Source organism: Cnephaeus nilssonii (genome assembly GCF_951640355.1).
Source record: "Cnephaeus nilssonii genome assembly, chromosome: Y".
NCBI lineage: Eukaryota > Metazoa > Chordata > Mammalia > Chiroptera > Vespertilionidae > Cnephaeus > Cnephaeus nilssonii.
Genome location: NC_137096.1, coordinates 12,312,722 through 12,384,810, shown reverse-complemented (window position 1 = coordinate 12,384,810; position 72,089 = coordinate 12,312,722).

Below are 72,089 nucleotides of genomic sequence, written 5' to 3'. Positions count from 1 at the left end.
ACGGCCTCACGCAGACCCGGGATCTAGCTTCCCTCGGACCCAGGGGCGCGTGGCCTCTACCAGACCCACGGTCGCGTGGCCTCACCCGGACCCAGCGGCACGTGGCCTCTCCCAGGCCTGGGACCCAGCCTCACCTGGATCCTGGAGCACACTGCCTCGCCCACACCCGGGATCTAGCTTAACCCGAACCCAGGGGAGCGTGGCCTCTCTTAGACCCAGGGTTGCGTGGCCTCACCCGGACCCAGGGGCCCACGGCCTCACCCGGACACGGGATCCAACCTCAACCGGATCCGGGGGCACACGACCTCACCCGGACACGGGATCCAGCTTCACCAGGACCCAGGTGTGCGTGGCCTTACCCGAACCAAGGGGCGCGTGGCCTCACCCGGGCCCTGGACCCAGCCTCACCTGGATCCAGGGGCACACGGCCTCACCCAAACCCAGGGGCGCATGGCCTCACCTGGATCCAGGGGCCCACGGCCTCAACCGGACCCAGGATCTAGCTTCCCCCTGACCCAGGGGCGCGTGGCCTCTTCCGGGCCCGGGACCCAGCCTCACCCGGAACCAGGGGTACACAGCCTCATCTGGACCCAGGGGCACACGGCCTCACCCAGACACAGGATTCAGCTTCATCCGGACCCACGGGCGCACGGCCTCACCTGGACTCGTGACCCAGCCTCACCCGGATCCAGGGGCACACGGCCTCACCCGGACCCGATATCTAGCTTCCCCCTGACCCAGGGGCCCATGGCCTTACCCGGACCCAGGATCTAGCTTCCCCCTGACCCAGGGGCGTGTGGCCTCACCCGGGCCCGGGACCCAGCCTCACCCGGAACCAGGGGCACACGGCCTCATCTGGATCCAGGGGCACACGGCCTCACCCAGACCCAGGATTCAGCTTCATCCGGACCCACGGGTGCACGGCCTCACCTGGACTCGGGACCCAGCCTCACCCGGATCCAGGGGCACATGGCCTCACCCGGACCCGATATCTAGCTTCCCCCTGACCCAGGGGCCCATGGCCTTACCCGGACCCAGGATCTAGCTTCCCCCTGACCCAGGGGCGTGTGGCCTCACCCGGGCCCGGGACCCAGCCTCACCCGGAACCAGGGGCACACGGCCTCATCTGGACCCAGGGGCACACGGCCTCACCCAGACCCAGGATTCAGCTTCATCCGGACCCACGGGTGCACGGCCTCACCTGGACTCGGGACCCAGCCTCACCCGGATCCAGGGGCACATGGCCTCACCCGGACCCGATATCTAGCTTCCCCCTGACCCAGGGGCCCACGGCCTTACCCGTACCCGATATATAGCTTCCACCGGACCCAGTGGCGTTTGGCCTCAACCGGGCCCGGGACCCAGCCTCACCCGGAACCAGGGGCGCACGGCCTCAACCGGACCCGGGATCTAGCTTACCCGGACCCAGGGGTGCGTGGCCTCACCCGGGCCCAAGACCCAGCCTCACCCGGAACCAGGGGCACACGGCCTCATCTGGACCCAGGGGCACACGGCCTCACCCAGACCCTGGATTCAGCTTCATCCGGACCCAGGGGCACAGGGCCTCACCTGGACTCGGGACCCAGCCTCACCGGATCCAGGGGCACACGGCCTCACCCGGACCCGATATCTAGCTTCCCCCGGACCCATGGGGCGTGTGGCCTCACCCGGACCAAGGGGCCCACGGCCTTACCCGGACCCGATATATAGCTTCCACCGGACCCAGTGGCGTGTGGCCTCACCTGGACCCAGGGGCCCACCGCCTCACCCGGACCCGGGATCTAGCTTCCACCAGAACCAGGGGCGCATGGACTCACCCGGATACAGGGGCACATGGCCTCAGCCGGAACCGGGATCTAGCTTCCCCCGGACCCAGGGACGGGTGGCCTCACGTGGACTTAGGTGCGCGTGGCCTCTCCCAGACCCACGGGCGTGTGGCCTCACCCGGACTTAGGTGTGTGCGGCCTCACCCGGACCTGGGACCCAGCCTCACCAGGATCCAGGGTCATATGGCCTCACCCGGACCCGGGATCCAGCTTCACCAGGACCCAGGTGTGCGTGGCCTTACCCGAACCCGGGGTCGCGTGGCCTCACCCGGGCCCATAACCCAGCCTCACCCAAACCCAGGGGCGCATGGCCTCACCTGGACGTGATATCAGGCTTCCCCCGGACCCAGGAGCTTGTGGCCTCACCCAGATACAGGGGCACATGGCCTCACCCGGACCCAGGGGCCCACGGCCTCACCCGGACACGGGATCTAGCTTCCCCCAGACCCAGGGACGCGTGGCCTCACCCGGACCCAGGGGCGCGTGGCCTCTCCCAGACCGAGGGGCTTGTGGCCTCACCCGGATCCAGGCGCGCACGGCCTCACCCAGACCCGGGATCCAGCTTCACCCGGACCCAGGGGCTTGTGGCCTTACCCGGTCCCAGGGGCGCGTGGCCTCCACCGGGACCGGGACCCAGCCTCTCCATGATTCCGGGGAACACAGCCTCACCCGGACCCGGGAACTAGCTTCCCCCAGAACCTGGGGTGCGTGGCCTCACCCGGACCCAGGGGCGCGTGGCTTCTACCAGACCCACAGTCGCGTGGCCTCACCCGGGTCCAGGGGCACACGGCTTCACCCGGACCCGGGACCCAGCCTCACCCGGACCCAGGGGCACACGGCCTTACCCGGACCCAGGATCCAGCTTCACCCGGACCCAGCGGCGAGTGGCCTCACCCAGGCCCAGAGGCACAAGGCCTCACCCAGACCCAGGATTCAGCTTCACCCGGATTGAGGGGCACACGGCCTCACCCGGACCTGGGATCTAGCTTCCCCCAGAACTTGGGCACGTGCCTCACCCGGACCCAGGGGCGCGTGGCCTCTACTAGACCTACGGTCTCGTGGCCTTACCCGGATCCTTTGTCCCAAGGCCTCACCCAGACCCGGGACCCAGCCTCACCCGATTCCAGGGGCACACGGCCTCATCCAGACCCAGGATTCAGCTTCCCATGTACCCAGGGGCGCGTGGCCTCACCCGGACCCAGGGCCTCGTGGCCTCTCCCGGGCCCGGGACCCAGCCTCACCAGCATCCCAGGGCACCCGGGCTTGCCCAGACACAGGATTCAGCTTCACCCAGACCCAAGGGCACGTAGCATCTCCCGGGCGTGGGACCCACCCTCACCCGGACATGGGGTGCATGGACTCACCCGTACCCACGGGCGCGTGGCATCACCCGGGCCTGGGACCCAGCCTCACCCGCGTCCAGGGGCGAACGGCCTCACCTGTACACGGGACCCAGCCTCACCCGGATCCAGGGGCACACGACCTCACCCAGACCCGGGATCCAGCTTCACCTGGACCCAGGGGCGCGTATCCTTACCCGAATCCTGGAGCACATGGCCTCACACGGACCCAGGACTCAGCCTCACCCGGATCCAGGGGCACACGGTCTTACCCGGACCCGGGATCTAGCTTCCCCCGGAACCTGGGGCGCGTGGACTTACCCGGACCGAGGGGCGCGTGGCGTCTACCAGACCCACGGTCACGTGGCCTCAACCGGATCCAGGGGCGCATGGCCTCACCTGGACCCGGGACCCAGGCTCACTGGAATCCAGGGGCACACGGCCTCACCCGGACCCTGGATCCAGCCTCTACCGGACCCAGGTTCGTGTGGCCTCACCCGGACCAGGAGTGCATGGACTCACCTGGATCCAGGGGCCTACGGCCTCGCCCACACCTAGGATTGAGCTTCACCCGGACCCAGGGGCGCGTGGCCTCTCCCGGACCAGGGACCCAGCCTCACCCGGATCCAGGGGCGCACAGCCTCACCTGGACACAGGACCCAGCCTCACCCGGATCCAGGGGCACATGGCCTCACCCGGACCCGGGATCTAGCTTTCCCAAGAACCAGGGACAAGTGGCCTCACCCGGTCCTAGGGGCGCGTGGCCTCTCCCAGACCCAGGGGCGTGTGGCCTGTACCAGACCCACGGTCACCCGGATCCAAGGGCACAAGGCCTCACCTGGACCCGGGACCCAGCCTCACCCGAATCCAGGGGCACACGGCCTCGCCCGAACCCGGGATTTAGCTTCCCCCGGAACCAAGGGCACGTGGCCTCTCCCAGACCCAGGGTCATGTGGCCTCACCCGGACCCAGGGGCGCACGGCCGCACCCGGACCCGGAACCCAGCCTCAACCGGATCCAGGGGCACACGGTCTCACCCGGACCTGAGATCCAGCTTCACCCGGACCCAGCGTCACGTGGCCTCACCTGGGCCCAGGGGCACGTGGCCTAACCCGGACCCGATATCAGGCTTCACCCGGACCCAGGGGCGCGTGGCCTCACCTGGATCAAGGGGTCCCCGGCATCGCCCACACCCAGGATTCAGCTTCACCCCGACCCAGGGGCGCATGGCCTCACCCGGACCCAGGGACGCATGGCCTCTCCCGGGCCCGGGACCCAGCCTCACCCGGATCCAGGAGCACGTGGCCTCACCCGGACCCAGGGGCGCGTGGCCTTACCTGGATCCAGGGGCCCACGGCCTCACCCAGACCCGGGATCTAGCTTCCCCCAGACCCAGGGGCGCGTGGCCTCTCCCAGATCAAGGGGCGTGTGGCCTCACCCGGACCTAGGTGTGTGCAGACTCACCCGGACCCGGGACCCAGCCTCACCAGGTTCCAGGGGCTTATGGCCTCACCCGGACCCGAGATCCCGCTTCACCTGGACCCAGGGGCGCGTGGCCTCACCCGGACCTGGGATCTAGCTTCCCCCAGAACCTGGGGCACGTGGCCTCACCCGGACCCAGGGGCACGTGGCCCTCCCAGACCCAGGGGCGTGTGGCCTCACTGGAACCTAGGTGTGTGCGGCCTCACCCGGACCCGGGAACCAGCCTCACCAGGATAGAGGGGCAAATGGCCTCACCTGGACCCGGGATCCAGCTTCACCAAGACCCAGGGGCGCGTGGCCTTACCCGAACCCGGGGGCGCGTGGCCTCACCAGGGCCCAGGACCCAACCTCACCCTGATCCAGGGCCACACGACCTCACCCGAACCCGAGTTCTAACTTCCCACAAAACAAGGGGAGCGGGGCCTCACCCGGACCCAGGGGCGTGTGGCCTCACAGGGACCCAGGGGCTCGAGGCCTCACCTGGATCCAGGAGCCCACGGCATTGCCCAGACCCAGGATTCAGCTTCCCCTGGACCCAGGGGCGCGTGGCCTCACCAGGATCCAGGGGCTCATGGCCTCACCCAGACCCGAGATGTAGATTCCCCCAGACCCAGGAACACGTGGCCTCACCCGGACACAGGGGAGCGTGGCCTCTCCCAGATCCAGTGGCGTGTGGTCTAACCCAGACCTAGGTGTGTGCGGCCTCACCTGGTCCCAGGACCTAGCCTCACCCGGATCCAGGAGCATATGGACTCACGCGGACCCGGGATCCAGGTTCACCTGGACCCAGGGGCGCGTATCCTTACCCGAATCCTGGGTCGCGTGGCCTCACCCGGGTCCAGGGGTCCACAGCCTCACCCGGACCCGGGACACAGCCTCACCCAAATCCATGGGTACACGGCCTCACCTGGACAGGGGACCCAGCCTCACCCAGATCCAGGGGCACATGGCCTCACCCAGACCACGGATCTAGCTTTCCCCGGAAGAAGGGGCTCGTGGCTTGAACCGGACCCTTGGGCGCATGGCCTCTACCAGACCCACAGTCGCGTGGCCTCAACCAGGTCCAGAGGCCAACGGCCTCACACGGACTAGGGACCCAGCCTCACCCGGATCCAGGGACACACGGCCTGACCCGGACCTAGGGGCGCATGGCCTCTCCCGGGCCCTGGACCCAGCCTCACCCGGATCCAGGGGCGCACAGGCTCACCTGGACCCGGGACCCAGCCTCACATGAATCTAGGGGCACACGGCCTCACCCGGTCCCGGGATCTAGCTTCCCCCAGACCCCGGGGCGTGAGGCCTCACCTGGATCCAGGGGCCTATGGACTCGCCCAGACCCAGCATTGAGCTTTACCCGGACCCAGGGACGCATGGCCTCACCCGTACCCAGGGGTGTGTGGCATCTCCCGGGCTAAGAACGCAGCCTCACCCGGGTCCAGGGGCGCACGGCCTCACCTGGACACGGGACCCAGCCTCACCAGGATCCAGGGGCACACGGCCTCACCCGGAACCAGGATTCAGCTTCACCCGGACCCAGGGGCACACGCCCTCACCTGGACACGGGACCCAGCCTCACCCGGATCCAGGGGCACAAGGCCTCACCCGTACCCGTGATCTAGCTTCCCCCAGACCCTGGGGCGCATGGCCTCTCCCGGACCCAGGGGAGCGTGGCCTCACCCGGGTCCAGGGGCACACGGCCTCACCGGGACCCGGGACCCAGCCTCACCCGGATCCAGGGGCACACTGCCTCGTCCAGACCCAGGATCCAGCTTCCCACGTACCCAGGGGCCACGGCCTCTCCCGGACCCGAGATCTAGCTTCCCTCGGACCCAGGGGCGCGTGGCCTCTACCAGACCCACGGTCGCGTGGCCTCACCCGGACCCAGGGGCACGTGGCCTCTCCCGGGCCTGGGACCCAGCCTCACTCGGATCCTGGAGCACACGGCCTCGCCCAGACCCAGGATCTAGCTTAACCCGGACCCAGGAGAGCGTGGCCTCTCTTAGACCCAGGGTTGCGTGGCCTCACCCGGACCCAGGGGCCCACGGCCTCACCCGGACACGGGACCCAGCCTTATCCGGATCCGGGGGCACACGACCTCACCCGGACCCGGGATCTAACTTCCCCCAAAACAAGGGGCGCGGGGCCTCAACCGGACACAGGGGCATGTGGCCTCACCCAGACCCAGGGGCGCGTGGCCTGACCTGGATCCAGGGGTCCAAACCCAGGATTCAGCTTCACCCAGAACCAGGGGCGCAAGGCCTCACCCAGACCCAAGGGCGCGTGGCCTCTCCCGGGCCCGAGACCCAGCCTCACCCCGATCCAGGGGCACACGACCTCACCTGGAAACGGGATCCAGCTTCACCTGGAACCAGGGCGCGTATCCTTACCCTAATCCTGGGGCAAGTGGCCTCACCCGGGCCCAGGACTCAGCGTCACCTGGATCCAGGGGCACAGGACTTCACCCGGACCCGGGATCTAGCTTCACCCGGACCCAGCGGCGGATGGCCTCACCTGGGCCCAGGGGTGCGTGGCCTCTACCGGGCCCGGGACCAAGCCTCACACGGATCCAGGGGCACACGGCCTCACCCGGACCCGATATCAGGCTTCCCCCGGACCCAGGGGCTTGTGGCCTCACCCGGACCCAGGGGCGCGTGGCCTGACCTGGATCCAGGGGTCCAAACCCAGGATTCAGCTTCACCTGGAACAAGGGGCGCAAGGCCTCACCCAGACCCAAGGGCGCGTGGCCTCTCCCGGGCCCGGGACCCAGCCTCACCCCGATCCAGGGGCACACGACCTCACCTGGAAACGGGATCCAGCTTCACCTGGACCCAGGGCGCGTATCCTTACCCTAGTCCTGGGGCAAGTGGACTCACCCGGGCCCAGGACTCAGCCTCACCTGGATCCAGGGGCACAGGATTTCACCCGGACCCGGGATCTAGCTTCACCCGGACCCAGCGGCGCATGGCCTCACCTGGGCCCAGGGGTGCGTGGCCTCTACCGGGCCCGGGACCAAGCCTCACCCGGATCCATGGGCACATGGCCTCACCCGGACCCGATATCAGGCTTCCCCCGGACCCAGGGGCTTGTGGCCTCACCCGGACCCATGGGAGCGTGGCCTCACCTGGATCCAGGGGCCCACGGCCTCGCCCACACCCAGCATTGAGCTTCACCCGGACCCAGGTGCACATGGCCTCACCCGGACCCAGGGACGCATGGCCTCTCCCGGGCCCGGGACCAAGCCTCATCCGGATCCAGGGGCACGTGGCCTCACCTGGATCCAGGGACCCACGGCCTCACCCGGACCCGGGATCTAGCTTCCTTCAGACCCAGGGGCGCGTGGCCTCACCTTCATCCAGGGGCCCACGGCCTCGCCCAGACCCAGGATTCAGCTTCACCCGGACCCAGGGGCGCGTGGCCTCACCTGGACCCAGGGGCGCGTGGCCTCTCCCAGGCCCGGGACCCAAACTCACCCTACCAGGGTCACAAGAACTCACCCGGACCCGGGATCTATCTTGCCCCAAAACAGGGGGCGCGGGGCCTCACCCGGACACAGGGGCGTGTGGCCTCACCCGGAACCAGGGGCGCGAGGCCTCACCTGGATCCAGTGGCCCACGGCCTCGCCCAGACCCAGGATTGAGCTTCACCCGGACCAGGGGCGAATGGCCTCACCCTTACCCAGGGGCGTGTGGCATCTCCCGGACTCGGGACCCAGCCTCACCCGGGTCCAGGGGCGCAAGGTCTCACCTGGACACGGGACCCAGCCTCACCCGGATCCAGGGGCACACGGCCTCGCACAGCCCCGGGATCTAGCTTCCCCCGGACGCAGGGGCACGTGGCCTCACCAGGATCCAGGGTTACTTGGCCTCACCCGGACACGAGATCTAGATTCCCACAGACCCAGGGGCGCGTGGCCTCACCCGGACCCAGGGGAGCGTGGCCTCTCCCAGACCCAGGGGCGTGTGGCCTCATCCAGACCTAGGTGTGTGCTGCCTCACCCGGACCCAGGACCCAGCCTCACCAGGACCCAGGACCGAGCCTCATCAGGATCCAGGGGCATATGGACTCACCCGGACCCGGGATCCAGCTTCACCTGGACCCAGGGGCGCGTACCCTTACCCGAATCCTGGAGCGCGTGGCCTCACCCAGACCCAGAGGCGCGTGGCCTCTACCAGACCCACGGTTGCGTGGTCTCACCCGGGTCCGGGGTCCCACAGCCTCACCTGGACCCGGGACACAGTCTCACCCGAATCCAAGGGTACACGGCCTCACCTGGACAGGGGACCCAGCCTCACCCAGATCCAGGGGCACACGGCCTCACCCGGACCCGGGATCTAGCTTTCCCCGGACTCATGGGCGTGTGGCCTCTAACGGATACAGGTGCACACGGCCTCACCCGGACCCGGGATCTAGCTTCCTCCAGAACAAGGGGCTCGTGGCCTCAACTGGACCCAGGGGCGCATAGCCTCTACCAGACCCACATTCGCATGGTCTCACCCAGGTCCAGAGGCCCACGGCCTCACCCGGACCTGGGACCCGGCCTCACCAAGATCACCCGGACCTAGGGGCGCGTGGCCTCTCCCGGGCCCTGGACCCAGCCTCACCCTGATCCAGCGGCGCACGGCCTCACCTGGACCTGGGATGTAACTTCCCCCAAAACAAGGGGCGTGGGGCCTCACCCGGACCCAGGGGCGTGTGGCCTCACCCGGACCCAGGGGCGCGAGCCCTCACCCGGACCCAGGGGAAAGTGGCCTCTCCCGGGCCAAAGACCCAGCCCCACCCGGATCCAGGGGCACACGGACTCCCGGGACACGGGACCCAGCCTCATCCGGATCCAGGGGCACACGGCCTCACCTGGACCCGGGATCTAGCTTCAACCGGACCCAGGGGCACGTGGCCTCACCCGGGCACAGGACCTAGCCTCACCCGGATCCAGGGGCACAGGGCCTCACCCGGACCTGGGATCTAGCTTCCCCCAGAACCTGGGGCGCGTGGCCTCACACAAACACAGGGGCGCGTGGCCTCTACCAGACCCACGGTCGCGTGGCCTCACCCGGGTCCAGGGGCCCACGGCATTCACCCGGACCCGGGACTCAGCCTCACCCGGATCCGGGGGTACACTGCCTCACCCGGACACGGGTTCTAGTTTCTCTGGACCGGGGGCGTGTGGCCTCACCCGGACCCAGGGGCGCGAGGCCTCACCTGGATCCAGGGGCCCACGGCCTCGCCCAGACCCACGATTCAGCTTCACCCGGACCGAGGGGCGCATGGCCTTACCCGTACCCAGGGGCGTGTGGCATCTCCCGGGCTCGGGACCCAGCCTCACCCGGGTCCAGGGGCGAACAGCCTCAGCTGGACACGGGACCCAGCCTCACCCGGATCCAGGGGCACACGGCCTCACCCAGACCCGGGATCTAGCTTAACCCGGACTAGGGGAGCGTGGCCTCTCTTAGACCCAGGGTTGCGTGGCCTCACCCGGACCCAGGGGCCCACGGCCTCACCCGGACACGGGACCCAGCCTCACCCGGATCCGGGGGCACACGACCTCACCCGGACCCGGGATCTAACTTCCCCCAAAACAAAGGGCGCGGGGCCTAACCCGGACCCAGGGGCGCATGGCCTCACCTGGATACAGGGGTCCAAACCCAGGATTCAGCTTCACCCGGAACCGGGGCGCATGGCCTCACCCAGACCCAGGGGCGCGTGGCCTCTCCCAGGCCCGGTACCCAGCCTCACCCCGATCCAGGGGCACACGACCTCACCCAGACCCGGGATCCAGCTTCACCTGGACCCAGAGCACGTATCCTTACCCTAATCCTCGGGCACGTGGCCTCACCCGGGCCCAGGACTCAGCCTCACCCTGATCCAGGGGCACAGGGTCTCACCCGGACCCGGGATCTAGCTTCACCCGGACCCAGCGGCGCGTGGCCTCACCTGGGCCCAGGGGCGCATGACCTCTACCTGGCCTGGGACCAAGCCTCACCCAGATCCAGGGGCACACGGCCTCACTCAGACCTGGGATCCAGCTTCACCCGGACCCAGCGGCGCGTGGCCTCACCCGGACCCAGGGGCGCGTGGACTTACCTGGATCCAGGGGCCTACGGCCTCGCCCAGACCCAGGATTCAGCTTCACCCGGTCCTAGGGGCACATGGCCTCACCCGGAACCGGGATCTAGCTTCCCGGGGACCCAGTGGCGCGTGGCCTCACCTGGACCCAGGGGCGCGTGTCCTCACCCGGACCCAGGGGTGTGTGGCCTCACCCGGACCTAGGTGTGTGCGGCCACACCCGGACCCGGGACCCAACCTCACCAGGATCCAGGGGCATATGGCCTCACCCGGACCCGGGATCCAGATTCCCCTGGACCCAGGGTCTTGTGGCCTTACCCGGTACCAGGGGCGCGTGGCCTCATCCGGGCCCGGGACACAGCCTCACCCCGATTCCGGGGCACACGGACTCACCCGGACCCGGGATCTAGCTTCCCCCAGAACCTTGGGCGCGTGGCCTCACCCGGACCCAGGGGCGCGTGGCCTCTACCAGACCCACGGTCGCGTGGCCTCACCCTGGTCCAGGGGCACACAACCTCAACCGGACCCGGGACCCAGCATCACCTGAATCCAGGGGCACACGGCCTCACCAGGACCCGGGATCGAGCTTCCCCCGACTCAGAGACGCGTGGCCTCACCCGGACCCAGGGGCGCGTGGCCTCTCCCAGACCCAGGGGCGTGTGGCCTCACCGGAACCTAGGTGTGTGCGGTCTCACCCGGACCCGGGAACCAGCCTCACCAGGATACAGGGGAAAATGGCCTCACCTGGACCCGGGATCCAGCTTCACCAGGACCCAGGGGCGCGTGGCCTTACCCGAACCCGGGGGCGCGTGGCCTCACCAAGGCCCAGGACCCAGCCTCACTCGGATCCAGGGGCACACGGCCTCACCTAGACCCAGAGGCGTGTGGATTCACTTGGATCCAGGGGCCTACGGCCTCGCCCAGACCCAGGATTCAGCTTAACCTGGACCCAGGGACGCGTGGCCTTACCCGAACCCGGGGGCGCGTGGCCTCACCAAGGCCCAGGACCCAGCCTCACCCGGATCCAGGGGCACACGGCCTCACCTAGACCCAGAGGCGCGTGGCTTCACTTGGATCCAGGGGCCTACGGCCTCGCCCAGACCCAGGATTCAGCTTCACCTGGACCCAGGGGCGCATGCCTCAACCGGACCCAGGGGCGCGTGGCCTCTCCCGGGCCCAAGACCCAGCCTCACCCGGATCCAGGGGCACACGGCCTCACCTGGACACGGGACCCAGCCTCATCCGGATCCAGGGGCACACGGCCTCACCCGGACCCGGGATCTAGCTTCCCCTGGACCAGCGGCGCGTGGCCTCACCCGGGCACAGGACCCAGCCTCACCCGGATCCAGGGGCACATGGCCTAACCCGGACCTGGGATCTAGCTTCCCCCATAACCTGGGCACGTGGCCTCACCCGGACCCAGGGGTGCGTGGCCTCTACCAGACCCACGGTCACGTGGCCTCACCCGTGTCCTGGGGCCCACGGCCTCACCTGGACCAAGGACCCAGCCTCACCCGATTTCAGGGGCACACGGCCTCATCCAGACCCATGATTCAGCTTCACCCATACCCAGGGGAGCGTGGCATCTCCCGGGCCCGGGACCCAGCCTCACCCGGGTCCAGGTGCGCACGGCCTCACCTGGACAACGGACCCAGCCTCACCCGGATCCAGGGGCACACGGCCTCAACCAGACCCGGGATCTAGCTTTTCCAGGACCCAGGGGCGCTTGGCCTCACCAGGATCCAAGGGCACATGGCTTCACCCGGACCCGAGATCTAGCTTCCTCCAGACCCAGGGGAGCATGGCCTCACCCGGACCCGGGGAGCGAGGCCTCTCCCAGACCCAGGTGCGTGTGGCCTCACCCGGACCTAGGTGTGTGCGGCCTCACCCAGACCCAGGACCCAGCCTCACCCAGTTCCAGGTGTATATGGACTCACCCGGACCCGGGATCCAGCTTCACCTGGACCCAGGAGCGCGTATCCTTACCCGAATCCTGGGGCACGTGGCCTCACCCAGGCCCAGGACTCAGCCTCACCCGGATCCAGGGGCATACGGTCTTACCCGGACCCGGGATCTAGCATCCCCAGGAACCAGGGGCGCGTGGCCTCACCCGGACCCAGGGGCGCGTGACGTCTACCAGAACCACGGTCGCGTGGCCTCACCCGGATCCAGGGGTGCAAGGCCTCACCTGGACCCGGGACCCAGGCTCACCGGAATCCAGGGGCACACGGCCACACCCGGACCCGGGATCCAGCCTCAACCGGACCCAGGGGCGCGTGGCCTCACCCGATCCAAGGGGCGCGTGGCCTCACCCGGGCCCGGGACCCAGCCTCACCAGGATCCAGGGGCATATGGCCTCACCCGAGCCCGGGATCCAAATTCACCTGGACCCAGGGGCGCGTGGCCTTACCCGAACCCGCGGGCGCGTGGCCTCACCCGGGTCCAGGACCCAGCCTCACCCGGATCAAGGGGCACACGGCCTCACCTGGACCCGGGATCAGCCTCACCCGGATCCAGGGGCACACGGCCTCACCTGGAGCCGGGACACAGCCTCACCTGGATCCAGAGGCACACGGCTTCGTCCGAACCCGGGATTTAGCTTCCCCCTGGAACCAAGGGCACGTGGCCTCTCCCAGACCCATGGTCGTGTGGCATCACCCAGACCCAGGGGCGCACGATCGCTCCCGGACCCGGAACCCAACCTCACCCGGATCCAGGGGTACACGGCCTCACCCGGACTTGGGATGCAGCTTCACCCGGACCCAGCGGCGCGTGGCCTCACCCGGGCGCATGGGCACGTGGCCTCACCCGGACCCGATATCAGGCTTCCCCTGGACCCAGGGGCTAGTGGCCTCACCCGGATCCAGGGGCACGTGGCCTCACCTGGATCCAGGGTCACACGGCCTCGCCCAGACCCAGGATTCGGCATCACCCGGACCCAGGGGCGCATGGCCTCACCTGGACGCAGGGGCGCGTGGCCTCACCCAGATCCAGGGGCCCACGGCCTCACCCAGACCCGGGATCTAGCTTCCCCCAGACCCAGGGGCCCGTGGCCTCTCCCAGACCCAGGGGCGTGTGGCCTCACCCGGACCTAGGTGTGTGCGGACTCACCCGGACCCGGGACCCAGCCTCACCAGGATCCAGGGGCTTATGGCCTCACCCGGACCCGGGATCCAGCTTCACCTGGTCCCAGGGGTCCGTGGCCTTACCAGAACCCGGGGGCGTGTGGCCTCAACCGGGCCCAGGACCCAGCCTCATGCGGATCCAGGGGCATACAGCCTAACCCGTAACCGGGATCTAGCTTACCCCGGAACCAGGGGCGCGAGGCCTCACCCTGAACCAGGGGCACGTGGCCTCTACCAGACCCACAGTCGCATGGCCTCACCCGGGTCCAGGGGCACACGGCTTCACCCGGACCCTGGAACTAGCTTCCCCCAGAACCTGGGGCGAGTGGCCTCAGCCGGACCCAGGGGCGTGTAGCCTCTACCAGACCCACGGTCGCGTGGCCTCACCCGCATCCAGGGGCACACGGCCTCACCCGGACCCGATATCTAGCTTCCCCCGGACCCAGGGGCGTGTGGCCTCACCCGGACCCAGGGGGCCGCGGCCTCACCCGGACCCGATATCTAGCTTCCCCCGGACCCAGGGGCTCATGGCCTCACATGGACCCAGGGGCGCGTGGCATCTCCCGGGCCCGAGACCCAGCCTCACCCGGATCCAGGGGCACACGGCCTCACGGGGACACGGGACCCAGCCTCATCCGGATCCAGGGGCACACGGCCTCACCTAGACCCAGGATCTAGCTTCCTCTGGACCCAGGGGCGCATGGCCTCACCCGGGCACAGGACCCAGCCTCACCCGGATCCAGGGGCACACAGCCTCACCCGGACCCTGGATCTAGCTTCCCCCAGAAGCTGCGGCGCGTGGCCTCACCCGGACCCAGGGGCTCGTGGCCTCACCTGGGCCCGGGACCCAGCCTCACTCCGATTCTGGGGCACACGGACTCACCCGGACCCGGGATCTAGATTCCCCCAGAATCTGGGGTGCGTGGCCTCACCCGGACCCAGGGGTGCGTGGCTTCTACCAGACCCACGGTCGCGTGGCCTCACCCGGGTCCAGGTGCCCACGGCATTCACCTGGACCCGGGACCCAGCCTCACCCGGATCCGGGGGTACACTGCCTCACCCGGACCCAGGATCTAGTTTCTCCGGACCTGGGGGCGTGTGGTCTCACCTGGACCCAGGGGCGCGAGGCCTCACCTGGATCCAGGGGCCCACGACCTCGCCCAGACCCACGATTCAGCTTCACCCGGACACAGGGCGCATGGCCTCACCCGTACCCAAGGGCGCGTGGCATCTCCCGGGCTCGGGACCCAGCCTCACCCGGATCCAGGGGCACACGGCCTCACCCAGACCCGGGATCTAGCTTCCCCCGGACCCAGAGGCGTGTGGCCTCACCAGGATCCAGGGGCACATGGCCGCACCCAGACCCGAGATCTAGATTCTCCCAGACCCATGGGCGTGTGGCCTCACCCGGACCCAGGGGAGCGTGGCCTCTCCCAGACCCAGGGGCATGTGGCCTCACCCAGACCTAGGTGTGTGCGGCCTCACCCGGACCTGGGACCCAGCCTCACCCGGATCCAGGGGCACACGGCCTCACCCGGACCTAGGGGCACGTGGCCTCTCCCGGGCCCTGGACCCAGCCTCACCCGGATCCAAGGGCGCACGGCCTCACCTGGACCCGGGACCCAGCCTCACCTGAATCCAGGGGCACACGGCCTCACCCGACCCGGGATACAGCTTCAACCAAACCCAGGGGCGCGTGGCCTCACCCGGACCCAGGGGCGCGTGGCCTCACCTAGATCCAGGGGCCCACGGCCTCACCCGGACCCGGGATCTAGCTTAACCCGGACCCAGGGGAGCGTGGCCTCTCTTAGACCCAGGGTTGCGTGGCCTCACCCGGACCCAGGGGGCCACAGCCTCACCCGAACTTGGGACCCAGCCTCACCCGCATCCGGGGGCACACGACCTCACCCGGACCCGGGATCTAACTTCCCCCAAAACAAGGGGCGCGGGACCTCACCCGGACACAGGGGCGTGTGGCCTCAACCAGACCCAGGGGCGCGTGGCCTCACCTGGAATCAGGGGTCCAAACCCAGGATTCAGCTTCACCCGAAACCAGGGGCGCATGGCCTCTCCCAGACCCAGGGGCGTTTGGCCTCGACCAGACCTAGGTGTGTGCTGCCTCACCCGGACACAGGACCCAGCCTCACCAGGACCCAGGACCCAGCCTCACCCGGATCCAGGGGCATATGGACTCACCCGGACCCGGGATCCAGCTTCACCTGGACCCAGGGGCGCGTATCCTTACCCGAATCCTGGGGCGCGTGGCCTTACCCAGACCCAGGGGCGCGTGGCCTCTACCAGACCCACGGTCGCGTGGTCTCACCCGGGTCATTGGGCCCACAGCCTCACCCGGACCCGGGACACAGCCTCACCCGAATCCAGGGGTACACGGCCTCACCTGGACAGGGGTCCCAGCCTCACCCAGATCCAGGGGCACACGGCCTCACCCGGACCCGGGATCTAGCTTTCCCCGGACTCAGGGGCGTGTGGCCTCTAACGGATCCAGGGGCACACGGCCTCACCCGGACCTGAAATCTAGCTTCCCCCGTCACAAGGGGCTCGTGGCCTCAACCGGACCCAGGAGCACGTGGCCTCTACCCGACCCACAGTCGCGTGGCCTCAACCAAGTCCAGAGGCCCACGGCCTCAGCCGGACCTGGGACCCAGCCTCACCCGGATTACCCGGACCTAGGGGCGCGTGGTCTCTCCCTGGCCCTGAACCCAGCCTCACCCTGATCCAGCGGCGCACAGCCTCACCTGGACCCGGGATGTAACCTCCCCCAAAACAAGGGGCGCGGGGCCTCACCTGGACCCAGGGGCATGTGGCTTCACCCGGACCCAGGGGCATGAGGCCTCACCCGGACCCAGGGGCAAGTGGCCTCTCCCGGGACCGAGACCCAGCCTCATCCAGATCCAGAGGCACACGGCCTCACCTGGACCCGGGATCTAGCTTCACCCGGACCCAGGGGCACGTGGCCTTACCCGGGCACAGGACCTAGCCTCACCCGGATCCAGGGGCACACGGCCTCACCCGGACCCGGGATCTAGCTTCCCCCAGAACCTGGGGCGCGTGGCCTCACCTGGACCCAGGGGCGTGTGGCCTCTACCAGACCCACGGTCGCGTGGCCTCACCCGCATCCAGGGGCACACGGCCTCACCCGGACCCGATATCTAGCTTCCCCCGGACCCAGGGGCGTGTGGCCTCACCCGGACCCAGGGGCGCGTGGCCTCTACCGGGCCCAAGACCCAGCCTCACCAGGATCCAGGGGCACACAGCCACACCTGGACACGGGACCCAGCCTCATCCGGATCCAGGGGCACACGGCCTTACCCAGACCCGGGATCTAGTTTCTTTGGACCCGGGGGCGTGTGGCCTCATCCGGACCCAGGGGCGCGAGGCCTCACCTGTATCCAGGGGCCCACGGCCTCGCCCAGACCCACGATTCAGCTTCACCCGGACACAGGGGCGCATGGCCTCATCGGTACCCAGGGGCGCGTGGCATCTCCAGGGCTCGGGACCCAACCTCACCCGGATCCAGGGGCACACGGCCTCTCCCAGACCCGGGATCTAGCTTCCCCCGGACCTAGGGGCGTGTGGCCTCACCAGGATCCAGGGGCACATGGCCTCACCCAGACCCGAGATCTAGATTCCCCCAGACCCAGGGGCGTGTGGCCTCACCCAGACCTAGGTGTGTGCGGCCTCACCCGGACCTGGGACCCAGCCTCACCCAGATCCAGGGGCACACAGCCTCACCCGGCCCTAGGGGCGCGTGGCCTCTCCCGGGCCCTGGACCCAGCCTCACCCGGATCCAAGGGCGCACGGCCTCACCTGGACCCAGGACCCAGCCTCACCTGAATCCAGGGGCACACGGTCTCACCCGGACCCGGGATACAGCTTCAACCAAACCCAGGGGCACGTGGCCTCACCCGGACCCAGGGGCGCGTGGCCTCACCTGGATCCAGGGGCCCACGGCCTCACCCGGACCCGGGATCTAGCTTAATCTGGACCCAGGGGAGCGTGGCCTCTCTTAGACCCAGGGTTGCGTGGCCTCACCCGGAGCCAGGGGCCCACGGCCTCACCCGGACACGGGACCCAGCCTCACCCGGATCCGGGGGCACACGACCTCACCAGGACCCGGGATCTAACTTCCCCCAAAACAAGGGGCGCGGGGCCTCACCCAGACACAGGGGCGTGTGGCCTCACCCAGACCCAGGGGCGCGTGGCCTCACCTGGATCCAGGGGTCCAAACCCAGGATTCAGCTTCACCCGGAACCAGGGGCGCATGGCCTCTCCCAGACGCAGGGACGTGTGGCCTCACACAGACCTAGGTGTGTGCTGCCTCACCCGGACCCAGGACCCAGCCTCACCAGGACCCAGGACCCAGCCTCACCCGGATCCAGGGGCATATGGACTCACCCGGACCCGGGATCCAGCTTCACCTGGACCCAGGGGCACATATCCTTACCTGAATCCTGGGGCGCATGGCCTCACCCGGACCCACGGGCGTGTGGCCTCTACCAGACCCACGGTCGCGTGGCCTCACCCGCATCCAGGGGCACACGGCCTCACCCAGACCCGATATCTAGCTTCCCCGGACCCAGGGGCATGTGGCCTCACCCGGACCCAGGGGCGCGTGGCCTCTCCTGGACCCGAGACCCAGCCTCACCCGGATCCAGGGGCCCACGGCCTCACCTGGACACGGGACCCAGCCTCATCCGTATCCAGGGGCACACGGCCTCACCTGGACAGGGGATCTAGCTTCACCCGGACCCAGGGGCGCGTGGCCTCACCCGGGCACAGGATCTAGCCTCACCCGGATCCAGGGGCACAGGGCCTCACCCGGACCCGGGATCTAGCTTCCCCCAGAACCTGGGGCGCGTGACCTCACCCGGACCCAGGGGCGCGTGATCTCACCCGGGTCCAGGGGCCCACGTCATTCACCCGTACCCGGACCCAGCCTTACCCGTATCCGGGGGTACACTGACTCAACCGGACCCAGGATCTAGATTCTCAGGACCCGGGGGCGTGTGGCCTCACCCGGACCCTGGGGCGCGAGGCCTCACCTGGATCCAGGGGACCACGACCTCGCCCAGACTCACGATTCAGCTTCACCCGTACACAGATCGCATGGCCTCTCCCGGACCCGAGACCCGGCCTCACCTGGACACGGGACCCAGCCTCATCCGTATCCAGGGGCACACGGCCTCACCTGGACACGGGATCTAGTTTCACCCGTACCCAGGGGCGCGTGGCATCCCCAGGCTCGGGACCCAGCCTCACCCGGATCCAGGGGCACACGGCCTCACCCACACCCGGGATCTAGCTTTCCCCGGCCCCAGGGGCATGTGGCCTCACCAGGATCCAGGGGCACATGGACTAACCAGGACCAGAGATCTAGATTCCCCCAGACCCATGGGCGCGTGGCCTCACCTGGACCCAGGGGAGCGTGGCCTCTCCCAGACCCAGGGGCGTGTGGCCTCACCAGGATCCAGGGTACATGGCCTCACCCGGACCCGAGATCTAGATTCCCCCAGACCCATGGGCGCGTGGCCTCACCCGGACCTAGGGGCACGTGGCCTCTCCCGGGTCCTGGACCCAGCCTCACCCGGATCCAAGGGCGCACGGCCTCACCTGGACCCGGGACCCAGCCTCACCTGAATGCAGGGGTACACGGCCTCACCCGGACCCGGGATCCAGCTTTAATCAAACCCAGGGACGCGTGGCCTCACCCGGACTCAGGGGCGCGTGGCCTCACCTGGATCCAGGGGCCCACGGCCTCACCCGGACCCGAGATCTAGATTAACCCGGACCCAGGGGAGCATGGCCTCTATTAGACCCAGGGTTGCGTTGCCTCACCCAGACCCAGGGGCCCACGGCCTCACCCGGACACGGGACCCAGCCTCACCTGGATGCGGGGGCACACGACCTCACCCGGACCCAGGATCTAACTTCCCCCAAAACAAGAGGCGCGGGCCTCACCCTGACACAGGGGCGTGTGGCCTCACCCAGACCCAGGGGCACGTGGCCTCACCTGGATCCAGGGGTCCAAACCCAGGATTCAGCTTCACCCGGAACCAGGGGCGCATGGCCTCACCCAGATCCAGGGGCGTGTGGCCTCTCCCGTGCCCGGGACCCAGCCTCACCCCGATCCAGGGGCACACGACCTCACCCGGACCTGGGATTCAGCTTCACCCGGACCTGGGGCGCATAGCCTTACCCGTACCCAGGGGCGCGTGGCATCTCCCGGGCCCGGGACCCAGCCTCACCCGGGTCCAGGGGCGCACGGCCTCACCTGGACAGGGGACCCAGCCTCACCTGGATCCAGGGGCACATGGCCTCACCCAGACCCGGGATCTAGCTTCCCCAGGACCCAGGGGCGCTTGGCCTCACCAGGATCCAGGGGCACATGGCTTCACCCGGACCCGAGATCTAGCTTCCCCCAGACCCAGGGGCGCATGGCCTCACCCGGACCCAGGGGAGCGAGGCCTCTCCCAGACCCAGGGGCGTGTGGCCTCACCCGGACCTAGGTGTGTGCGGCCTCACCCAGACCCAGGACCCAGCCTCACTAGTTCCAGGTGTATATGAACTCACCCGGACCCCGGATTCAGCTTCACCTGGACCCAGAGGCGCGTATCCTTACCCAAATCCTGGGGCACGTGGCCTCACCCGGGCCCAGGACTCAGCCTCACCCGGATCCAGGGGCACACGGTCTTACCCAGACCTGGGATCTAGCTTCCCCCGGAACCAGGGGCGCATGGCCTCACCCGGACCCATGGGCGCGTGGCGTCTACCAGACCCACGGTCGCGTGGCCTCACCCGGATCCAGGGGCGCATGGCCGCACCTGGACCCGGGACCCAGGCTCACCGGAATCCAGGGGCACACGGCCTCACCCGGACCCGGGATCCAGCCTCAACCGGACCCAGGGACGCGTGGCCTCAACCGGTCCTAGGGGCGCGTGGCCTCTCCCAGACCCAGGGGCATGTGGACTCACCCGTACCCAGGGGCGCGTGGCATCTCCCGGGCTCGGGACCCAGCCTCACCCGCGTACAGGGGCACACGGCCTCACCCAGACCCGGGATCTAGCTTCCCCCGGACCCAGGGGCGTGTGGCCTCACCAGGATCCAGGGGCACATGGCCTCAACCGGACCCGAGATTTAGATTCCCCCAGACCCATGGGCGCGTGGCCTCATGCTGACCCAGGGGAGCGTGGCCTCTCCCAGACCCATGGGCGTGTGGCCTCACCCAGACCTAGGTTGTGCGGCCTCACCCGGACCTGGGACCCAACCTCACCCGTATCCAGGGGCACACGGCCTCACCCGGACCTAGGGTCGCGTGGCCTCTCCCGGGCCCTGGACCCAGCTCACCGGGATCCAAGGGCACACAGCCTCACCTGGACCCGGGACCCAGCCTCACCTGAATCTGGGGGCACACGGCCTCACCCGGACCCGGGATCTAGCTTAACCCAGACCCAGGGGAGCGTGGCCTCTCTTAGACCCAGGGTTGCGTGGGCTCACCCGGACCCATGGGCCCATGGTCTCACCCGGACACGGGACCCAGCCTCACCCGGATCCGGGGGCACACGACCTCACCCAGACCCGGGATATAACTTCCCCCAAAACAGGGGGCGCGGGACCTCACCCGGACACAGGGGCGTGTGGCCTCACCCAGACCCAGGTACGCGTGGCCTCACCTGGATCCAGGGGTCCAAACCCAGGATGCAGCTTCACCCGGACCCAGGGGCTCGTGGCCTCACATGGATCCAGGGGCCGACAGCCTCACCCGGACCCGGTATCTAGCTTAACCCGGACCCAGGGGAGCGTGGCCTCTCTTAGACCCAGGGTTGAGTGGCCTCATCTGGACCCAGGGGCCCACGGCCTCACCCGGACACGGGACCCAGCCTCACCCGGATGCGGGGGCACACGACCTCACCCAGACCCGGGATATAACTTCCCCCAAAACAGGGGGCGCGGGACCTCACCCGGACACAGGGGCGTGTGGCCTCACCCAGATCCAGGGGCGCGTGGCCTCACCTGGATCCAGGTGTCCAAACCCAGTGTTCAGCTTCACCCGGAACCAGGGGCGCATGGCCTCACCCAGACCCAGGGGCGCGTGGCCTCTCCCGTGCCCGGGACACAGCCTCACCCCGATCCAGGGGCACACGACCTCACCTGGAAACGGGATCCAGCTTCACCTGGACCCAGGGCGCGTATCCTTACCCTAATTCTGGGGCACGTGGCCTCACCCGGGCCGAGGACTCAGCCTCACCCATATCCAGGGGCACAGGGTCTCACCCGGACCCGGGATCTAGCTTCACCCGGACCCAGCGGTGCGTGGCCTCACCCGGGCACAGGACCCAGCCTCACCCCGATTCCGGGGCACACGGCCTCACCCGGACCTGGGATCTAGCTTCCCCCAGAACCTGTGCACGTGGCCTCACCCGGACCCAGGGGCGCGTGGCCTCTACCAGACCCAAGGTCGCGTGGCCTCACCTGTGTCCAGGGGCCCATGGCCTCACCCGGACACAGGACCCAGCCTCACCCGAATCCAGGGGCACACGGCCTCATCCAGACCCATGATTCAGCTTCCCACGTCCCCAGGGGCGCGTGGCCTCACCCGCACCCAGGGCCTCGTGGCCTCTACTGGGCCCGGGACCCAGCCTCACCAGGATCCCGGGGCACCCGGGCTCTCCCAGACCCAGGATTCAGCTTCACCCGGACCCAGGGGCACGTGGCCTCTCTCGGGCCTGAGACCCAGCCTCACCTGGACCTGGGGCGCATAGCCTCACCCGTATTCAGGGGCGCGTGGCATCTCCCGGGCCCGGAACCCAGCCACACCCGGGTCCAGGGGCGCACAGCCTCACCTGGACACGGGACCCAGCGTCACCCGGATCCAGGGGCACATGGCCTCACCCAGACCCGGGATCTAGCTTCACCAGGACCCAGGGGCGCTTGGCCTCACCAGGATCCAGGGGCACATGGCTTCACCCGGACCCGAGATCTAGCTTCCCCCAGACCCAGGGGCGCATGGCCTCACCCGGACCCAGGGGAGCGAGGCCTCTCCCAGACCCAGGTGCGTGTGGCCTCACCCGGACCTAGGTGTGTGCAGCCTCACCCAGACGCAGGACCCAGCCTCACCCAGTTCCAGGTGTATATGGACTCACCCGGACCCGGGATCCAGCTTCACCTGGACCCAGGGGTGCATATCCTTACCCGAATCCTGTGGCACATGGCCTCACCCGGGCCCAGTACTCAGCCTCACCCGGATCCAGGGGCACACGGTCTTACCCGGAACCGGAATCTAGCTTCCCCCGGAACCAGTGGCGCGTGGCCTCACCCGGACCCAGGGGCGCATGGCCTCACCTGGACCCGGGACCCAGGCTCACCAGAATCCAGGGGCACACGGCCTCACCCGGACCCGGGATCTAGCTTCACCTGGACCAAGGGGCGCGTGGCCTTACCCGAACCCGGGGGCGCGTGGCCTCACCTGGGCTCAGGACCCAGCCTCACGCGGATCCAGGGGCATACGGCCTAACCCGGAACCAGGATCTAGCTTACCCCGGAACCAGGGGCGCGAGGCCTCACCCGGAACCAGGGGCACGTGGCCTCTACCAGACCCACGGTTGCATGGCCTCACCCGGGTCCAGGGGCACACGGCTTGACCCGGACCCTGGATCTAGCATCCCCCAGAACCTGGGGTGCGTGGCCTCACCCGGACCCAGGGGCGTGTTGCCTCTACCAGACCCACGGTCGCGTGGCCTCAGCAGCATCCAGGGGCACACGGCCTCACCCGGACTCGATATCTAGCTTCCCCCGGACCCAGGGGCATGTGGCCTCACCCGGACCCAGGGGCGCATGGCCTCACCCGGACCCAGGGGCGCGTGGCCTATCCCGGGCCCGGGACCCAGCCTCACCCCGATTCCGGGGCACACGGAATCACCCGGACCCGGGATCTAGCTTCCCCCAGAACTTGGGGCGCGTGGCCTCACCCGGACCCAGGGGCGCGTGACCTCTACCAGACCCACGGTCGCGTGGCCTCACCCTGGTCCAGGGGCACACGGCCTCACCAGGACCCGGGACCCAGCCTCACCCGGATCCAGGGGCCCACGGCCTCACCTGGACCCGATATCTAGCTTCCACCGGACTCAGGGGCGCATGGCCTCACCCGGACCCAGGGGCACGTGGCCTCTCCGAGGCCCGAGACCCAGCCTCACCTGGATCCAGGGGCACACGGCTTCACCTGGACCCGGGATCTAGCTTCCTCCGGACCCAGGGGCGCGTGGCCTCACCCGGGCACAGGACCCAGCCTCACCCGGATCCAGGGGCACATGGCCTCACCCGGACCCGGGATCTAGCTTCTCCCAGAACCTGAGGCGCGTGGCCTCACCCGGACCCAGGGATCGCGTGGCCTCACCTGAATTCAGGGGTCCCGTCCCAGGATTCAGCTTCACCCGGACCTAAAGGCGCATGGCCTCACCTGGACCCAGGGGCGCGTGGCCTCTCCCAGGCCCGGGACCCAACATCACCCTGATCCAGGGCCACACGACCTCACCCGAACCCGGGTTCTAACTTCCCACAAAACAAGGGGCGCGGGGCCTCACCCGGACCCAGGGGCGTGTGGTCTCACCCGGACCCGAGATGTAGATTCCCCCAGACCCAGGGGCGCGTGGCCTCACCCGGAACCAGGGGAGCGTGGCCTCTCCAAGACCCAGGGGCGTGTGGTCTAACCCAGACCTAGGTGTGTGCGGCCTCACCTGGACCCAGGAGCCAGCCTCACCCGGATCCAGGGGCATATAGACTCACCCGGACCCGGGGTCCAGGTTCACCTGGACCCAGAGGTGCGTATCCTTACCCGAATCCTGGGGCGCGTGGCCTCACCAGGGTCCAGGGGTCCACAGCCTCACCCGGACCCGGGACACAGCCTCACCCAAATCCAGGGGTACACGGCCTCACCTGGACAGGGTACCCAGCCTCACCCAGATCCAGGGGCACATGGCCTCACCCGGGGCCGGGATCTAGCTTGCCCCAGAACAGGGGCTCTTGGCTTCAACCGGACCCAGGGGCACGTGGCCTCTACCAGACCCACAGTCGCGTGGCCTCACCCAGGTCCAGAGGCCCACGGCCTCACGTGGACCTGGGACCCAGCCTCACACGGATCCAGGGGCAAACGGCCTGACCCGGAACTAGGGGCGCATGGCCTCTCCCGTGCCCTGGTCCCAGCCTCACCCGGATCCAGGGGCACACGGCCTCACCCGGACCCGGGATCTAGCTTCCCCCGACCCAGGGGCACGTGGCCTCCCCTGGATCCAGGGGCCCACAGCCTCGCCCAGACCCAGGATTCAGCTTCACCCGGACCCAGGGGCGGGTGGCCTCACCTGTACCCAGGGGCGCGTGGCCTCTCCCAGGCCCGGGACCCAACCTCACCCTGATCCAGGGCCACACGATCTCACCCGGACCCGGGATCTAACTTCCCCCAAAACAAGGGGCGCGGGGCCTCACCCGGACCAGGGGCGTGTGGCCTCACCCAGACCCCGGGGCGCGAGGCCTCACCTGGATCCAAGGGCCCACGGCCTCGCCCAGACCAAGCATGGAGCTTCACCCGGACCCAGGGGCGCATGGCCTCACCCGTACCCAGGGGCGTGTGGCATCTCCCGGGCTCGGGACCCAGCCTCACCTGGATCCAGGGGCACACGGCCTCACTCGGACACAGGATTCAGCTTCACCCGGACCCAGGGGCACACGGCCTCACCTGGACACGGGACCCAGCCTCACCCGGATCCAGGGGCACACGGCCTCACCCGTACCTGTGATCTAGCTTCCCCCAGAACCTGGGGCGCATGGCCTCACCCGGACCCAGGGGCGCGTGGCCTCACCCGGGTCCAGGGGCACACTGCCTCACCCAGACCCAGAACCCAGCCTCACCCGGATCCAGAGGCACACGGCCTCGTCCAGACCCAGGTTTCAGCTTCCCACGTACCCAGGGGCCCATGGCCTCACCCGGATCCGGGATCTAGCTTCCCTCGGACCCAGGGGCGCGTGGCCTCTACAAGACCCACGGTCGCGTGGCCTCACCTGGACCCAGGGGAGCGTGGCCTCTCCCTGGCCTGTGACCCAGCCTCAACAAGATCCGGGGGCACACGACCTCACCCGGACCCGGGATCTAACTTCCCCCAAAACAAGGGGCGCGGGGCCTCACCCGGACACAGGGGCGTGTGGCCTCACCGAGACCCAGGGGTGCGTGGCCTCACCTGGATCCAGGGATCCAAACCCAGGATTCAGCTTCACCCGAAACCAGGGGCGCAAGGCCTCACCCAGACCCAGGGGCGCGTGGCCTCTCCCGGGCCCGGGACCCAGCCTCACCCCGATCCAGGGACGCACAACCTCACCCGGACCCAGGATCCAGCTTCACCTGGACCCAGGGCGCGTATCCTTACCCTAATCCTGGGGCACGTGGCCTCACCCTGGCCCAGGACTCAGCCTCACCCGGATCCAGGGGCACAGGGTTTCACCCAGACCCGGGATCTAGCTTCACCCGGACCCAGCAGCGCGTGGCCTCACCTGGGCCCAGGGGCGCGTGGCCTCTACTGGGCCCGGGACCAAGCCTCACCCGGATCCAGGGGCACACGGCTTCACCCAGACCCAGGATTGAGCTTCACCCGGACCCAGGGGCGCGTGGCCTCACCCGGGTCCAGGGGCACACTGCCTCACCCAGACCCAGGACCCAGCCTCACCCGGATCCAGGGGCACACAGCCTCGTCCAGACCCAGGTTTCAGCTTCCCACGTACCCAGGGGCCCATGGCCTCACCCGGATCCGGGATCTAGCTTCCCTCGGACTCAGGGGCGCATGGCCTCTACCAGACCCAGGGGAGCGTTGCCTCTCCCGGGCCTGTGACCCAGCCTCACCAAGATCGGGGACACACGACCTCACCCGGACCCGGGATCAAACTTCCCCCAAAACAAGAGGCGCGGGGCCTCACCCGGACACAGGGGCGTGTGGCCTCACCCAGACCCAGGGGCGCGTGCCCTCTCCCGGGCCCGGGACCCAGCCTCACCCCGATCCAGGGGCACACGACCTCACCCGGACCCAGGATCCAGCTTCAGCTGGACCCAGGGCGCGTATCCTTACCCTAATCCTGGGGCACGTGGCCTCACCCTGGCCCAGGATTCAGCTTCACCCGGATCCAGGGGCACAGGGTTTCACCCGGACTCGGGATCTAGATTCACCCGGACCCAGCAGCGCTTGGCCTCACCTGGGCCCAGTGGCGCGTGGCCTCTACCGGGCCCGGGACCAAGCCTCACCCAGATCCAGGGGCATACGGCTTCACCCAGAACCGGGATCCAGCTTCATCCGGACCCAGTTGTGCGTGGCCTCACCCGGACCAAGGCGCGCGTGGACTCACCTGGATCCAGGGGCCTACGGCCTCGCCCAGACCCAGGATGCAGCTTCACCCGGACCCAGGGGCACACTGCCTCACCCGGAACCGGGATCTAGCTTCCCCCAGACCCAGGGGCGCGAGGCCTCGCCTGGATACATGGGCCCACGGCCTCGCCCAGACCCAGGATTCACCTTCCCCCGGACCCAGGGGCGCGTGGCCTCACCCGGATCCAGGGGCTCATGGCCTCACCCGGACCCAAGATGTAGATTCCCCCAGACCCAGGGGCGCGTGTCCTCACCCGGACCCAGGGGAGCGTGGCCTCTCCAAGACCCAGGGGCGTGTGGTCTAACCCAGACCTAGGTGTGTGGGGCCTCACCTGGACCCAGGACCCAGCCTCACCCGGATCCAGGGGCATATGGACTCACCCGGACCCGGGATCCAGGTTCACCTGGACCCAGGGGTGCGTATCCTTACCCGAATCCTGGGGCTCGTGGCCTCACCCGGGTCCAGGGGTCCACAGCCTCCCCCGGACCCGGGACACAGCCTCACCCAAATCCAGGGGTACACGGCCTCACCTGGACAGGGGACACAGCCTCACCCAGATCCAGGGGCACACGGCCTCACCCGGACCCGGGATCTAGCTTCCCCCAGACCAAGGGGGGCGTGGCCTCCCTGGATCCAGGGGCCCACGGCCCCGCCCAGACCCATGATTCAGCTTCACCCGGACCCAGGGGCGGGTGGCCTCACCTGTACCCAGGGGCGTGTGGCCTCTCCCGGGCCCGGGACCCAACCTCACCCTGATCCAGGGCCACACGACCTCACCCGGACCCGGGATCTAATTTTCCCCAAAACAAGGGGCGCGGGGCCTCACCCGGACCAGGGTGTGTGGCCTCACCCAGACCCCGGGGCGCGAGGCCTCACCTGGATCCAGGGGCCCACGGCCTCGCCCAGACCCAGGATTGAGCTTCACCCGGACCCAGGGGCGCATGGCCTCACCCGTACCCAGGGGCGTGTGGCATCTCCCGGGCTCGGGACCCAGGCTCACCGGGGTACAGGAGCGCACGGCCTCACCTGGACACGGTACCCAGCCTCACCGAGATCCAGGGGCACACGGCCTCACTCGGACCCAGGATTCAGCTTCACCCGGACCCAGGGGCACACGGCCTCACCTGGACACGGGACCCAGCCTCACCCGGATCCAGTGGCACACGGCCTCACCTGTACCCGTGATCTAGCTTCCCCCAGAACCTGGGGCGCATGGCCTCACCCGGACCCAGGGGCGTGTGGCCTCACCCGGGTCCAGGGGCACACAGCCTCGTCCAGACCCAGGTTTCAGCTTCCCACGTACCCAGGGGCCCATGGCCTCACCCGGACCCGGGATCTAGCTTCCCTCAGACCCAGGGGCGCGTGGCCTCTACCAGACCCACGGTCGCATGGCCTCACCCGGACCCAGGGGCACGTGGCCTCTCCCAGGCCTGGGACCCAGCCTCACCCAGATCTTGGAGCACACGGCCTCGCCCAGCCCTGCGATCTAAATTAACCCAGACCCAGGGGAGCGTGGCCTCTCCCGGGCCTGGGACCCAGCCTCACCCGGATCCGGGGGCACATGACCTCACCCGGACCCGGGATCTACCTTCCCCCAAAACAAGGGGCGCGGGGCCTCACCCGGACACAGGGGTGTGTGGCCTCACCCAAACCCAGGGGCGCGTGGCCTCTCCCAGACCCAGAGGAGTGTGGCCTCACCCGATTCCAAGGGCACACGGCCTCATCCTGACCCTGGATTCAGCTTCTCACGTACCCAGGGGTGCATGGCCTCACCCGGACCCAGGGCCTCGTGGCCTCTCCCGGGCCCGGGACCCAGCCTCACCAGGTTCCCGGGGCACCGGGGCTCGCCCAAACCCAGGATTCAGCTTCATCCGGACCCAGGGGCACGTGGCCTCACCCGGACCTAGGTGTGTGCGGCCTCACCCGGACCCAGGACCTAGCCTCACCCAGATCCAGGTGTATATGGACTACCCGGACTCGGGATTCAGCTTCACCTGGACCCAGGGGCGCGTATCCTTACCTGAATCCTGGGGCATGTGGCCTCACCCGGGCCCAGGACTCAGCCTCACCCAGATCCAGGGGCACACGGTCTTACCCGGACCCTGGATCTAGCTTCCCCCTGAACCAGGGGCGCGTGGCCTCACCCGGACCCAGGGGCGCGTGGCGTCTACCAGACCCACGGTCGCGTGGCCTCACCCGGATCAAGGGGCGCATGGCCTCACCTGGACCCGGGACCCAGGCTCACCGGAATCCAGGGGCACACGGCCTCACCCGGACCCGGGATCCAGCCTCAACCGGACCCAGGGGCACGTGGCCTTACCCGGTGCCAGGGGTGCGTGGCCTCACCCGGGTTCGGGACCTAGCCTCACCCCTATCCCGGGGAAGAGGGCCTCACCCGGACCCTGGATCTAGCTTCCCCCGGAACAAGGGCCACGTGGCCTCAACTGGAGCCAGGGGCGTGTGGCCTCACCCGGACCCATGGGCGTGTGGCCTCACCTGGATCCAGGGGCCCACGACCTCGCCCAGACCCAGGATTCAGCTTCACCCGGACCCAGGGGCACATGGCCTCACCCGGACCCGGGATCTAGCTTCCCCCGAACCCACGGGCGCATGGCCTCACCTGGATGCAGAAGCACGTGGCCTCACCTGGACCCAGGACCAAGCCTCACCTGGACCCAGGGGCGCGTGGGCTCTACCAGACCCACGGTCGCGTGGCCTCACCTGGGCCCGGGACCCAGCCTCACCCCAATTCTGGGGCACATGGCCTTACCCGGACCCGGGATCTAGCTTCCCCCGGACCCAGGGGCGCGTGGCCTCACCTGGATCTAGGGGCCCACGGCCTCGCCCAGACCCAGGATTCACCCTCACCCGGACCAGGAGCACGTGGACTCACCTGGATCCAGGGGCCTACGGCCTCGCACAGACCTAGGATTAAGCTTCACCCGGACCCAGGGGCGCGTGGCCTCTCCCGGGCCCGGGACACAGCCTCACCCAGATCCAGGGGCGCACAGCCTCACCTGGACACGGAACCCAGCCTCACCCGGATCCAGGGGCACATGGCCTCACCCGGAACCGGGATCTAGCTTCCCCCAGACCCAGGGGCACGTGGCCTCACCCGGTCCTAGGGGCGCGTGGCCTCTCCCAGACCCAGGGCGTGTGGCCTCACCCAGACCCAGGGGCGCGTGGCCTCACCCGGGCCCGGGACCCAGCCTCACCAGGATCCAGGGGCATATGGCCTCACCCGAACCCGGGATCCAACTTCACCTGGACCCAGGGGCGCGTGGCCTTACCCGAACCCGCGGGCGCGTGGCCTCACCCGGGTCAAGGACCCAGCCTCACCCGGATCCAGGGGCACACGGCCTCACCTGGACCCGGGACCCAGCCTCAACCGGATCCAGGGGCACGTGGCCTCACCTAGATCCAGTGTCCCATGGCCTTGCCCAGACCCAGGGTTCGCATCACCCGGACCCAGGGGCGCATGGCCTCACCCGGACCCAGGGGCGCGTGGCCCCACCCAGATCTAGAGGCACACGGCCTCACCCAGACCCGGAATCCAGCTTCACCCAGACCCAGGGGCGCGTGGCCTCTCCCAGATTAAGGGGCGTGTGGCCTCACCCGGACCTAGGTGTGCGGACTCACCTGGACCCGGGACCCAGCCTCAGCAGGATCCAGGGGCTTATGCCCTCACCCAGACCCGGGATCCACCTTCACCTGGACCCAGGGGCGCGTGGCCTTACCCGAACCCGGGGGCGCGTGGCCTCACCTGGGCCCAGGACCCAGCCTCACGCGGATCCAGGGGCACACGGCCTAACCCGGAACCGGGATCTAGCTTACCCCGGAACCAGGGGCGCGAGGCCTCACCCAGAACCAGGGGCACGTGGCCTCTACCAGACCCACGGTCGCATGGCCTCACCTGAGTCCAGGGGCACACGGCTTCACCCGGACCCTGGATCTAGCATCCCCCAGAACCTGCGGCGCGTGGCCTCATCCGGACCCAGGGGCGTGTTGCCTCTACCAGACCCACGGTCGCGTGGCCTCAGCCGCATCCAGGGGCACACGGCCTCACCCGGACCCGATATCTAGCTTCCCCCAGACCCAGGGCGTGTGGCCTCACCAGGACCCAGGGGCGCATAGCCTCACACGGACCCAGGGGCTAGTGGCCTCTCCCGGGCCCGGGACCCAGCCTCACCCCGATTCCAGGGCACACGGACTCACCCGGACCCGGGATCTAGCTTCCCCCAGAACCTGGGGCACGTGGCCTCACCCGGACCCAGGGGCTCGTGGCCTCTACCAGACCCACGGTCGCGTGGCCTCACCCTGATCCAGGGGCCCACGGCCTCACCTGGACCCGATATCTAGCTTCCACCGGACTCAGGGGCGCATGGCCTCACCAGGACCCAGGGGCAGGTGGCCTCTCCCAGGCCCGAGACCCAGCCTCACCCAGATCCAGGGGCACACGGCCTCACCCGGACCCAGGATCTAGCTTCCCCCAGAACCTGGGGCACGTGGCCTCACCCGGACCCAGGGATCGCATGGCCTCACCTGAATCCAGGGGTCCCAACCCAGGATTCAGCTTCACCCGGACCCAAAGGCGCATGGCCTCACCTGGACCCAGGGGCGCGTGGCCTCTCCCAGGCCCAGGACCCAACCTCACCCTGATCCAGGGCCACACGACCTCACCCGAACCCGGGTTCTAACTTCCCACAAAACAAGGGGCGCGGGGCCTCACCCGGACCCATGGGTGTGTGGCCTCACCCGGACCCGAGATGTAGATTCCCCCAGACCCCGGTGCACGTGGCCTCACCCGGACCCAGGGGAGCGTGGCCTCTCCCAGACCCAGGGGCGTGTGGTCTAACCCAGAAATAGGTGTGTGCGGCCTCACCTGGACACAGGACCCAGCCTCACCCGGATCCAGGGGCATATGGACTCACCCGGACCCGGGATCCAGGTTCACCTGGACCCAGGGGTGCGTATCCTTACCCGAATCCTGGGGCGCGTGGCCTCACCCGGGTCTAGGGGTCCACAGCCTCACCCGGACCCGGGACACAGCCTCACCCAAATCCAGGGGTACACGGCCTCACCTGGACAGGGGACCCAGCCTCACCCAGATCCAGGGGCACACGGCCTCACCCGGACCCGGGATCTACTTTCCCCCGGAACAAGGGACTTGTGGCTTCAACGAGACCCAGGGGCACGTGGCCTCTACCAGACCCACAGTCGCGTGGCCTCACCCAGGTCCAGAGGACCACGGCCTCACCCGGACCTGAGACCCAGCCTCACCCGGATCCAGGGGCACACGGACTGACCCGGACCTAGGGGCGCATGGCCTCTCCCGGGACCTGGACCCAGCCTCACCCGGATCCAGGGCCGCATGGCCTCACCTGGACCCGGGACCCAGCCTCACCTGAATCCAGGGGCACACGGCCTCACCCAGACCCGGGATCCAGCTTCAACCAAACCCAGGGGCGCGTGGCCTCACCCGGACCCAGGGGCGTGTGGCCTCACCCAGATCCAGGGGCACACGGCCTCACCCGTACCCGTGATCTAGCTTCCTCCAGAACCTGGGGCGCATGGCCTCATCCAGACCCAGGGGCGCGTGGCCTCACGTGGGTCCAGGGGCACACTCCCTCACCCGGACCCAGGACCCAGCCTCACCCGGATCCAGGGGCACACGGCCTCGTCCAGACCCAGGTTTCCGCTTCCCACGTACCCAGGGGCCCATGGCCTCACCCGGACCCGGGATCTAGCTTCCCTCGGACCCAGAGGCACGTGGCCTCTACCAGAACCACGGTCGCGTGGCCTCACAGGTACCAAGGGGCACGTGGCCTCTCCCGGGCTTGGGACCCAGCCTCACCCGGATCCTGTAGCACACGGCCTCGCCCAGACCCGGGATCTAGCTTAACCCGGACCCAGGGGAGCGTGGCCTCTCTTAGACCCAGGGTTGCGTGGCCTCACCCGGACCCAGGGGCCCACGGCCTCACCCGGACATGGGACTCAGCCTCACCCGGATCCAGGGGCACACGACCTCACCCGGACCCGGGATCTAACTTCCCCCAAAATAAGGGGCGCGGGGCCTCACCTGGACACAGGGGCGTGTTGCCTCACCCAGACCCAGGGGCGCGTGGCCTCACCTGGATACAGGGGTCCAAACCCAGGATTCAGCTTCACCCGGAACCAGGGGCACAAGGCCTCACCCAGACCCAGGGGCGTGTGGCCTCTCCCGGGCCCGGGACCCAGCCTCACCCCGATCCAGGGGCACACGACCTCACCCGGATCCAGGATCCAGCTTCACCTGGACCCAGGGCGCGTATCCTTACTCTAATCCTGGGGCACGTGGCCTCACCCTGGCCCAGGACTCAGCCTCACCCGGATCCAGGGGCACACGGCCTCACCCGGAACCGGAATCTAGCTTCCACCAGAACCTGGGGCGCCTGGCCTCACCTGGACCCAGTGGCCTGTGTCCTCTACCAGACCCACGGTCGCGTGGCCTCACCCGGGTCCAGGGGCACACGGCCTCACCCAGACCCGGGATCCAGCTTCACCCAGACCCAGCGGCGCGTGGCTCACCCGGGCCCTACGGAGCTTGGCCTCTCCCGAGCCCGGGACCAAGCCTCACCCGGATCCAGGGGCACACGGCCTCACCCACCCCAGGATCCAGCTTCACCCAGACCCAGCGGCGTGTGGCCTCACCCGGACCAGGGCGCGTGGACTCACCTGGATCCAGGGGCCTACGGCCTCGCCCAGACCCAGGATTCAGCTTCACCCGGACCCAGGGGCGCGTGGCCTCTCCCGGGCCCGGGACCAAGCCTCACCCGGATCCAGGGGCACACGGCCTCACCCACCCCAGGATCCAGCTTCACCCAGACCCAGCGGCGTGTGGCCTCACCCGGACCAGGGGCGCGTGGACTCACCTGGATCCAGGGGCCTACGGCCTCGCCCAGACCCAGGATTCAGCTTCACCCGGACCCAGAGGCGCGTGGCCTCTCCCGGGCCCGGGACCCAGCCTCACCCAGATCCAGTGGCGCACAGCCTCACCTTGACATGGGACCCAGCCTCACCCGGATCCAAGGGCACACGGCCTCACCCAGACCCGGGATCCAGCTTCACCCGTACCCAGGGGCGCGTGGCCTCTCCCAGACCCAGGGGCGTGTGGCCTCACCTGGAAATAGGTGTGTGCGGCCTCACCCGGACCCGGGACCCAGCCTCACCAGGATCCAGGGGCATATGGCCTCACCCAGACCCGAGATCCAGCTTCCCCCGAACCCAGGAGCTCGTGGCCTCACCCGGGTCCGGGACCCAGCCTCACCCGGAACCAGAAGCGCACGACCTCACCTGGACCCGGAACCCAGCCTACCCAGATCCAGGGGCAAACGGCCTCACCCAGACCCGGGATCCAGCTTCACCCGGACCCATGGGAGTGTGGCCTTACCCGGTCACAGGGGCGCGTGGCCTCACCCGGGCCCGGGACCCAGCCTCACCCCGATTCCGGGGCATACGGACTCATCCGGACCCGGGATCTAGCTTCCCCCAGAACCTTGGGCTCGTGGCCTCACCCGGACCCAGGGGCGCGTGGCCTCTACCAGACCCACGGTCGCGTGGCCTCACCCTGGTCCAGGGGCACACGGCCTCTCCCGGACCCGGGATCGAGCTTCCCCCGACCCAGGGACGCGTGGCCTCACCCGGACCCAGGGGCGCGTCACCTCTCCCAGACACATGGGCGTGTGGCCTCACTGGAACCTAGGTGTGTGCGGCCTCACCTGGACCCGGGAACCAGCCTCACCAGGATACAGGGGCAAATGTCCTCACCCGGACCTGGAATCCAGCTTCACCAGGACCCAGGGGCACGTGGCCTTACCCGAACCCGGGGGCGCATGGCCTCACCCGGGCCCAGGACCCAGCCTCACCCGGATCCAGGGGCACACGGCCTCACCCAGACCCAGGGGCCTGTGGCTTCACCTGGATCCAGGGGCCTACGGTCTCGCCCAGACCCAGGATTCAGCTTCACCTGGACCCAGGGGTGCGTGGCCTCTCCCGGGCCCAAGACCCAGCCTCACCCATATCCAGGGGCACACGGCCTCACCTGGACACGGGACCCAGCCTCATCCAGATCCAGGGGCAAACGGCCTCACCCGGACCCGGGATCTAGCTTCCCCCGGACCCAGGGGCGCGTGGCCTCACCCGGGCACAGGACCCAGCCTCACCCGGATCCAGGGGCACACCGCCTCACCCGGACCTGGGATCTAGCTTTCCCCAGAACCTGGGCACGTGGCCTCACCCGGACCCAGGGGCGCGTGGCCTCTACCAGACCCACGGTCGCGTGGCCTCACCCGGGTCCAGGGGCCCACGGCCTCACCAGGACCCGGGACCCAGTCTCATCCGATTCCAGGGGCACACGGCCTCATCCAGACCCAGGATTCAGCTTCCCACGTACCCAGGGGTGCGTGGCCTCACCCTGACCCAGGGCCTCGTGGCCTCTCCTGGGCCCTGGACCCAGCATCACCAGGATCCCGGGGCACCCGGGCTCGCCCAGACCCAGGATTCAGCTTCACCCGGACCCAGGGGCACGTGGCCTCTCCCGGGCCTGGGACCCAGCCTCACCCGGACCTGGGGCGCATAGCCTCACCCGTACCCAGGGGCACGTGGAATCTCCCGGGCCCAGGAACCAGCCTCACCCGGGTCCAAGGGCGCACGGCCTCACCTGTACACTGGACCCAGCCTCACCCGGATCCAGGGGCACACGGCCTCACTCAGACCCAGGATCTAGCTTCCCCAGGACCCAGGGGCGCATGGCCTCACCTGGATCCAGGGGCACACGGCCTCACTCAGACCCGGGATCTAGCTTCCCCAGGTCCCAGGGGCGCGTGGCCTCACCAGGAGCCAGGGGCACATGGCTTCACCCGGACCCGAGATCTAGCTTCCCCCAGACCCAGGGGCGCATGGCCTCACCCGGACCCAGGGGAGCGAGGCCTCTCCCAGACCCAGGGGCGTGTGGCCTCACCCGGACCTAGGTGTGTGCGGCCTCACCCAGACTCAGGACCCAGCCTCACCCAGATCCAGGTGTATATGGACTCACCCGGACCCGGGATCCAGCTTCACCTGGACCCAGGGTGGCGTATCCTTACCCGAATCCTGGGGCACGTGGCCTCACCCAGGCCCAGGACTCACCCTCACCCGGATGCAGGGGCACACGGTCTTACCCGGACCCGGGATCTAGCTTCCCCCGGAACCAGGGGCGCGTGGCCTCACCCGGACCCAGGGGCGCGTGGCGTCTACCAGACTCACAGTCGCGTGACCTCACCCGGATCCAGGGGTGCATGGCCTCACTTGGACCCGGGACCCAGGCTCACCGGAATCCAGGGGCACACGGCCTCACCCGGACCCGGGATCAAGCCTCAACCGGACCCAGGGGAGCGTGGCTTTACCCGGTCCCAGGGGTGCGTGGCCTCACCCGGGCTTGGGACCCAGCCTCAACCCTATTCCGGGGCAGAGGGCCTCACCCGGACCCAGGATCTAGCTTCCCCCGGAACAAGGGGCGCGTGGCCTCAACCGGACCCAGGGGCGTGTGGCCTCTCCCAGGCCCGGGACCCAACCTCACCCTGATCCAGGGCCACACGACCTCACCCGGACCCGGGATCTAACTTTCACCAAAACAACTGGCGCGGGGCCTCACCCGGACCAGGGGCGTGTGGCCTCACCCGGACCCCGGGGCGCGAGGCCTCACCTGGAACCAGGGGTCCATGGCCTCGCCCAGACACAGGATTGAGCTTCACCCGGGCGCAGGGGCGCATGGCCTCACCCGTACCCAGGGGCGTGTGGCATCTCCCGGGCTCGGGACCGAGCCTCACCTGGGTACAGGGGCGCACGACCTCACCTGGACACGGAACCCAGCCTCACCCGGATCCAGGGGCACACGGCCTCACCCGGACCCAGGATTCAGCTTCACCTGGACCCAGGGGAACACGGCCTCACCTGGACTCGGGACCCAGCCTCACCCGGATCCAGGGGCACACGGCCTCACCCGTACCCGTGATCTAGCTTCCCCCAGAACCTGGGGTGCATGGCCTCACCCAGACCCGGGGGCGCGTGGCCTCACCTGGGTCCAGGGGCACACTGCCTCACCCAGACCCAAGACCCAGCCTCACCCGGATACAGGGGTACACGGCCTCGTCCAGACCCAGGTTTCAGCTTCCCACGTACCCAGGGGCCCATGGCCTCACCCGGACTCGGGATCTAGCTTCCCTCGGACCCAGGGGCGCGTGGCCTCTACCAGACCCACGGTCGCGTGGCGTCACCCAGACCCAGGGGCACGTGGCCTCTCCCCGGCCTGGTACCCAGCCTCACCCGGATCCTGGAGCACACGGCCTCACCCAGACCCGGGATCTAGCTTAACCCGGACCCAGGGGATCGTGGGCTCTCTTAGACCCAGGGTTGCGTGGCCTCACCCGGACCCAGGGGCCACAGCCTCTCCTGGACACGGGACCCAGCCTCACCCGGATCCAGGGGCACACGACCTCACCTAGACCCGGGATCTAACTTCCCCCAAAACAAGGGGCGCGGGGCCTCACCCGGACACAGGGGCGTGTGGCCTCACCCAGACCCAGGGGCACGTTTCCTCACCTGGATACAGGGGTCCAAACCCTGGATTCAGCTTCACCCGGAACCACGGGCGCAAGGCCTCACACAGACCCAGGGGCGCGTGGCCTCACCCGGGCCCGGGACCCAGCTTCACCCCGATCCAGGGGCACACGGCCTCACCTGGATCCAGGGGCCCACGGCCTCGCCCACACCCAGGATTCAGCTTCACCCGGACCCAGGGGCGCATGGCCTCACCCGGAACCAGGGATGCATGACCTCTCCCGGGTCCGGGACCCAGCCTCACCCGGATCCAGAGGCACGTGGCCTCACCTGGATCCAGGGGCCCACGGCCTCGCCCAGACTCAGTATTCGGCATTACCCGGACCCAGGGGCGCATGGCCTCACCCGGACCCAGGGGCGCATGGCCTCACCCAGATCCAGAGGCACACGGCCACACCCAGACCCGGAATCCAGCTTCCCCCAGACCCAGGGCCGCGTGGCCTCTCCCAGATCAAGGGGCGTGTGGCCTCACCCGGACCTAGGTGTGCGGACTCACCCGGACACTGGACCCAGCCTCACCAGGATCCAGGGGCTTATGCCCTCACCCGGACCCGGGATCCAGCTTCACCTGGACCCAGGGTCGCGTGGCCTTACCCAAACCCGGGGGCACGTGGCCTCACCCGGGCCAGGACCCAGCCTCACACAGATCCAGGGGCATACGGCCTAACCCGGAACCGGGATCTAGCTTACCCCAGAACCAGGGATGCTAGGCCTCACCCGGAACCAGGGGCACGTGGCCTCTACCAGAACCACGGTCGCATGGCCTCACCCGGGTCCAGGGGCACACGGCTTCACCCGGACCCTGGATCTAGCATCCCCCAGAACCTGGGGCGAGTGGACTCACCCGGACCCAGGGGCGTGTGGCCTCTACCAGACCCACGGTCGCGTGGCCTCACCCGCATCCAGGGGCACACGGCCTCACTCGGACCCGATATCTAGCTTCCCCCGGACCCAGGGGCGTGTGGCCTCTACCAGACCCACGGTCGCGTGGCCTCACCCGGACCCAAGGGCCCACGGCCTCACCTGGACCCGATATCTAGCTTCCCCCGGACCCAGGGGTGCATGGCCTCACTTGGACCCAGGGGCATGTGGCCTCTCCCGGGCCCGAGACCCAGCCTCACCCGGGTCCAGGGGCACACGGCCTCACCTGGACCCGGGATCTAGCTTCCTCCTGACCCAGGGGCTCGTGGCCTCACCTGGGCACAGGACCCAGCCTCACCCGGATCCAGGGACACATGGCCTCACCCGGACCCGGGATCTAGCTTCCCCAGAACCTGGGGCGTGTGGCCTCACCCGGACCCAGGGATCGCGTGGCCTCTTCTGAATCCAGGGGTACCGACCCAGGATTCAGCTTCACCCGGACCCAAAGGCGCATGGCCTCACCTGGATCCAGGGGCGTGTGGCCTCTCCCAGGCCCGGGACCCAACCTCAAACTGATCCACGGCCACACGACCTCACCCGAAAACGGGTTCTAACTTCCCACAAAACAAGGGGCGCGGGGCCTCACCCGGACCCAGGGGCGTGTGGCCTCACATGGACCCAGGGGCGCGAGGCCTCAGCTGGATCCAGGGGCCCATGGCCTCACCCAGACCCAGGATTCAGCTTCCCCGGACCCAGGGGCGCGGGGCCTCAGCTGGATCCAGGGGCTCATGGCCTCACCCAGACCCGAGATGTAGATTCCCCCAGACCCAGGGGCGCGTGGCCTCACCCGGACCCAGGGGAGCGTGGCCTCTCCCAGACACAGGGGCGTGTGGTCTAACCCAGACCTAGGTGTGTGCAGCCTCACCTGGACACAGGACCCGGCCTCACCCGGATCCAGGGGCATATGGACTCACCCGGACCCGGGATCCAGGTTCACCTGGACCCAGGGTTGCGTATCCTTACCCGAATCCTGGGGCGCGTGGCCTCATCCGGGTCCAGGGTCCACAGCCTCACCTGGACCCGGGACACAGCCTCACCCAAATCCAGGGGTACACGGCCTCACCTGGACAGGGGACCCAGCCTCACCCAGATCCAGGGGCACGGCCTCACCCGGACCTGGGATCTAGCTTACCCCGGAACAGGGGGCTCGTGGCTTCAACCGGACCCAGGGGCGCTTGGCCTCTACCAGACCCACAGTCGCATGGCCTCACCCAGGTCCAGAGGCCCACGGCCTCATCCGGACCTGGGACCCAGCCTCACCCGGATCCAGGGGCACGGCCTGACCCGGACCTAGGGGCGCATGGCCTCTCCCGGGACCTGGACCCAGCCTCACCCGGATCCAGGGCCGCATGGCCTCACCTGGACCCGGAACCCAGCCTCACCTGAATCCAGGCGCACACGGCCTCACCCGGACCTGGGATCCAGCTTCAACCAAACCCAGTGGCGCGTGGCCTCACCCGGAACCAGGGGTGCGTGGCCTCACCTGGATCCAGGGGCCCACGGCCTCGTCCAGACCCAGGATTCAGCTTCACCCGGACCCAGGGGCGGGTGGCCTCACCTGGACCAGGGGCGTGTGGCCTCTCCCAGACCCGGGACCCAACATCACCCTGATCCAGGGCCACACGACTTCACCCGGACCCGGGATCTAACTTCCCCCAAAACAAATGGCGCGGGGCCTCACCCGGACCAGGGGCGTGTGGCCTCACCCGGACCCCGGGGCGAGAGGCCTCACCCGGATCCAGGGGCACACGGCCTCACCCGGACGCAGGATTCCCAGGGGCACACGGCATCACCTGGACACGGGACGCAGCCTCACCCGGATCCAAGGGCACACGGCCTCACCCGTACCCGTGATCTAGCTTCCCCCAGAACCTGGGGCGCATGGCCTCACCTGTACCCAGGGGCGCGTGGCCTCACCTGGATCCAGGGGCCCACGGCCTCGCCCAGACCCAGGATTCAGCTTCACCCGATTCTAGGGGCGCATGGCCTCACCTGGACCCGGGGTCCAGCTTCACCCGGACCCAGGGTTGCATGGCTTCACCTTGACCCAGGGGCCCACGGCCTCCCCCGGACCCAGGGGCGCGTGGCCTTTCCCAGACCCAGGGTTGCATGGCCTCACCCGGACACAGGGGCCCATGGCCTCACCTGGACCCGGGACCCAGCCTCACCCGGATCCAGGAGCACACAGCCTCACCCGGACCCGGGATCTAGCTTCCCCCAGACCCAGGGGCGCGTGGCCTCACCCAGACCCAGGGGTGCGTGGCCTCACCCAGACCCTGGGTCGTGTGGCCTCACCCGGATCTAGGGGTGCACGGCCTCACCTGGACTCGGGACCCAGCCTCACCCGTTTCCAGGGTTACCCGGAATCACCCGTACCCGGGATCTAGCTTCTCCCGGACCCAGGGGTGTGTGGCCTCACACGGACCCAGGAGCGCGTGGCCTCATCTGGATCCAGGGGCCCACGGCTTTGCCCAGACCCAGGATTCAGCTTCACCCGGACCCAAGGGCGCATGGCCACACCCGGACCGAGGAGCGCGTGGCCTCTCCCGGTCCCAGGGGCGCCTGGCCTCACCTGGATCCAGGAGCCCACGGCCTTGCCCAGACCCAGTATCCAGGTTCACCCGGACCCTGGGGCGCATGGCCTCACCTGGATCCGGGATCCAGCTTCACTTGGACCAAGGGGCACGTAGCCTTATCCGGTCCCAGGGGCACACGGCCTCGCCCGGACTCGTGATATAGCTTCCCCCGGACCCAGGGGCGCATGGCCTCTCCCAGACCCAGGGTTGCATGGCCTCACCCGGACCTAGGGGCCCACTGCCTTACCCGGACCCGGGACCCAGCCTCATATGGATCCAGGGGCACACAGCCTAACCCGGACCCGGGATCTAGCTTCCCCCGGACCCAGGGGCGCGTGGCCTCACACGGACCCAGGGGCGCGTGGCCTCTCGCAGACCCAGGGTCGCATGCCCTCACCCGGATCCAGGGTACCACAGCCACACCCAGACCTGGGACCCAGCCTCACCCGATTCCAGGGGCACATGGCCTCGCCCAGACCCAGGATTCATCTTCACCCGGACCCAGGGGCGCATGGCCTCACCCGCACCCAGGGGCACATGGCCTCACCCGGACACAGGGTACGCGTGGCCTCTCCTGGGCCCGGGACCCACCCTCACCAGGATCCAGGGGCACACGGCCTCACCCGGACCCGGGATCCAGCTTCACCCGATTCTAGGGGCACATGGGCTCTCCCAGACCCAGGATCCAGCTTCACCCGGACCCTGGAGCGCATGGCCTCACCTGGACCCGGGTTCCAGCTTCACCCAGACCCAGGGTTGCATGGCCTCACCCGGACCCAGGGGCCCACGGCCTCTCCCGGACCCAGGGGTGCGTGGCCTTACCCGGTCCCAGGGTCGCGTGGCCTCTCCTGGACCAGGGACCCACGGCCTCGCCCAGACCCAGGATTCAGCTTCACCCGATTCTAAGGGCACATGGGCTCTCCCAGACCCAGGATCCAGCTTCACCCGGACCTTGGGGCGCATGGCCTCACCTGGACCCGGGTTCCAGCTTCACCCAGACCCAGGGTTGCATGGCCTCACCCGGACCCAGGGGCCCACGGCCTCTCCCGGACCCAGGGGTGCGTGGCCTTACCCGGTCCCAGGGTCGCGTGGCCTCTCCTGGATCCAGGGACCCACGGCCTCGCCCAGACCCAGGATTCAGCTTCACCCGATTCTAGGGGCACATGGGCTCTCCCAGACCCAGGATCCAGCTTCACCCGGACCCTGGGGTGCATGGCCTCACCTGGACCCGGGGTCCAGCTTCACCCGGACCCAGGGTTGCATGGCCTCACCCGGACCCAGGGGCCCTCGGCCTCTCCCGGACCCAGGGGTGTGTGGCCTTTCCCAGACCCAGGTTTGCATGGCCTCACCCGTTCACAGTGGCCCACCGCCTCACCCGACCCGGGACCCAGCCTCACCCGGATCCAGGGGCACACAGCCTCACCCGGACCTGGGATCTAGCTTCCCCCAGACCCAGGGGCGTGTGGCCTCACCCAGACCCAGGGGCGCGTGGCCTCACCCGGATCCAGGGGTTGACAGCCACACACAGACCCGGGACCCAGCCTCACCCGATTCCAGGGGCACACGGCCTCACCCGGACCCGGGATCCAGCTTCACCCGGACCCAGGGGCGCGTGGCCTTACCCGGTCCCAGGGTCGCGTGGCCTCTCCTGGATCCAGGGGCCCACGGCCTCGCCCAGACCCAGGATTCAGCTTCACCCGGATTCGGGGGCACATGGCCTCATCCAGACTCAGGGGCCCGTGGCCTCTCCCGGTCCCGGGACCCAGCCTCACCCGGATCCACGGCACACGGCCTTGCCAAGACCCAGGATTCAGCTTCACCCGGATCCAGGGGCACATGGCCTCACCCGGACTCAGGGGCCCGTGTCCTCTCCCGGTCCCGGGACCCAGCCTCACTCGGATCCACGGCGCACGGCCTCGCCCAGACCCAGGATCTAGCTTCCCCCGTACCCAGGGGCGTGTGGCCTCACCCGGACCCAGGGGCGCGTGGCCTCACCCGGGCCCGGGACCCAGCTTCACCCCGATCCAGGGGCACACGGCCTCACCTGGGTCCAGGGTCCCACGGCCTCGCCCACACCCAGGATTCAGCTCCACCCGGACCCAGGGGCGCATGGCCTCACCCGGAACCAGGGATGCATGACCTCTCCCGGGTCCGGGACCCAGCCTCACCCAGATCCAGAGGCACGTGGCCTCACCTGGATCCAGGGGCCCACGGCCTCGCCCAGACTCAGTATTCGGCATTACCCGGACCCAGGGGCGCATGGCCTCACCCGGACCCAGGGGCGCATGGCCTCACCCAGATCCAGAGGCACACGGCCACACCCAGACCCGGAATCCAGCTTCCCCCAGACCCAGGGCCGCGTGGCCTCTCCCAGATCAAGGGGCGTGTGGCCTCACCCGGACCTAGGTGTGCGGACTCACCCGGACACTGGACCCAGCCTCACCAGGATCCAGGGGCTTATGCCCTCACCCGGACCCGGGATCCAGCTTCACCTGGACCCAGGGTCCCGTGGCCTTACCCAAACCCGGGGGCACGTGGCCTCACCCGGGCCAGGACCCAGCCTCACGCAGATCCAGGGGCATACGGCCTAACCCGGAACCGGGATCTAGCTTACCCCAGAACCAGGGATGCTAGGCCTCACCCGGAACCAGGGGCACGTGGCCTCTACCAGAACCACGGTCGCGTGGCCTCACCCGGACCCAAGGGCCCACGGCCTCACCCGGACCCGATATCTAGCTTCCCCCGGACCCAGGGGCGCATGGCCTCACCTGGACCCAGGGGCATGTGGCCTCTCCCGGGCCCGAGACCCAGCCTCACCCGGGTCCAGTGGCACACGGCCTCACCTGGACCCGGGATCTAGCTTCCTCCCGACCCAGGGGCTCGTGGCCTCACCTGGGCACAGGACCCAGCCTCACCCGGATCCAGGGACACATGGCCTCACCCGGACCCGGGATCTAGCTTCCCCAGAACCTGGGGCGCGTGGCCTCACCCGGACCCAGGGATCGCGTGGCCTCTTCTGAATCCAGGGGTACCGACCCAGGATTCAGCTTCACCGGACCCAAAGGCGCATGGCCTCACCTGGATCCAGGGGCGTGTGGCCTCTCCCAGGCCCGGGACCCAACCTCAAACTGATCCAGGGCCACACGACCTCACCCGAACCCGGGTTCTAACTTCCCACAAAACAAGGGGAGCGGGGCCCCACCCGGACCCAGGGGCGTGTGGCCTCACATGGACCCAGGGGCGCGAGGCCTCAGCTGGATCCAGGGGCCCACGGCCTCACCCAGACCCAGGATTCAGCTTCCCCAGACTCAGGGGCGCGGGGCCTCAGCTGGATCCAGGGGCTCATGGCCTCACCCAGACCCGAGATGTAGATTCCCCCAGACCCAGGGGCGCGTGGCCTCACCCGGACCCAGGGGAGCGTGGCCTCTCCCAGACACAGGGGCGTGTGGTCTAACCCAGACCTAGGTGTGTGCAGCCTCACCTGGACACAGGACCCGGCCTCACCCGGATCCAGGGGCATATGGACTCACCCGGACCCGGGATCCAGGTTCACCTGGACCCAGGGTTGCGTATCCTTACCCGAATCCTGGGGCGCGTGGCCTCATCCGGGTCCAGGGTCCACAGCCTCACCTGGACCCGGGACACAGCCTCACCCAAATCCAGGGGTACACGGCCTCACCTGGACATGGGACCCAGCCTCACCCAGATCCAGGGGCACACGGCCTCACCCGGACCCGGGATCTAGCTTACCCCGGAACAGGGGGCTCGTGGCTTCAACCGGACCCAGGGGCGCTTGGCCTCTACCAGACCCACAGTCGCGTGGCCTCACCCAGGTCCAGAGGCCCACGGCCTCACCCGGACCTGGGACCCAGCCTCACCCGGATCCAGGGGCACACGGCCTGACCCGGACCTAGGGGCGCATGGCCTCTCCCGGGACCTGGACCCAGCCTCACCCGGATCCAGGGCCGCATGGCCTCACCTGGACCCGGAACCCAGCCTCACCTGAATCCAGGCGCACACGGCCTCACCCGGACCTGGGATCCAGCTTCAACCAAACCCAGTGGCGCGTGGCCTCACCCGGAACCAGGGGTGCGTGGCCTCACCTGGATCCAGGGGCCCACGGCCTCGTCCAGACCCAGGATTCAGCTTCACCCGGACCCAGGGGCGGGTGGCCTCACCTGGACCAGGGGCGTGTGGCCTCTCCCAGACCCGGGACCCAACATCACCCTGATCCAGGGCCACACGACTTCACCTGGACCCGGGATCTAACTTCCCCCAAAACAAATGGCGCGGGGCCTCACCCGGACCAGGGGCGTGTGGCCTCACCCGGACCCCGGGGCGAGAGGCCTCACCCGGATCCAGGGGCACACGGCCTCACCCGGACGCAGGATTCCCAGGGGCACACGGCATCACCTGGACACGGGACGCAGCCTCACCCGGATCCAAGGGCACACGGCCTCACCCGTACCCGTGATCTAGCTTCCCCCAGAACCTGGGGCGCATGGCCTCACCTGTACCCAGGGGCGCGTGGCCTCACCTGGATCCAGGGGCCCACGGCCTCGCCCAGACCCAGGATTCAGCTTCACCCGATTCTAGGGGCGCATGGCCTCACCTGGACCCGGGGTCCAGCTTCACCCGGACCCAGGGTTGCATGGCTTCACCTTGACCCAGGGGCCCACGGCCTCCCCCGGACCCAGGGGCGCGTGGCCTTTCCCAGACCCAGGGTTGCATGGCCTCACCCGGACACAGGGGCCCATGGCCTCACCCGGACCCGGGACCCAGCCTCACCCGGATCCAGGAGCCCACAGCCTCACCCGGACCCGGGATCTAGCTTCCCCCAGACCCAGGGGCGCGTGGCCTCACCCAGACCCAGGGGTGCGTGGCCTCACCCAGACCCTGGGTCGTGTGGCCTCACCCGGATCTAGGGGTGCACGGCCTCACCTGGACTCGGGACCCAGCCTCACCCGTTTCCAGGGTTACCCGGAATCACCCGTACCCGGGATCTAGCTTCTCCCGGACCCAGGGGTGTGTGGCCTCACACGGACCCAGGAGCGCGTGGCCTCATCTGGATCCAGGGGCCCACGGCTTTGCCCAGACCCAGGATTCAGCTTCACCCGGACCCAAGGGCGCATGGCCACACCCGGACCGAGGAGCGCGTGGCCTCTCCCGGTCCCAGGGGCGCCTGGCCTCACCTGGATCCAGGAGCCCACGGCCTTGCCCAGACCCAGTATCCAGGTTCACCCGGACCCTGGGGCGCATGGCCTCACCTGGATCCGGGATCCAGCTTCACTTGGACCAAGGGGCACGTGGCCTTATCCGGTCCCAGGGGCACACGGGCTCGCCCGGACTCGTGATATAGCTTCCCCCGGACCCAGGGGCGCATGGCCTCTCCCAGACCCAGGGTTGCATGGCCTCACCCGGACCTAGGGGCCCACTGCCTTACCCGGACCCGGGACCCAGCCTCATATGGATCCAGGGGCACACAGCCTAACCCGGACCCGGGATCTAGCTTCCCCCGGACCCAGGGGCGCGTGGCCTCACACGGACCCAGGGGCGCGTGGCCTCTCGCAGACCCAGGGTCGCATGCCCTCACCCGGATCCAGGGTACCACAGCCACACCCAGACCTGGGACCCAGCCTCACCCGATTCCAGGGGCACATGGCCTCGCCCAGACCCAGGATTCATCTTCACCCGGACCCAGGGGCGCATGGCCTCACCCGCACCCAGGGGCGCATGGCCTCACCCGGACACAGGGTACGCGTGGCCTCTCCTGGGCCCGGGACCCACCCTCACCCGGATCCAGGGGCACACGGCCTCACCTGGACCCGGGATCTAGCTTCCCCCAGAACCAGGGGCGTGTGGCCTCACCTGGACCCAAGGGCGCGTGGCCTCACTTGGATCCATGGGCCCACGGCCTCGCCCAGACCCAGGATTCAGCTTCACCCGGACCCAAGGGCGCATGGCCTCACCCGGACCCAGGAGCGCGTGGCCTCTCCTGGGCCCGGGACCCAGCCTCACCCACATCCAGGGGTGCAAGGCCTCACCTGGACCAGGGACCCAGCCTCACCCGGATCCAGGGGCACACGGCCTCACCCGGACCCGGGATCCAGCTTCACCCGATTCTAGGGGCACATGGGCTCTCCCAGACCCAGGATCCAGCTTCACCCGGACCCTGGGGCGCATGGCCTCACCTGGACCCGGGTTCCAGCTTCACCCAGACCCAGGGTTGCATGGCCTCACCCGGACCCAGGAGCGCGTGGCCTCTCCTGGGCCCGGGACCCAGCCTCACCCGCATCCAGGGGTGCAAGGCCTCACCTGGACCCGGGTTCCAGCTTCACCCAGACCCAGGGTTGCATGGCCTCACCCGGACCCAGGGGCCCACGGCCTCTCCCGGACCCAGGGGTGCGTGGCCTTACCCGGTCCCAGGGTCGCGTGGCCTCTCCTGGATCCAGGGACCCACGGCCTCGCCCAGACCCAGGATTCAGCTTCACCCGATTCTAGGGGCACATGGGCTCTCCCAGACCCAGGATCCAGCTTCACCCAGACCCTGGGGCACATGGCCTCACCTGGACCCGGGTTCCAGCTTAACCCAGACCCAGGGTTGCATGGCCTCACCCGGACCCAGGAGCGCGTGGCCTCTCCTGGGCCCGGGACCCAGCCTCACCCGCATCCAGGGGTGCAAGGCCTCACCTGGACCAGGGACCCAGCCTCACCCGGATCCAGGGGCACACGGCCTCACCCGGACCCGGGATCCAGCTTCACCCGATTCTAGGGGCACATGGGCTCTCCCAGACCCAGGATCCAGCTTCACCCGGACCCTGGGGCGCATGGCCTCACCTGGACCCGGGTTCCAGCTTCACCCAGACCCAGGGTTGCATGGCCTCACCCGGACCCAGGGGCCCACGGCCTCTCCCGGACCCAGGGGTGCGTGGCCTTACCCGGTCCCAGGGTCGCGTGGCCTCTCCTGGACCAGGGACCCACGGCCTCGCCCAGACCCAGGATTCAGCTTCACCCAATTCTAGGGGCACATGGGCTCTCCCAGACCCAGGATCCAGCTTCACCCGGACCCTGGGGCGCATGGCCTCACCTGGACCCGGGTTCCAGCTTCACCCAGACCCAGGGTTGCATGGCCTCACCCGGACCCAGGGGCCCACGGCCTCTCCCGGACCCAGGGGTGCGTGGCCTTACCCGGTCCCAGGGTCGCGTGGCCTCTCCTGGATCCAGGGACCCACGGCCTCGCCCAGACCCAGGATTCAGCTTCACCCGATTCTAGGGGCACATGGGCTCTCCCAGACCCAGGATCCAGCTTCACCCGGACCCTGGGGCGCATGGCCTCACCTGGACCCGGGTTCCAGCTTCACCCGGACCCAGGGTTGCATGGCCTCACCCGGACCCAGGTGCCCACGGCCTCTCCCGGACCCAGGGGTGTGTGGCCTTTCCCAGACCCAGGTTTGCATGGCCTCACCCGTTCACAGTGGCCCACCGCCTCACCCGACCCGGGACCCAGCCTCACCCGGATCCAGGGGCACACAGCCTCACCCGGACCTGGGATCTAGCTTCCCCCAGACCCAGGGGCGTGTGGCCTCACCCAGACCCAGGGGCGCGTGGCCTCACCCGGATCCAGGGGTTGACAGCCACACACAGACCCGGGACCCAGCCTCACCCGGATCCAGGGGCAGTCGGACATCCCTCTAGGAGTCCCAGATTGGAGAGGGTACAGGCTGGGCTGAGGGACAACCCCCGCCGTGCACGAATTTCGTGCACCGGGCTTCTAGTCTATCTAATAATAGGGTAATATGCAAATTAGACGGGATGCCATCACATAATAACAGATCAGCAGGATGTGTGCGCATCAGTGGCTAGAAGGCAGAGATTTTCAGCATTGGGGAGGGGACTGGGGAGGAGAGTCCCAGTGGAGGGCAGCGTGTACTCTCTACATGGCAAGGGCTGTGAGCACTCCCGATGGCTGCTGCCGCTTGCCCAGAAGGACCACAGATTCCTTCTCCAAGTGGCAGCAGAGATTCTATGCAGGGAAACCTCTGCACCAGTAGCGAAGGCAGGTGAGTGAGTAAAAGCCCAACAGCAAAGGCAGGTGAGTGAGTGAAAGCCCAGCAGTGAAGGTAGGTGAGTGAGGGAAAGGCCAGCAGTGAAGGCAGGTGAGAGAGTGAAAGGCCAGCAGTGAAGGCAGGTGAGAGAGGGAAAACCCAGCAGCAAAGGCAGGTGAGGGTGAGGGAAAGCCCAGCAGCAAGGCAGGTGATAGCGAAGGAAATCCCAGCAGTAAAGGCATGTGAGTGAGTGAGAGCCCAGCAGCACAGGCAGGTGAGCGAGGGAAAGCCCAGCAGCAAAGGCAGGTGAGGGTGAGGGAAAGCCCAGTAGCAAGGCAAGTGAGTGAGTGAAAGCCCAGTAGTGAAGGTAGGTGAAAGCGAGGGAAAGCCCAGCAGCTAGGGCAGGTGAGGGCAAGGGAAATCCCAGCAGCAAAGGCAGGTGAGGGAACGTCTGAGCTCCATGGATAAGAACTCTTGGCCTGGCCACACCACACCATGACCTCCAGCACCGCAGGTAAAGGGTTCTGAGAAGGGCAGTTCCTTCCTGCAGCTCCTCAAACTCCCAGGCCGTCTCCATCGCCCCTTCGGTCAGGGTCGGGAATTGGTGGTGGCCTCCAGGTGTCCAGGCAACCAATGTAGGGCATTTCCTCTAGCAGTTGGACCAAGTTATCCAGGGCCAGAGGGAGACCTTCACCCTCCTCTACAGCTAGAACCCTGGAAGGTGTGTTCTGCCCATCACCGGATGAGCGTACCTGATTGGTTAAGTGGCTGATAGCCACTGCCACTTGCACAGGGCCAACCTGGGGCTCTGGAAAGCCACCGATGGCCACTGCTGCTTGCACAGGGCCTTCCCAGGGCTCCGGCAAGCTAATAATGGCCACTTCTGCTTGCCCAGGGACTGCCCGGGGCTCCAGCAAGCCATTGATGGCCGCTTCCAATGCGAGGGCCTGAGGTCAGGCATTGAGGGCCTGGCGAGGCTCAGGCAAGCCACACTGGCTAGGATGGCCAAGCTTCTGGCAGCCTTGGGGCTGGCTATGGCAACAACAGAGGCATTATGGGTGTGTTGCCTTCACTGATCGCAGGGTCACTTCACCCAGAGTAAAGTCAGAGGCAGCAGCAGCAAAGGGGTGAGGGGGCGGTGCTGTCCCCTGATTAGCTGGTCGCCTCCCACTGAAGGAGGCCAGACTGCAGCTTAGGCCCACTGCCATCAGCAGGGCAACCCTTGAGGGCTCTAGGACTATGAGAAGGGGCTGGCAGGGATGAGGGATCCCAACCCAGTGCTGACATTCCGTGCACCAGGCCTCTAGTCTATATATATATATATAAACTACAGGCCATGGTGCACAAAATTCATGCATGGGGGGTTTCCCACAGCCCAGCCTGAACCCTCTCCAATCTGGGACATCCCTCTAACCATCCAGGAATACTGGCTCCCAACCACTCGCCTGCATCTGCCTGATTGCCCCTAATTACTTCTGCCTGCCAGCCTGATCACCCCCTAACCACTCCACTGCCAGCCTGATCGACGCCTAACTTTTCCCAGACCAGCCCGATTGCTCCTAACTGCCCTCCCTTGCAGGCCTGGTCACCCCCAACTTCCCTCCCTTGCTGGCCCGGTCACCTGTAACTGCCCTCCCCTGATGGTCTGGTAATCCCTAACTGCCCTCCCCTGCAGGCTTGGTCCCCCACAACTGTCCTCCCCTGCTGGCCTGGTCCCCCAACAACTTCCCTCCCTTGCAGGCGTGGTCTCCCCCAACTGCCCACCTCTGCAGACCTATCTAATAAAAGGGTAATATGCAAATTCACCATAACTCCAAGACACAAGATGGCCTCCCCAATGTGGTCAAAGATGGCTGCCCCCATATGGACACAAGAGGGTCACCCCAGCTGCCCTCCCCTGCTGGTCTGATCACCCACAACTGCCCTCCCCTGCAAACCTGGTCCCCCGAACTGCCCTCCCCTGCTAGCCTATTCTCACCCATCTGCCCTCCACTGTAGGCCTGGTCCCCCTCCCAACTTTCCTCCACTGCTGGCCTGATTGCCAATTGCCCTCGCCTGCAGGCCTGGTCCCCCACAACTGCCCTCCCCTGCAGGCCTGGGTCCACCCCAACTGTTTTCCACTACAGGTCTGGTCCCCTCCCAACTGCCCTCTACTGCAGGCCTGGTCCCCTCCTGCAAAGGCCCTGTACTGCGGGCCTGGTCCCCCCAACTGCTCTCCCTTGCAGGCCTGCCCCCCCAACTGCCCTCCACTGCAGTCCTGTTCCCCCCTCAACAGCCATCCCCTTGTGACCTTGTCTCCCACAACTGCCCTCATCTGCAGGCCCAGTCACCCCTAACTGCCCTCCCTTCTTGCCTGATCGACCACAACTGCCCTCACCTGAAGGTCTGGGTCCCCCACAACTGCTCTCCCTTGCTGGCCTGGTCACCCCCAACTGCCCACAACTGCCTTCCCTGCTGGCTATCTTGTGGCGGCCATCTTGTGTCCATATGGGGGCAGCCATCTTTGATCACATTGGGGAGGCCATCTTGTGTCTTGGAGTTATGGTCAATTTGCATATTACCCTTTTATTAGATAGGATAAAAGGCTAAGTGACCATCCAACTGTCCAACGATTCGCTATTATGTGCAATGACCACCAGGGGGCAGACGATCAATGCAAGAGCTGCTGAGCTGTGATGCCTTAGCAGCTGAGTTTTCTGGTGATGCACCCTGAAACTAGAGAGGAGGGAGCCTGATTCTGGGGTGCATTACCCAAGAACAACCTTCTCACAATCCGGGACCCCTATGGGGATGTTGGAGCCAGTTTTGGCCTAATCCCCACAGGCCAGGCCTAGAGACCCCCTCCTGCCTGAGGGAGCCCCGCTCACTCTGCACATGACCTTTGAGCCACGGCGCCACGCAAGGTGCTGCTGACCTGGAAGGGACCTCGGAAGGTTGGCTCCAAGGCATGTCTGGCCCCTCTTGCCAACTCCAGCCCCGTGGCCGCCTTCCAATTAATTCCCTTTCAATAGGCAGGAATCCGTGCACTGGGAACACTAGTTTAGGAATGTTATCTACACAAAGTACATTTTCTTGTGCTTAGGACCTAGGAAAAACATCAACTATTCTTCATAAGTCAAATAAATGAAGTTCTAAACCTCTGAACTCTACAAAAATCATGAGCCAAATCCAACTATTGGCTGCCACCCAACCCTAAAAGATAAAGGTAAACACGTCAATATGTACTGACCTCTTTCAAAGTACCATAATCCAAGCTCTCCAAATGAATGACAGGGACATAAGTGAGTTCTGTACTAGAAGTCACTGAAGGATCAATGACTTAATATATGGTATGATGAGTATATACACAAATTAACTTAAATATAAGATTAAAAAATTGTAGCAAAAGCACAAACTCGGTTATTGATATAGAAATCTGCATATGTTTCCTTGTCCTGGTGAAGAGTGATTCTTAATAAATCCAAAAGAACAAGGCTAAAATAATGGTAGGATGTATTGGAAATGTCTGAAAATATAATAGAACCAAAGAATATATGTACCCAAAAAGAGGCCATAATGGAGTGACTTTGAGAGATACATGAGCAACAAGTACCGACAACTTTCAAGGATATAGGACACACTTACATTGGCTAGACTTTAAGATCAAGGAAGAATAAGACTACTTTCTTCACTAGTGCATTCAAGACTCAATAAAAAGAACTCACATTCCCTACTTTAAAATAAATCAGGATACACACACACACACACACGTATATATGTGTGTGTGTGTGTGTGTGTGTGTGTGTGTGTGTGTGTGTGTGTATTATATATTTACAAAAATGAGTCTGGTTGCACGATTTAAAAATAATTAACCTGAGAAAATTTTGGTGCAGGAAGGAAGGTCAATTAGCTTTGAATGACACATTCCATCTACTTGCTCACATCATTTCCTGTCTTCAAGAACTGAATACCTAGCCCAGCTGCTGTGAATCAGTGATGGTTGAGCATCCAATTGTGAGTCTGGAGTTTACTGTTCCATTCCTGGTCAAGAGAAAAGCCTTAGTTGCTGGCTCAATACCCAGTAGGGGACTAGCAGAAGGCAGCCGATCAATGATTTTCTCTCTTATCATTGATGTTTCCATCCCTCTCTTCCTCTCCCTTACTCTCTGAAATAAATACAAATGCATTTGTAAAATGAATACCCACTTGAGCTTAAAGGTACTACACATAGCAACTTTTCAAGACCTTTCCCGCAAAGTAATGGGAAGTCATCTGTTCCACCTTGCTTTGTGGACTTCTTTTAAGCTAAGGAAATGTTTGCATCAATTAGCTTTTCACTAACAGTGGCCTGATTTCTGCTGTAATTGTCTTTCTGGGGTGGGCAGGCTATACTAAATTAGCAAGGTCTTTATAGGCTTAAATCCCAATTACATTTGTATTCATATACTAACGTAACTAAGTTTAATGTAGTATTTTGTTTGTGAAAAGGACATCTCAACATCCTTCCCATCCCATATTCCAGCACTTGTGAACAAAAAGAAAAGTGATGGCTAAGTAATCATGGCTCATATGGCATTATCGAACTTTGAAAATGAGAAGAAGGAAACCTGGAAATACTATTACTTGAACCACAGTGCTAAATTTTATTAAAATACTTACTTTTCCATTCATTTCTTTGGCGGCATCTGTCGTAGGATCTTCAGGATTCTCAAAGGTAATGAAAGCAAAGCCTCTGGACTCATTTCTTGCTCCATCCTTTATCAATAGTATTGGAATTAAAATGTTCAATGTCACATGTCACATAAAATGTAACCTATTAGAGATTTTCAGGCTCCAAGGTTTTGAGAAATTCTTACCGAGCCTCTTAATTTGATATAATGGACACAGTATAGTACCAATCTTCTGAAATTTTTTGTAAAAAGAAAACACACAACATTTTGCATCCTCATTACCTTCCCAAAAATCTGCAGAGAATTAATGCCACAGTTAAGCTATCTTATGACATTCCATGAACTATCCCCACAACAAACTCACAATGTCTTACTTTTTCTTCTTATTACCTGGGATTACAAGGAGCTAAGATTCATTCCTGGGCAAATGGAATAGAGAACCTGAGAGAAGAAAATCAAGCCTGGCCAGTTTGTACAGCTTGCAGAAAGACATTCTTCCCCAGCCAGGGACACTTGAGAACAAATGGCTAACACCTCTCTTTCCACATGAGAGGCTATATAGCTAAGTCAGCCTGGAACTGCTAAGGCATGAGTGGAATGAAAGGGAATGAAAGAAGGGGGAGTTTTGTCTTCCCTATTAAACAAACCAGCTTGCTGTCTTGGGGATGGAGGGAAAGAGTTTATCTTAGTCACTAAGCAAAGAAGTCAACAGTCTTGGGAACTACCAAGGTAAAAATTGTCAGACATTCTCACCAACTTTGAGACAGCCACAACAAGTAAAAGGAGACCTTGATATGCAGTCTGTGCCCAAGATACTGGGCAGAGAAACCTTGAAACCTATAGAATGAAGGGTTTATAAAACCCCCTGAATCTCACTGGGCATGCCAGAGTAGTTAAGAGCACACCTGTGCTTTACCAAAGGTGAAATTCCATAGACTTGCCCGCATTGCCATTTTAATAAATTTGCTAGCTTTGCTTCTTTACAAGGTTCCTTGTGGTACTACAAGGCTGCTGCCTAACACTCTGCTGAACTTCTTCCCATGTACATGCCAAGAACTGAGGGGGAGGCGGGAAGTGCTCTCCCTTCCACTCAGGGTGCTGTCCAATAACATCCTCTCTGGCTTTTGAGGTGTTCTAAAACAAAATGTTTAACTCAGTGCTAGAAGTGCTTTCACAACTGAACAGGGAGAAGGAAGTTTTCCTAATACTTTGAAGAAGAAAAAATAGTTGAAAGGTATGTGTCTAATGTTACTATTTGCTAAATGTTTAGTCTGAGCAGGTAGGCATTTTGATTCTAAGACATACCTTCTCTTAAGGGACCAAATTTCCCAAATATCGTTTCAAGAGTTTTTTCATTGCTCCGTATATCCAGGCCTCCTACAAACATCTTCCTAGGTCTCTGTATTTTCACCATTGTGCTGTAAATGGTTAAAAATAGACACATAGCAAAAAATTAGTTATAAATGGAAGAACATCATTTTTATCACACTGCCTTCCAAATGTTCAAGTGAAGCAACATACACGAGTTCATTTTAAAAAAATATGTATTTTTATTTTGTATCCTTAATATTGTTGAGAATATTACTGGACACCCGGCCCCCATTTTCCACACAATGTCCCACTCTGCCCTGTGTCAGTCCCACCCTGGCCCTTCAATATCCTATTACAACTGTGCCAGGGCAATGTATGCATGAATAAATGTTCTTTAGTTATTCTATTCCCAGCACCGCTGCCCCCTTCCCTCTGAGCTTCATCAGTCTGTTCCATGTTTCCATGCCTCTGGTTCTATTTTATTTGTCTGGTGAATTTGTCATTGAATTTCACATATAAGTGCATGCAATAATGAGAGATCTGACTGCCTTAGTTCACCTAACATAATCTCCAGGATTCATGCTGTCTCTAAGAGAAAAAGAGCCTTCTTCTTTACACCTACATAGTGTTCCAATTGTGCAAACATAGCAAAACTTTTTATTCACTCTTCTACTGATGGGTACTTGGGCTGCTACCCCATCTTAGCTATTGTAAGGAATGCTGCCATAAACACAGGGGTGCATATATTCTTTCTGAATGGTATTTTGGGATATTTAGGGTATCTTTCCTAGAAGTGTGTCCCTGGATATAATGGTGGTCCCATTTTAAACAATTGTAGGAATCTTCACACTGTGTTCCATAATGGTTACAAAAGTCTGTATCCCCTCAAAGCTTGCTGTTTATTGATTTATTCATGATAACCGTTCTGGTATGTTCCAGGTGATACATCATTGTCCTTTTCATTCCCAAGTCTCTGATGGTCAGTGATGTTCAGCATTTTTTTATATGAGTCTTGGCCATTTTTATGCCCTCTTGGGAGAAGTGTCTATTTAGGTCCTCAGCCCATTTGTGCATTGGATTATTTTTTGTCCTCATTTTTTTAAGCTGTAAGAGATCTTGTATTTTGAAAAATGCTCCCTTATCAGATTCATTATTGGCACACATGTTTTCACACACAATTTCTCTTTTCTTGTTGATGCTTGTGTCTTTTGCTGTTCAGAAGCTTTTTAGTTTAATGCAGTCCCATCTGTTTAGTTTTTCATTTGTTTCTCTAGCCCTAGGCAAAGTGTCTGTGAAAGCGCTCCTAGAAGAGTGTTGCTGTCTAAGTCTTCACCTAGGATTTTTATGGTTTCACGACTCTCATTTAAGGACTTTATTCCTTCCTAGAGTACTGGTGCATGACATTTGTGCATTGTGTGTGTGGAGGGGGAGGTCGCTCAGCCTGACCTGCACCCTCTCTCAGTCCGGGATTCCTTGGGGGATGCCTTTCTGCCTGACCTGTGACCTCTCTCAGTGCAGAACTCCTTGAGGGATGTCCATCTGCCAGGAAGCAGGCCTAAGCCAGCAGACAGACACCCCCGCGGGGTCCTTAGTGCTGTTGAGGAGGCAAGAGAGGCTACCAACACCACCAGTGCATTTGCCAGCTGTGATCCCAGCTTATGGCTGAGCAGGGCTCCCCCTGTGAGAGCGCACTGACTCCGAGGGGGCAGCTCCTGGGTTAAGCATCTGCCCCTGATCTTCAGTGTTGTTCTGCCACTGGGTCCATTTACATATTACCCTTTTATTATATAGGATGGGTTTATTTTTTATATGTGTAAGTCGTGATCTAGCTTAATTTTTCTGCATATATCTGTCCAAATTTTGCAACACCATTAAATGAAGACACTGTTTTCATTCCATTGTATTCCCATTTACCATTTGTCAAATATTAATTGAGCTTAATGGCTCTGGGTGATTTCTGTAGTCTCTGTACTGTACCATTGCTCAATATGTCTGTTCTTTGTATATAAATAAGGGAGGTTCTTTTGTTAGCAATGGCTTTATAGTATAACTTGATATCCAGTACAAGTACAAAATTATTATACCCCTACAATTTTGTTTTTCTTTCTCAAAATTTCTGTGCGAAATCAGTCTTCTTTGGTTGCTTATTCATTTTTTAGTATTTATTTTAGATCTCTGAAAGAAGCCATTGTTATTTTAAGAGAGATTGCTTAGGATCTACAGATTTCTTTTGGTCATACGGACAGTTTAATGATGTTAATCCTTCCTATCTATGAACACACACACACACACACACACACACACACACACACACACTCTATATACAGTATCCTATCTAATACAGAGGGAATATGCTAATTGACCCTTACACCATTGCAAAAATGGCATAGCCCACAGCCAATAAGGAGGGAATATGCTGACTGCCCCGTTCTCAAAGATGGTGGAGCCCACAGCCAATAAGGATAAAATATGCTAATTGACTGACCCACCCTCAACGATGGCAGCATCCACAGTCCCAAGATGGTGGCCCCCATTCCCCTCAGCCCTGCCGGGATGGCAGACGCACAGAGCCTGGCCGCTCTGTGTGCCTGCATTCGGAGACCCCCCAGTTCCCTCAGTCCCCCAGCCGTCCAGGGCCGAACCAAGGTGCAGGCAAGCTTTGGATGGTGGCTGTCCAGGCGCTCAGGACCAACTGCAGGTTCAGGTAACCAGGGCCACCTGAGGCTTGTGCTGCCAGCAGTGGCAGCAGCAGAGGTGTGATGGGGCGTCACCTTCCCCTGATTGCCTGGTTACCTCCCGCCCTCCTGGACTGTGAGAGGGGGCAGGCCGGGATAACCCCCCCCTCCAGTGCATGAATTTTTATGCACCGGGTTTCGTCTGTTCGTGTGTGTGTGTGTGTGTGTGTGTGTGTGTGTGTGTGTATGTGTTGTTGTTTTGTAATTCTCTCTGGGACACAATTCATCCATTGATTTCCAGAGAGAGTGCAAGAGGAGGAAAAGGGAGTGGAAGTGAGAGAGAGAGAGAGACAGAGAGAGAATGAACACACCTAGATTGGTTTGCTGCCACCCCCAGGGACCCCAGTGAGGGTGGAGATCACATTTCAACCTCAGTACCTGCCCTTGACAGGCAATGCAACCCCTCACTCTGCCAGCAATCTCTAATCACAGAGTGACAACTGCCCAGGCAAACAGACATTAACTTAAGTTTCATAAAAATAATGCTCGGCAGCTCTTGCCATTATCTAGGGTCGATAGCACTGTTAAAAATTCCTAAAATCCGTTTCTATTCCCAAAGGGTTGAAAAACACAAATCCTTGCTAATCAAAAGGAAGTTAGAGACTGCAATGGGCAAATTTAAAGGGTGCTTATTTGTGATGACAGATTTGGGCGAACACTAGTTAAAGGGAAAAATTAATTTTATTGCCATCTTTAAGCAGAATGAGCCAGTGAGAGAAAGACAAGTATCACATGATCTCACTCATATGGAGAATCTAATGAACCAAATAAACTGATGTCCAAGAAGAGGCCGGACACACAGAAGCATGGAACAGACCGTGCCATAGCACAGGGAAGGCGGGGGAGGGTGTGTGGGAGGGAAGAGCTGAACCAAGGAATTTGTATGCATATATGCATGACCCTTGGGCACAGACAATAGTGGGGTGAAATCAGAGGGGTAGAGGCAGGGCGGGGTGGACCAGAAGAGGTCAATGAGGGGGAAGGGGGACATATGTACTCCTCCCAACAATAAGGGTTTTACAAAAATTTGAGGACGCTTCTACAACCATTCGACATTTTGAAATGAAACGACCACAGGGTTTGTAGGTGTGCTGAGGATATTTTTGAATCTTTCCAGGTCTCTGAGAAAACCAGGACAAAGCAAACTTAAAAAACCAAATGCGACCGTACATTGGGCCCCAGGAGCACCCGCTGTGGGTGGCAAGCTAAGCCCACTCACCCCGGAAACAGGGCACAGGAGCGCAGCCCACGTGAGCTCTTAGCCCGCGTGGGCTCCCCACCCAGCATTACCTCCCCCCGCCAGCACCCCAGCATTCTGCCCCTCCCTGCCAGCCCCTCACCAGGGCAAAGCCTGGGATCTTCACCCGCTCTCCTTCCCTGCCTCCAGAGAACACATGAGGGGGGAGCAAAGGGCATCTTCTGGAAACAAGCCTCCGCACACGCGTCCACCATGCCCCTCCAGGTTGACATGGGGACTTCCTGGGCCTTCAGACAGGAGACAGCCAGACAGGAATCAGAGTGTCAGTTACCCACATCTCCCCGTCCCAGGGACAGCACAGCTGGGCGTCTCTTCCTCCTCGGGATGACTTTGTATATTGCCCCCAACATTCTGAGGCCCTCACCTCTCTGTCCTCATGCAGCCGGAGGCCAGGCTCAAAGCTTTGCTCAGAGAGGCGCCGCTCTAGTGGCTGAGCACAGCCTGGCTCCGGAAGTTGGGGGGCTGAGAGGCCAGGATGTTATGGGAGAGGAGCTGCACAGGCCCAGGGGCGGGAGGGAGGGACCCCTGCATACTGCTGGCGGGAAAGAGGACCTCTAGAGCAAGGTTGCAAGGCCTGGAGACCAGCATTTGCTGTCCGCCTCTCTTAGGGCATCTGTCCGCTACCTGCCTGTGTGCCTATCATCTCTGGTCACCCATCCATCCTCTGCCCTGCATGCATCATCTCTTTACCCAGGATCTGCCCTGGCTGCCAGCCAGCACGCGGCACCCACCTGCCATCCTCCGTCATTCCTCATCTACCTCTCACTCGTCAGTTGTTAAGGTTAGTAATCCTGAGCCACTTTGCACTGCTGTGAGTTTCTCTTTTCACCCAGGGGTCCCAGTCCTCCTGTAACGGGACAAACAATGGGTGTGTGCTGCCTGTCACTACTCGAGCGATGAAGCAGAGACAGGGTTGAATCATATATGAGTGTTTATTCCAAAACTGCCGGCATAAGAGAGTAAAGGAGAGGGAGAAAGAGATAGAAACATCAATGATGAGAGAGAATCATTGTTCGGATCCCTCCTGCAGGCCCCATACTGGAGATTGAGCCCACAAACCAGGCATGTGCCCTTGACCTGAAATGAACCTGGAACCCTTCAGTCCACAGGCTGGTGCTCTATCCAGCTAGGGCTGTGCCAAACCATCTAGGGCTCTGCCACCATTTTTAATCCTCTTCAGAGTCCCTCTTAATTTTAAAGTGTCCGCAAACATTCTTGTCCAATAGGCTTGTCTTTCACGTCGTTTCAGGGTGGAGTTTTGCATGAAATCTCCTATGTCCTGTGAGTGCACATTCTAATATATAGAACCATCAGGAAATGTGTTTTGAGGCATGGCCAATCCTATCTAATAAAAGAGTAATATGCAAATTGACTGCCCCTCCAAGACACAAGATGGCCGCTCCCACGTGGTCAAAGATGGCTGCCACCGGTAGTGAGTGCCATAGAGGGGGAAAAAAAAAAAGCTAGAGAGGCCCGGAAGTCAATTCAGAAACACTGCCACCCAGGGGCTGAAACGCTAATTGTCTCTGGTGTAATCAAAAATAAATACAAGAAATTAAGACACGGCCGGCTTAAAAAACAGGACTGGCTTACAACACTGAGAAGCAGTGGAACGAAGCTGAACTGAAATATCGCCCAGACTGGGAGAAGGCATAACAAACAGAATATTAGAGGAAGTGAATGACTGCTGATACTGCACATTTTAGTCTTCCTATTTTTTAATTTTTAATTCTTTTTTCAATTTTTTTTAAATTATTTTATTCTAATTTTTTTATTTTCATTTTTTGCATCTTTTACTTAAGAAACTAATTTTTTTCTTTTTCCTCACTCTATTTTCACCTTTTTAATTATTACATTTTTATTTTCAATCAGCATTATTATTACTATTATTTTACTTTTTTTTTAAATGTCATTTGATTTTCCCTTTCTTGTATTTTGGGATTAGTGTCCTACATTCTATTTGCATCTTTCCCTTACCCTATCTCAACGTTAACATTTTGCCATCACTCTCCTCCTAACCTTTCCCCTTTTGGTCTCATGTTTATCTTAACCCTTTCTGGCTATAGATTTTCTCTACTTTTTCAGTTTACCCTCTGCTAAAATTTCACCCTACTTATATATCTAATTCCCAACCCCCTGCTCCATATCCATACATACCTCTCTCTACGCTACCTTAAAAAACTTATTTTTCTCTCTGGCCTTTTGTTGTTGTTTGCTTGAATGTCGATTAGATTGAATTTTTATGCTTTTTTATGAGACTCTTTTGATTATTCTTTTTGTTTGTTTGGTTGGTTCTTTTGTTTGCTTTGTTTTTGTTTGTTTTTTACTTTTATTTTCCCTTGCCTCACTTGATATTAGTTGGTGTTGCAGTTTGTATTAATCTCCATGCTCGTGTTGCTGGAATTTGCTGGAATTAGTGGTTGTTCTAGTGGAGTCTACTCCCCACATATATAGTTTGTTCCCCTTTTCTCTCTTAGTATTGTTCTTGTCTCTCTTACTTTTTTTTTCTTTTTTTTTTCTGCTCTTTTCCCAAGTTCAGATTCACACTCTTTTTTTTTTGTTGTTGTTCTTTCTTTTTACTCTCCCTCTTCCACTCATATTCCCTAACTTGTCTTTCTCTGGTGGTTACCTTTATTGGAGGTTATTAATATCGTGAATACAATTCTTTTCAGTGCCTTGTGTGTTGTGCCTGGTTGTGTTGTATTTTGTACCTTTAAATCAACGCGGAGAGAGAGAACTATATAACCAGACATCCGGAGAAGAGAGACCATGGGGAGACAAAGAAATAGCCCCCATAGGAAAGAGAAGCAGGCATCACCAGAAAAGGAAGTAAACTAATTAGAGGCAAACAACCTATCAGAGAAAGAATTCAGAGAAATGGTCATAAGGTGGCTAAAAAGGATGGAAGACAAATTCGACAATATGAGTAAGAACCAAGAGGAAATGAAGAAGAACAAAGAAGAAATGAAAAATGACATCACTGCTGTAAAGAACTCAATAGAAACCAACAAGAGTAGACTAGAAGAAGCAGAGGACCGCATAAGTGAGCTAGAAGACAAGATGGAAAAAAATACCCAATTACAACAGCTTCTAGAAACAAAAATTAGAAAGCATGAGGAGAGCCTAAGGGAACTTCGGGACAACACAAAACAAAGCAACATCAGGATAATAGGGGTACCAGAAGGAAAGGAAACAGAGCAAGGAATAGAAAACCTGTTAGAAGAAATAATAACAGAAAACTTCCCTGATATAGGGAAGAAAAAACCCACACAAATCCAAGAAGCTCACAGAGTTCCAAGCTAAATGAACCCCAAAAGACCGACGCCAAGGCACATTATAATTAAGTTGGCAAACACAAACGACAAAGTAAGAATCTTAAAAGCGGCCAGAGAGAGAGACAGACAGTTACATACAAAGGAACCCCATCAGACTAGCAACTGATTTCTCAACAGAAACTCATCAGACCAGAAGGGAATGGAATGAAATATACAAAGTCATGCAAAGGAAGGGTCTCAATCCAAGAATACTGTACCCAGCAAGGCTATCAATCAAAATTGAAGGTGAAATCAGGAGCTTCACAGACAAAAAAGGATAAGGGAGTTTATCACCACCAAACCAGCAATGAAAGAAATGCTAAAGGGTCTGCTGTAAAAAAAAAAAAAAAAAAAAAAAAAAAAAAAAAAAAGAAAGAAAAAGAAAAAGAAAGAAAGAAATAGGAAGCAAGGAAGGAACACAGGGGTATAGAATAAAAATGGCGACAAATAAGTGCCTATCAATAATAACTTTAAATGTAAATGGATTGAATGCCCCAATCAAAAGACAGAGGGTAAAAGATTGGATAAGAAAACAAAACACATATATCTGCTGTCTACGGGAAACTCACCTCAAAAAAAAAAGGACGCATACAGACTGAGAGTAAAGGGATGGAAAAAGGTTTTCCAGGCTAATGGAAATGAAAAATAAGCTGGGGTAGCAATACTTATATCTGACAAATTAGATCTCAAAGTGAAGGACATAACAAGAGATAATGAAGGCCACTTCATAATACTAAAGGGAGAAATCCAACAAGAAGAAATAACTCTGGTAAACATATATGCACCCAATACAGGAGCACCAAGATACATTAAAAAAATCCTGGAAGATATCAAAGGAGAGATTGACAGCAATACAATCATAGTAGGAGACTTCAATACCCCACTATCACCATTGGACAAATCCTCTAAACAAAAAATCAGCAAAGAAACATCAATCCTAAATGACTCACTAGACCAGATGGAATTAATCAACATCTTCAGAACATTTCACCCCAAAGCCACAGAATATACATTCTTCTCCAGTGCACATGGGTCATTTTCAAAGATAGACCATATGTTAGGACATAGGCAAAGTCTCTCCAAATTCAAGAAGATAGAAATCATATCAAGTATCTTCTCAGATCACAGTGGCATAAAACTGGAAATCAACTACAATAAAAACAACCCAAAGAAATCAAACACATGGAGACTAAACAGCATGCTATTAAACCTGACTGGGTTACCAAAGACATCAAGGAAGAAATAAAAAACATCATGGCAACAAATGACAATGAAAACACAACAATCCAAAATGTATGGGACACAGCGAAAGCAGTCCTGAGAGGGAAGTTCATAGCTCTACAAGCCTACTGCAAAAAACAAGAAACAATGGTAATAAATTACCTAACCCAACAACTCAAAGAGTTAGAGAGAGAGCCACAAGAAAAGCCCAGTGTAAGCAGAAGGAAAGAAATAATAAAGATCAGAGTGGAGATAAACGACATAGAGACCAAAGAAACAATACAAAAGATCAACAAAACCAAGAGCTGGTTCTTTTAAAGGATAAACAAGATTGATGAACCTCTAGCCAGGCTCACCAAGAAGCAAAGAGAGAGGACCCAAATAAACAAAATCAGAAATGAAAGAGGTGAAATAACAACAGACCCCGCCGAAATACAAAGGATTGTTACAAAATACTACGAACAACTCTATTCCAACAAACTGGACAACCTGGAGGAAATGGACATATTCCTAGACAAATACAACCTTCCAAAACTCAATCAGGAAGAATCTAAACAGCTCAACAGGCCAGTAACTATGGAAGAAATTGAAGCAGTCATCAAAAAGCTTCCGGCAAACAAAAGCCCGGGGCCAGACGGCTTCACAGGAGAGTTTTACCAAACTTTCAAGGAAGAACTAAAACCTATCCTCCTCAGACTATTCCAAAAAATTCAAGAGGAAGGAACACTTCCAGGCTCCTTCTATGAAGCCAGCATCACCCTAATACCAAAACCAGATAAAGACAACACAATGAAAGAGAATTACAGACCAATATCCCTCATGAACATAGATGCCAAAATCCTAAACAAAATCCTAGCAGATCGGCTCCAGCAATACATCAGAAAGATCATACATCATGACCAAGTAGGATTTATCCCAGGAATGCAAGGATGGTACAATATCCGCAAATCAATAAATGTGATACATCACATAAACAAATTGAGAGATAAAAATCACATAGTCATATCAATAGATGCAGAAAAAGCATTTGACAAAATCCAACACCCCTTCTTGATAAAAACTCTCAGCAAGCTGGGAATAGAAGGATCATACCTCAACAAAATAAAAGCTATATATGATAAACCCACAGCAAACATCATACTCAATGGGCAAAAACTAAAACCATTTCCCCTAAGAACAGGAACAAGACATGGATGCCCACTCTCACCACTCCTGTTTGACATAGTACTGGAAGTATTAGCTATCGCAATTAGGCAAGAAGAAGAAATAAAGGGCATCCAAATTGGAAAAGAAGAAGTGAAGCTGTCCTTATTTGCAGATGACATGATATTGTACATAAAAAACCCAAGAGATTCCATCAAAAAACTAATAGACTTAAAAATGAATTTGGCAATGTAGCGGGATACAAAATTAACGCCAAGAAATCCATGGCATTTCTATACACCAATAGTGAACTTACAGAAAGAGAGACTAAAAAAACAATCCCATTTACCATCGCACCAAAAAAATTAAGATACCTAGGAATAAACTTAACTAAGGAGGTAAAAGACCTATACGCGGAAAACTACAGGACACTGAAAAAAGAGATAGAGGAAGACGTAAACAGATGGAAGAACATACTGTGTTCATGGATTGGTAGAATCAACATCATTAAAATGTCCATACTACCCAAAGCAATCTACAGATTCAATGCACTCCCCATCAAAATACAAAGAGCATATTTCACAGACCTAGAAAGAACTCTCCAAAAATTCATCTGGAATAAAAAAAGACCCCCAATAGCCACAGCAATCCTGAGAAAGAAGAATAAAGTAGGAGGGATCTCAATACCAGATTTCAAGCTGTATTACAAAGCCACTATTCTCAAAACAGCCTGGTACTGGCACAAGAACAGACATATAGATCAATGGAACAGAATAGAGAATCCAGATATCGACCCAAACCACTATGCTCAATTAATATTTGACAAAGGAGGCATGAAAATACAATGGAGTCAAGACAGTCTCTTCAATAAATGGTGTTGGGAAAATTGGACACACACATGCAAAAAAATGAAACTAGATCACCAACTTACACCATACACAAAACTAAACTCAAAATGGATACAGGACTTAAACATAAGATGGGAAACCATACAAATACTAGAGGAATCCACAGGGAACAAAATCTCAGACATATGCCAAAAGAACTTCTTCACTGACACTGCCCCTAGGGCAATGGAAGCTAAAGAGAAAATTAACAAATGGGACTACATCAAAATAAAAAGCTTTTTTACAACAAAAGAAACCATCAACAAAACAACAAGAAAGCCCACTGCATGGGAGAACATATTTGCAAATGCTATCACTGATAAAGGTTTAATCTCCAACATCTACAGGCAGCTTATACAACTTAATAAAAGGAACGTAAATGATCCAATTAAAAAATGGGAAACGGACCTAAACAGAATATTTCCAAAGAAGACAGAAGGAAGGCCAAGAGACACATGAAAACATGCTCAAAGTCACTTATTATCCAAGAGATGCAAATCAAAACAACAATGAGGTACCATCTCACACCTGTCAGAACGGCTATCATCAACAAATCAACAAACGACAAGTGTTGGCAAGGATGTGGAGAAAAAGGAACCCTCGTGCACTGCTGGTGGGAATGCAGACTGGTGCAGCCACTGTGGAGAACAGTATGGAGTTTCCTCAAAAAACTGAAAATGGAACTCCCATTTGACCCAGTAATCCCACTCCTGGGAATATATCCGAAGAAACTAGAAACACCAATCAGAAAGGATATATGCACCCCTATGTTCATAGCAGCACAATTTACAATAGCTAAGATTTGGAAACAGCCTAGGTGCCCGCCAGCAGATGACTGGATCAGAAAACTGTGGTACATCTACACAATGGAATACTATGCTGCCATAAAAAAGAAGGAATTATCATCATTTGCAGCAACCTGGATGAAATTGGAGAATATTATACTAAGTGAAATAAGCCAGTCAATGAAAGAAAAATACCACATGATCTCACTCATTTATGGATAATAAAGAACATTATAAACTGATGAACAAAAAGATAGATACAGAGACAGTAAAGCAACAAACAGACTTTCAAATTACAGGGGGAAAGTTAGGGAGAGGTGGGGGAGATAAGAGATCAAACGAAGGACTTGTATGCATGCATATAAGCATAAACAATGGACACAAATCTCTGGGGGGTGAGGGCATGTATGGGTGTGGGGTGGGGGGGGGTAATGGTAAGATATGTACACATATAATACCTCAATAAAAAAAAAAGACAAAGATGGCTGCCCCCAGGTGGACACAAGATGGCCGCCACAGGTTGGATGGCAGGGGAGGGCAGATGTGAGCAGTTGGGTTTGACTGGGCCAGCAGAGGAGAGAAGTTGGGGGAGAACCGGCCAGGAGGGGATGCAGGTGAGGCGGGACCAGGTCTGCAGGGGAGTGCTTTTTGGAGGGACCAGGCCTGCAGAGGAGGGCAGTTAGGGTGGACCAGGCATGTAGGGAGGGCAGTTGTGGGGGAACAGGCAAGCAGGGGAGGGCAGTTGGTGTGGACCAGGCAAGCAGGGGAGGGCAGTTGGGGAGACCGGATCTGCAGGAGAGGGTAGTTGTGGGTGATCAGGCCAGCAGGGAGGACAGTTAGGGGCAACCAGGTCTGTAGGGGAGGACAGTTAGGGGTGATCAGGCCAACAGGGGAGGGCAGTTCAGGACAATCACACCAACCAGGGAGCAGTTAGGCATCGATCAGGCTGGCAGTGGAGTTGTTAGGGCGTGATCAGGCTTGCAGGCAGAAGAGGTTAGGTGCAATCAGGCAGAGGCAGGCAAGCACTTGGGAGCCAGCAGTCCTCGATTGTGATAGGGATGTCCGACCGTCCGTTTAGGCCCGATCCCACAAGGGGTCCCAAATTGGAGAGGGTGCAGGCTGGGCAGAGGGACACTGCCCCCCACCATGCACAAATTTCATGCACCGGGCCTCTAGTAGGCATATTATAACTGAAACCTGCCTTGTCTCTTACTGTTTCTTTCTGTGTTTGGACTATGATGGAGCCAAACTAAGTCTCTTGTTTCAAGTCAAGTGTGGAAGGACACATTCTTGATTTCAACACGTGATCTTCCGAGGAAACCTTGGTAATGGTGTCTTACTCCAAACGTATTAGGACGTGCAATTATAAGGCCAGATCTGTTTATAAGGACCAGACATTTATTTCTATTGAATGAATGTATTTATGTGCTTCCAAGAATTATATACTGGTTGAGTAAATACAGAGACCAAATGACTACATCTTAATCAACAAAATGTAAGTATGGTGTCAACAGGCTGAAAAAGTGATCAACGTGGGTTCAGATGGTGTGTTTTTAATAAAAATGAGGGTGAAAAGGCACACTTGAGTCAGGCATTGCAAGTTGCCAAATCACAGCATGTGCATAGTTGTGAAAAAAAGGTGTAAGTGACTCATTAATATTAGTACAGAGATGTTTTATAGTATACCATAAATCCCTCACATTAAAATTATGTTGGAAAATTGAAAGTATTGTGAGCATCAGTGTAGTTAAGAAGAATATGCCTCTGCACTTGAATACAGACAAGCAGCCTATCCATTTTAATTTTAGATGTGCTACTGAGCAAAGAAAATTAGTAAAAGGCTCATTTATGGGCGTTAGGGATAAGAATTAGCACTGAAACATAGTAATATTTATGGGAGATGTAATATTTCTCATATTGTGAAGGAGGTTTAGTACTCTTTATATGAGCCATTAAATAATCCAGCTAAAGAGCAGTATAACCTATATTACCATCATTACCAAAATTAATACATTTAAATTAGAGAGCATTAGGAGAGGCCATGCTAAATCAAGGATGAATTATAAAATTATATATATATATATATATATATATATATATATATATATATATATATATGACAAATTTGGCATGTACTGGCCCAATAAGATATCACTATGCACAGATGATATCTTGCCAGTATTAGAATATATATCCAAGTGCACAAGAGCACGTGGATTTTCCTCAGCCCAAAATGTAATTGAAAATATAGTATAAAAGTTTTAAGGTCAGTGAGAAAGTTGCTTTTGAAATTAAATGAACATAACATGGCTCAATATTGTGGGCTTCTGGGAAAAATTGCAAGGGTTTTAACCGAGATGCTAATAATTCAATACTTGCATAGCAAAGGAATTACTAGTTCTTAGGTGAAAGTGCATGGAGCAGTGAGTGTAATGTTAAGATTAAGAAGCTTTACATAATGTTGACAACAGATTGTGAGAAAGAGTGCAAAGTAGAGAAGGGGAAAAGCTGACAAATGCTAGTCAAGCTATAAGTGGGCACTGATAAATATGTATGTGGACGTATTGGAAATTGCTTGCACTTTGTTCATAAGTGGACAGGTTTTTCCCACTGATGGTAATTTAAGAAATTAAGGAAGATGTACAAGGAGGACAAGATGTCAGAAGATAATACATTCCAGAGTAACATTTTACAACGCATATAACCATGAGCCCAAATGGAGTCTTAGAGTAAATTTAAACATTGTCGTGGAAAGACGAAATAAAGTGGTGTTTTGAATTTTATATTTCCTTAGAACATTGTTCTTCATTGAGATATCCTCACATAAGTACTTTTCATTTGCAGGACTGCTGTTACGTGGGAGAGAGAATTATGCAGGTGCTCCATGCAAAGAGCCAAGCCCTTCCAGGAGAAATTGCCATACTTCTCCTAGAGATGATGATTGCACTACTAGTTATAGGTAACCAGCAACAAAACATAGTTCACTTAATGTATACTAGATACTGTTTGTGGTTGAGGTGAAATTCATCCAATCACACTAAATATGTACTATTTACCAAGTAAGTAGCATGTGGTGTATTCAGAGTCTTATGCCACCACCACATCTTTGTAAATCCAAAACATCTTTATCGGCCCTAAATAAAAGCTCTGCAGTTAAAACAGTCACTACCATTCTCTTCCCAGATCCAGCTTCTATCAAACATCAACCAGTATTCTGTCTGTATTGATGCACCTGTTTCCACAGATCATAGTATCGAAATGAAACAGGACAGGACCATTAGTGTCTGGCTTGTTTCTGTTAGCATAAATGTTTCCAAGGGTCATCCATGTGGCAGTAATGAGTCCATCTCCACTTTTATGGCTGATTAAATAACCCATTGCAGCTCTAGTGCACACACCTCATTTCCACTTCATCTGTTGGGGTCATTTCCACCAGAGGACTGCTGTGAGCATTCTTGGACTGGTATTTCAGTAGAAGTTTCCAGTGATTTTGGGTGCATAACTTAGAGTGGAAATTCGGAGTCATATTATAATTTTGTGATAAATGTTTGTTGAAGGAATTTCCATTGTTTTCCACAGTGGCGGCACCTTGTCACCTTTCTATTGTTTGTGCACAGGATTCCAGTTTTTCTCCATTCCCAACAACCCCTGATATTTTCCTCTTCACACATTGGAGCCTACTTAGGAATAAAGTAGTATCTTATTTTGGTTTTGATTGGCATTTCCCTAATGAACAGTTAAGTTGATCATCTTTTCATGAGCTTGTTAGCTGTTTGTGTGTCTCCTTTGGAGAAATGCCTCTTGAATCCTTCTGACCATTTACATTTTCCTATTTTTGTTATCAGAGTTTGTACATATTCTGTATATTAGAAGGTGATTGCAAAATAATTCTGCTTTATTTCCTTAAGTTATTGCAGCAGAGATGATCCAGGTCCCTGAGTCAGCAAGCATTATGGCCCACCATCTAGGGAGGAGGCACACCATGGCCATGGCCTTGCAGGTTCTCGAGATGAGCACTCCTATAGAAGACACGGGTGTTTAAAAGTGTTCTCTCTTTTATCTAATAGCATGCTGCAGCTGTTAACTTGGACACAGTTAATATGTTTTTTTTTTTTTTTTAATGTAGTGATCGTGATGGCTATGGCAGCAGTCCTGGTAGAGATTATTCTGAATGTCTAACTGGAGGCTCTTACGGACGTTTATATGAGAGCTATGGTAAGTGTCCAGATATACTGTGTGTAAGTGACAGGATTGGACTTAATAGGCTCACCGTGCATGCAGCCGGGCCCTGGCTGTGCTGAGTGGGCTCACACTGCGCTCATGCGCAGGCGCTGGTGATATGAGCATGTGGTACAGAAGGCGCCTGTCCAGGCCCCGCCTGCTGTCTCTGGGTGGGCTCCTGAAAAGTCTTCTCCAATCACGGACAGGACAGTGGGCGTCACCCTGCAGAGCCCCGCCCCTCACTCACAGCCCTGGTGTATGAGCTGGGCCCCTGGATCCTGAGCAGATGTTCCTGAGGAAGCCCACCTACTGTCCTTGCCTCTGAGGCTTCAGGGGCATCCCTTTGTCCTGTGCACCTCCTCGTGTCCAATCACAGCTCTCCAGGGCAGAATTCGCTTGCTGAGTGCCATCTCAGGGCATTTCCCCTTTTGCCCCCTGCCCCCTTCCTCACCTGTCCCCTGATAAAGGAAACAGAGGCATGTGCCTTGGGCAGTTATATATCTTAGGGCTGTGGTGGGCAAACTGAGCCTCGCAAGCCACATACGGCTCTTTGGCCCTTTGAGTGTGGCTCTTCCACAAAATACCACGGCCTGGGCAAGTCCATTTTGAAGAAGTGGTGTTAGAAGAAGTTTAAGTTTTAAAAATTTGGCTCTCAAAAGCAATTTTTATCCTTGTACTGTTGATATTTGACTCTGTTGAATAATGAGTTTGCCAACCACTGTCCTAGGGTATGGCATATCTGAAGCCCAAGATGTAGGCCTTGATCTGCATGAAGGACTGTGGATCTGGAGTGGGAGGGACAGGGGGGGGAGGGCATGGGGAGAGGAGTAGAGGGCAGCTGTGGGCTCCAATCTCAGAGAAAGGGCCTCATTCTTTCTATCAGTAAGTCATTCCCCTCCAAACTGAAAACCCTGTCTTATGCAAACATGGTTTTTCCTAATCTCCCTCTCTCTATTTCAGCTTCCTACCATGGGTTTTCAGAGGGATATAACAAGAGAACATTTAAGAAAGGGAGACATCTTTCCAAACACCTGCTTACTAAATAAAAGAAGGTCCCCATCACCCAAGACACCCATGCAGGTCACCAATAAAATCTGGGCATTTGTGGATTACCAGGTTCCAACAGTGCCTTC